At 40.0% G+C, this 71271-nt stretch overlaps 5 protein-coding genes and 1 non-coding gene across 7 annotated transcripts in view; 3 read left to right on the top strand and 3 right to left on the bottom strand.

Moving 5' to 3' along the window:
- Positions 1–238: 238 nt before the first annotated feature.
- Positions 239–9721, bottom strand: ttll3 (tubulin tyrosine ligase-like family, member 3). Its single transcript, XM_072684516.1, has 11 exons — positions 8641–9721; positions 7280–7445; positions 6507–6568; positions 6259–6387; positions 5731–5845; positions 5441–5542; positions 4244–4436; positions 3830–3978; positions 2884–3127; positions 1360–1795; positions 239–1048 (listed from the first exon to the last, which is right to left on the bottom strand). Exons 1-11 carry the CDS (start codon positions 8872–8874, stop codon positions 530–532), a joined length of 2349 nt encoding a protein of 782 aa, XP_072540617.1. The 5' UTR covers positions 8875–9721; the 3' UTR covers positions 239–529.
- Positions 9722–11339: 1618 nt separating this feature from the next.
- On the top strand, positions 11340–44694 carry slc4a8 (solute carrier family 4 member 8). The gene is made up of 25 exons (XM_072684486.1): positions 11340–11647; positions 24124–24205; positions 24368–24529; positions 25146–25281; positions 27052–27212; positions 30569–30757; positions 30862–30950; positions 32115–32272; positions 32609–32696; positions 32806–32952; positions 33597–33697; positions 35069–35243; positions 35365–35498; positions 35897–36142; positions 38440–38545; positions 38907–39068; positions 40098–40211; positions 40326–40487; positions 40622–40873; positions 41233–41301; positions 41429–41602; positions 41837–41968; positions 42136–42251; positions 42468–42573; positions 42861–44694. The coding sequence occupies exons 1-25, from the start codon at positions 11603–11605 to the stop codon at positions 42870–42872; spliced, it is 3318 nt and encodes a 1105-aa protein (XP_072540587.1). The 5' UTR covers positions 11340–11602; the 3' UTR covers positions 42873–44694.
- On the top strand, positions 36499–36657 carry LOC140560458 (U1 spliceosomal RNA). Its single transcript, XR_011979963.1, has one exon. It is a non-coding gene; the product is annotated as a U1 spliceosomal RNA (small nuclear RNA).
- A 9689-nt stretch (positions 44695–54383) lies between the features above and the next one.
- Positions 54384–62383, bottom strand: LOC140560205 (sorting nexin-5). The gene is made up of 14 exons (XM_072684488.1): positions 62194–62383; positions 61056–61160; positions 60854–60961; positions 59956–60025; positions 58807–58934; positions 58498–58581; positions 58333–58407; positions 58183–58213; positions 58013–58097; positions 57743–57782; positions 57105–57191; positions 56676–56765; positions 56520–56585; positions 54384–55711 (listed from the first exon to the last, which is right to left on the bottom strand). Exons 1-14 carry the CDS (start codon positions 62194–62196, stop codon positions 55571–55573), a joined length of 1113 nt encoding a protein of 370 aa, XP_072540589.1. The 5' UTR covers positions 62197–62383; the 3' UTR covers positions 54384–55570.
- Positions 62384–62632: 249 nt separating this feature from the next.
- Positions 62633–69282, bottom strand: ccdc174 (coiled-coil domain containing 174). Its single transcript, XM_072684487.1, has 11 exons — positions 69154–69282; positions 68117–68221; positions 67914–68014; positions 67755–67813; positions 67460–67619; positions 67269–67364; positions 66213–66349; positions 66015–66109; positions 65434–65566; positions 64950–65114; positions 62633–64828 (listed from the first exon to the last, which is right to left on the bottom strand). The coding sequence occupies exons 1-11, from the start codon at positions 69193–69195 to the stop codon at positions 64506–64508; spliced, it is 1416 nt and encodes a 471-aa protein (XP_072540588.1). The 5' UTR covers positions 69196–69282; the 3' UTR covers positions 62633–64505.
- Positions 68845–71271, top strand: part of ghrl (ghrelin/obestatin prepropeptide) — a 4371-nt gene continuing 1944 nt past the window's right edge. The window contains exon 1 of one of the 2 annotated variants that reach the window (XM_072684490.1): positions 68845–68895. The gene's annotated coding sequence lies outside the window, so the exon portion shown is untranslated. Of the gene's footprint in view, positions 68896–70925; positions 70955–71271 lie in introns of those variants that run through there. The other variant, XM_072684489.1, reaches the window with a different exon arrangement.

The following is a 71271-nucleotide window of genomic DNA, read 5'->3' on the forward strand; positions in this document are numbered from 1 at the left end:
TGACACTAAAGGTGTTTACCTAACTAAATAAACAATAATTGTGCATTAAGGTGGGTTAAAAAGTTTGGACCCAACCAATTAAACAAACAATATTCACATACGCCCCCACCCCCCCCACCCCACCCCCATCACACGCAGTGCTCCCGACACTGGGAGGGTGAAGACTGGCACACGGCTCCTCCGACACGTGTGCAGCCAGCCAGCCTCTTTTTCAGATGCGCTCAGAAGAAAAGTGCTGTTACCTGCACACCCTAGAGAGGCCAAAGCCAATTGTGCTCTCTCCGGGCTGGCACCATGACTGGGATTTTACCTAGAGACATAGTGACAGCACCTTATTGCAACAGACTACTCTGTGTATTATTAAATGTATATTTAAAAAAAAAAAGTAAGCGTGTGAGTGAATGGTTGTGTGGTTCAATGTGATGGACTTGCGCACTGTCCAGAAGGCTATTCCTGCCTTGCACCCAAAGATTCTGAGTAGGCTTTGGCCACCTTGACGAGGAAGAAGTGGATAATTTGAAGGGGGAGCTCACAATTGGTTGATAATATGATTATGTGCTGTCTGAGTGTGTGTGCCCTGGCTGTACTTCAGCACAGGTCGTACACTGACAATCTCCAGCGATGGTCTGACATAGTTGAGGGACAGTGGATGACGGTGTATCTTCTTAATGCGAGCGTATGCCTGTTCATAGCATGTGTGAAGACGTGTGTAGGAAGTGTGATGGCGGTCAGGAAGGTGTGGAAGAGGGCAGGAGGATGAGGGCAAATCCAGTCGGCGCCGTCTTTTGTCCAGTAAAGGTTGAAAGGTTGGCGATCGCTCCATCGTGACCTTTCGGGAGGAGACACTTGGCCAAACTCTTTTTACTTCATCAGTCTGGTTCTCTTTGCCAGAAAGATGTCCGCTGGTTCTCAGAGCAGGCCTGGATCTGCGTAATGCCTCAGAATGAGAGTGGATAAAAGTTTTACAAGGAGAGGGCCGAGGACGTCTGATCTGAGCCCCTTCCACCAGAAGGTTCACACCTACATACTGAGGAACATCTACTGCTGCCTGGAGAAATCAGAGCAAGAGACAATAGCTGCTATATATTTATAAAGGAAAGGAGGCTTCAGTGGGAGCTCTCGGGGCATTTTGAGAGAGAAAGCCTAATGAGAATTCAAATATATGTTTGTTAATTTAGTTCATATTGATTCAGTAGAGTTATGCTGGCATTACAGGCCCAGTCTTATCAGATCTCCCTGCTCCCACCATACCTGATGCACCCTTGTAGATAATTTAACATGTATGGTTATATTCTGTGCACGCAGTAAACAGTATGTATCCAATTGTGAGCGTATGTCTGGTTATATAAAGGTCAATACCTGTTTGTAAATGAGCTGAAAGCCCCCGGTGTGTGCATTGCGGTCATGGCGCCGGTCCAGCACCACGCGCAGTGTGTCCTCCTGCACGGCGGGGCAGAGTCGGGCAGTGACTGCTGTAGAGGGGGCCATGGTGGGGCTGGCATTCACCTCCAGCAACCAGGGGTGCAGGTCACGTCCCAGAATGAAATCTGCCCCGTAGAGCTCAAAGCTAGCCCTGCGAGGTTCTACGCTGTCCTGCACTGTCAGCAGCATCTGGATCACTGCCCGCCTCATACCTGGAAGCACTACCTCCTCCCACAGCCGGCTACGGCCTGAAGCAGCTAACCAGGAGCGGAAATCAGTACACGACCACATGCTTTCAGCAGGCAGAGACGGGTCACGACCTACACACGGCTGGACATGCTTCTGGATGGAGTTGTTACAGAGATGGACAGAGCTGATAGAGGAGAAGAAGAGAAGGGAACAAAATGGGTGTCCATGTTTAGATTTGAATATCAAATGATTATCATTCAGATTATCATCTGGTGAACGCAAAAGTACATGACCTTACAAGAACATTAAGGCTTAAGGTTATCTATCTATCTTGTAAGTTCACAAAGGAAGCATTTCTAAAGGTCCTATTTATTACAATGCCTAACTAGCTAAGGCTGTACATGAGCAGTAGAACTTTTAAACAGGACCAAATAGGACACCAGTGAAGATTTTTTAGGATAAGTAAGTAGTAATGTGATGATATAACCAGTTATGGGTAAGAATATAAGAAGCAAAGTTCTAGACCTTCTAAAGCTTGTGAAGGGAAGAAGAGCTAGATACCAGCTAAGAGCTCTTGTGGTCCAAACAGCTGGAGATTAAAGCATGAATAAGACATTCAGCAGCAGGCAGAGACAGACGTGGCCTAATTTTGACAATACTGCACTGGTGAAAAGGAAAAGTTTCAATAACAGAGCTGCCGTGGGCATAAAATGAGATGAGTGAAGTCTAGGATGACAAATATTTTAAATCAGAGGGGAAGGAGAGATAGCTACACTGTCTGTGGAGAGACTTACAGGACTAGGCCTATTGAGAGTTGAGAGAGGCATTAATGCCTGGCTCGTGTACTCTTGATCGGAGGATAAAATGACACTTCAAGACAGTACAGTTGGCCTTTAATACAGCAAACTTAACAAGAACTTTGTTTTTTAAAGAAACTATTAGATTATATCTTCTGAGATGGTTACATATGTGGTTACTTATACAGGGTGTGGTTCTGCTTGGTTGGAAGGAAGACCTGCAGCTATATAAAATTGGTGCCCCCGAATTAGTTGAAGCACCCCTACCCCACATTTTTTCTTATGTAACACTTCTGTTGCTAATAACCAGCTCCTTGGGTTAAAGTGGGTATTTAAGAGAATACTCAACTTATTATATAAAATACAATCACTAAGGGAAAACCAGGTTATTTGTAAACAACAAAAAGTTTGACATTGTGGCATTATTTTACGTTAATGAGTAATATTGTGCTATATGTGTCTCTTTCTCTCTCACCTGTCCAGCCTGATTGTGGAGAAGGGTTGGGTGGAAAAACGCAGGTAACACTCGTCGTAGAACCACACTGTGAGAGGGTTCCAGTCTGTGACCAGGAACCACTGACGCAGGTCGAATTTAGTGCCATGAACCAGCAGAGGGCGCTCCAAGTACTTCTGCACTACCCACTTACTGTCTTTGATCAGAGCGGGGTCACTGTCCACTAATCTCAGCACCTCATCTAACCTGTTCATACACACTATACCTGCAAAGCAAGGGGAAGACATGACACAGAAGAATGCATTAGAGGATTGTCACTCACAACCCTGTTTTCCTCAGCACAAATGCTGTTCTGTGTATTGCTGCTGTTGTGTCAAAATCATGTATCTTTTTCTACATTGTTTTAAGCACTGCAGGTGCTCTTTACATAATGAAAATTGTGAAAATTTCATAATGAATAGACAAATAAAAATGTCTGAAATTACTTGGAATGAAATGTCTCATTTACATTAAAAGCCCCAAATCGCATATTTCTCTTGTATGTTACTTTTCCCTGTGATCCACCTGTAACTTCGGTGGGGTTTTGGGTATCGAAAACAGTCATAATTAACATTGACTTGATTTTCCAACCTCTCCTTATCCCTTAGAATTAATTTTTTTCACTGTGCCTTGGTAACATGTGTGAATGTATGTAATCTGACAGTTTGTAAATGATAAAATATGTAAGTGATCTCTGTTCTGAGCTAAACTGCTGTAGGTGGATAAACGTTAATGTGTTGGTTTTTATGATATCACAAAAACAGTGAAAACCCTAAATATAGTCTGATTATGGCCTTATATGAATCATTTAGGTAGTAGTTAGCGTTTTGGAGAAATATGGTTTTGTTTAGACAGATATAATATGTTTAATTGTTTTGACAATATGCGCGAAGACACCTACAAACACATTCACAAGTATGTGGCTCACCCCTGCCTCGAGATAGGGCCCCTGGTTTAATAATCCAGATGTTACTGAGTCCATCAGTGCCCAGCTGTGGACAAACCTTCTGCATACGAGCTAGCATGGACCTACAGCGCTCTGCATACTCAGTACACCCCTCTATTATCACACCATCACTACAGACACACAGAAAGATATATATGAAGAGAGAGAAAATGAGATATAAATAATACACAGTGCTTCACGTGCATTCCACAAAATAGTCCATAAAAAGGACAACTTAGAAATTGCTGAATTGTGTTCATCAAGCTACATAAATTCCTACAGAAAGTTGGAATAAACTGGAATCTGATATGATAATATTTTTAAAAGACATGCATGTTTTTGTCCAATGAAAATATATAGACATATAGTAGTAGTATTTTTTTATACTATACTTACTGAATAACAAGGTAGTAACTCTGGATAAAGTCAGCCCACTGCTGTTCTGAGAGGGACGGAGGAGAGTCCGAAAGCATGTCTATATCGCTGTGTTCTTGACTGTTTAAATACTCCTGACACACACGCAGTGCCGTGTCAATCACTTCAGCTCCAAGTCTCTCATTGGATTGCAGCTTATGTGACTTATCCACACCTACAAGCAGGTAGACAGACAGGGTGCATGTCATCACTGTCATAAGAAAACCATGTAACATATATAAACCATTAATTGGGAGTTGACCCCCCATGCAGCTCTAACAGCTTCCACTCTTTTGGGAAGGCTTTCTACTAGATTTTAGAGTGTGTCTGTAAGAATTTTCCCCTTTCATCCAGGAGAGTATTTGAGAGGTCAGACATGTACTGATATGGGACGAAAGGGCCTGGCTCGCAATTTCTGTTCTAGTTCATCCCAAAGGTGGGGTTGAGGTGCAGGGCGGTCAAGTCCTTTCACACTAAACTCACACAACTATGCCTTGCTTTGTGCACTGGGGCACAGTCATGCTGGAGTAGAAAAGGGCCTTCCCCAAACAGTTTCCACAAAGTTTAAAGTGTTCTATTGTCTAAAATGTCTTGGTATGCTGAAGCATAAAGATTTCCCCACACTTGAACTAAGGGGCCTAGGCCAACCCCTGCAAACAACCCTATAGCATCATCCCTCCTCCACCAAACTTTACAGTTAGCCACTCCACCCAACACTTGCCATTATGCTTGGTGATGTCAGACTTGCATGCATGCCATGAAGGTCGTGGTGCACAGTTTTTGTGTTTAATGTTAATGCCAGAGCAGGAACTCTGCAGTTATTGAGTCATTGAGCAGAGCAGACGCTATATGCCTAAACACTCTGTAACCCCGCTCTGTAACTTTGTGTCACTTGGTGGCTGAGTTGCTGAGGTTCCTAAACATTTCCGCTTTTCAATTACATCACTCACAGTTGAGCATGAAATGTCCCAGAGGGGAGAAACTCACATTCTCCCACAATGTGTGTGAAGGCAGGCTGCATGAAGGAGTGCTTGATTTTATACACCTGTGGTTATGAACCACCAGAATTCAATGATTAAAGGTGTGTCCCAATACTTTTGTCCATATAGTGTATCTCTGGAAATATGAGGTTTTCTAACAGCAGTTTGTGAGTGTGTGTTTAGTGTGTGTGCATGTTACCCTGCATCTGTTTACGGTTACAGATATCCTCTTTTCTGTCTCCTCCAGTTCTCTCCACCACATAGCTCAACAGACTGGTGCAAGCAGTACGTCTAAAGTCCTCTATAGAGTGCAAGATATAAGACTTACTAAGATATATATAAGATTTACTTTATATATATATAAATTTATATATAAAGTAAAAAAATATATTTACTTTAGATATATATAAGATTTATAAGATTTACTTTAAATTGATTGGCAAAAATCCTGCGGACAGGACTCTGAACTAGACGGACACTGGCACTGACCAGTGAAAGCGTGTTTTTCATCTTCCGCCCCCAGCCTGTAACAGCGTGGGAAGAATGTGTCAGGATCGGTTGAGTCAAACCACTGGAGGTTTCTCAAACTCATACACAAACCCACCTGAGAGAGAGAGAGAGAGAGAGAGAGAAGTAATGAGAGGAAGGGAGTGAGAAAAACTGATTAAGGAAGGTAGAGAAAGAGAGAGAGAGAGAAAGAGAGACAGTGATAAAAGAGAAAATGAGATACAGGCATTAAGAGTGGGTAAGAGAGAAATTAACGGAGAGGGGGAAAGGCATTAGAGAAGGGAATTGGAGAAATGGACAAACAAGAAAGAGAGAGAGAGAGAGAGAGAGAGAGAGAGAGAGGGAGAGAGAGAGAGAGGAAGACAGTGAATGAAACACTGAATAATGTGAACTCTTTAGGTACTGTTTGTATTGTATATGACATAAAATACCATATATGATATCTATGATGCAGTAGGGTTATGAATAATGCTAGCTAATGTATCTAGCTGAGAAAGACTTGAGAAGGACCTTGGTAGTGAAGGATCCAGCTTTTGCATAGTGATTAGTCATCTGGTCCTTTTTTAAAGACTGATAGTCGACAGCGTCCTTCCTTGTTGTCCAGTATAAATATGTGGTTTCATTGCGAACCATCCGGGACTACAGACACACATTTTTATACAAATGAGACAACTAAACAAGGATACAGAAACAGAAAAAAATTACAAAGCATAGTTTCTATGACACACAACAGAGACTATAACAGTGGCATAGCTCACCATGATGGCATGCATGTCATAAGCATCATCATCCCTATCTCCGTCCTGTCCTTTATCTGTACCTGCATAGAAACAAAGAGGATGGAGTGATGGTGACAATTGAGATTGATTCATGCCTGTCTCATATAAGGCCTTAGACGTCATTAGTTTTAGCTGTAAATGCATTTTACCGTTTATAATCTGAACAAGTTTGAATTTGCATGTTCAACTTGTTTCTTTTATTGTTAGGAACTGACAAAATATGGTAACAAGGCTGTACACACAATCAGTTATAACTTCTGCCGGTTAGGTAAATAACACTGATAATCTTGTTACTATGGCACCTGTGGGATATACATATAAGTGTCACCCCAATATGCAGTAGTTATGGGGTAATGGGGACCCATTAATGCAATCCATTAAAGCCCTGCCTCTTACATGACTGAGGATCTGCTGCTAGAGAGATACCACAGGACACCTTCAGACACCTTGATGGGTCAGAACTTATTAGGAACACAACTTATTAGGCTGGTATATATATATATATATTAATATATATTAATTATAAATATAATATAATATAATTTGTATAACAATATAAAATTGTTAGTACACAGACTATATTATGAATCTTATATGTAAGTTATGTAGTTCTGAGAGGAATTACTACAGGCTACCCACAGGGGTTTAACCAATCAAACTCCAGATTATGCAAAGAAATATTAATTATTATTAATCAGTACTGAGTAAATACAATATGTAATCTATATCCCTTTAACATACAAATTTCTAACCATCATCATCACTGCTGTCAGCCCCATCCATGCCCTCTGCCGCAGGGTCTCCATGGCGATTACCCCATGGAGAGCTGCGAGGAAGCTGGCGTTCCACCCACCCTCTGGCCCTCAGCGCTGCACGAACCACAGGGTATGGACCCTCTATAGAGAACACCTTCTTCTCCTGTAATAACAACCACGATTACCACCATCAGTGCACAATGACACTGGGATCCGTTCAGGACTCTATTGCACATTTCTCATGTACTCCATATGAAAAGTATGCAGAAGTTTGGTTATACAAGGATTCTCCTTAATCTCAAAGGTACTGGGTGGAGCTCCATCACTTCAGCAAAAAAAATCGAATTTATTTGTATAGCACTTGGCAACTGGCAGCTTTACAGGAATCAGTTATAGGACAGGAGATGACCATAGTCTTGCTGTTCCACAGCCCAAAGCTGGGAAGGTGTATACCCTCCCTTAGCTGATGCTTCTCAGATTATTCTCAGAAGCTCATCTGTTGCTGCACAGTTTGTGTTGGTTATCTTCTAGTCCTTCATCAGTGGTCACATTAAGCTGTCCACAGAACGCTGTTGGCTGGATATTTCTGGTTAGTGGACTATTAAAAACTTGTTTAAAAACTCCAGCAGCACTGCTATTTCTGATCACTATGTCAGCCAGTGTCGCTGCAGTGCAGACAATGACCCACCACTCAAGTAATATCTGCTCTGTGGTGGTTCTGTCGGGCCCTGACCATTAAAGAACAAGAAGGAAGGCTAACAAAGTATACAGAGAATCAGATGGACTACAGTCTGTAATTACAGAACTACAAAGTGCTCCTTTATGGTGAGTGGAGCTGATCAAATGGGCTTCTGATAAAATTAGTTCATTCCAAACCAGTGGTCATACTATTCTGATATGATTGTGTATAATTGTTTCTTAATCATAATCAAGTTAAAATGTTCAATTAAATATGATATTGATGTGAGGTCACACCACCCAGCACCACGTTCATGATCAATATTATGTCAGATGCTCTAAAGATCATTGTCTTCTTTATAGATTGTTGGGGATCTCCTGGGATCTCCATTCTCATGTCCTTGATTTAGTGCTGAGACTGGTATTTCTAGTGATGACATTTGGAGCTTTGATTTACAGTCAAGATTCAGGACATTACTACCTATTACATGCACTATGGCAAATACATAAGTACACAATAGCAGGTAAACCTATTTCTTTGTCCATTAAATTATTTTTTCTACCATCCATTCCATGCTATGTGTAATATCTGACTGCCAGTTGAAACAGCTGAATTTAGATGAATTATTCCAAATTGATCAGCAGTAATAAGACAATAAGCACATTCAGTGGGCACTGACCTTTACAGCTTTGTCCACTAGAGCCTTGGCCATTCGCAGTCTGTCCAAGTTCAGTGCAGGAAGGCTTACTTGACTGCACCGTACTCTGCTCTCCAGAGGGGTTACCGCTTGGGGGTGTTTATTCAGGTGTGTATGCATGTGTGTGCTACCTGGCATGTGCTGTGGCATGCTTGAGTGGGGAAGGTCACTCTTGACATTCCCATTAACCTTCTTTTCTGTGCAAATGAGATTCATTTTCTTTCTCAGACTAAAAGTCAGACAAAAACAACATGTATTATGGACCCACCAGCATTTATGACTCTACTACAATACTTATCAACACCCAGGATTCTTCTGTAATACCCACCAGTGCCCACAGTTATACTGCAATATCCAACAACACCCATGATTCTACTGCCGTAACAACCAACAGCCATATTTATACTACAATACCCACCGACGCCCATGATTCTACTGCAATAACAATCACCCAGGATTTGTCTCCAATACCCACCAGTGCCCACAGTTCTACTTTAATACCCACCAACACTTAGAATTCTACTGCGGTGCTCACCAACACTTATGACTCTACTGCTGTAACAACCAATTTCCAGATTTATACTACAATACCCACCGATACCCATGATTCTACTGCAAGGCCCCCCACCACCCATGATTCTACTGCAATGCCCACCAACACCCATGATTCTACTGCTGTAACAACCAACAGCCATATTTATACTACAATACCCACAGACGCCCATGATTCTACTGCCATACTAACCAACACCCACGACTCCACTGCAGTAGCCACTAACACTAATGATTCCACTGAAATACCCACCAGCACTCATGATTCTCCTGCACTGCCCACCAGAGTCCTTGATTCTATTACTCCATCGCAATGCTCTGTTGTCACTAAAGGTTAGCTAACGACATGGGAAGAGTGTACATGACTGTGCAAAGACATCTCATACCTGCATTAATGCTCCTCATTAGTTTAGATGTCAGTGATGTCAGATACTGCAGCTAAAGTTTTGTTGGTGCATCATTTTCTTTAAGAGCTGATCTACTACTGGTATTCTGTCTCTGTTTGATTTGTACTACTCTCTGCACTTCACTGGCATGCTTGTGTCGTCTCTCGCTCTTATCAGTGAACGGACTTTCTGTCTCACTTCCTCTACTCCGCTGGGCTGTTGACAGTACCTATAACAACCGTTCCCTGGCAACGGGGACGCCAAGTGCGTGAGGTACGCTAAGCTACAATGCTACAAGAGGGAAACTAGAGGCGAATTCCCCTGAACACTGAGGAAACTACTGTTAGACAGGTTCATAACAACAAGCAGCTTACAGGCTAATTCATGCACAGGCTCCTCCTGTATTTCCACTCCATTTTCTACTGTCTCTAGAGTCTCAAATTTTCCATTTTGCATATAATGTCTGCACTGGTTCACATGAGGTCAATTTAGGTCATTTATATGTCCTAGATGCACAAAAGTTAATTTTTTATTTGTGGACCTTTGTAAAACACACACATTTGTATTTTTTGTCTTTGTAGGTAGGAAAGAGGTGGCCCATTTTGTTAAATAGTATTATAAGTATTTGGAAAAAAATTATATATATATATATATATATATATATATATATATAAAATAAAATAAATAAATAAATAAATATATATATATATATATATATATATATATATTTTTTTTTTTATTTATTTTTTTTTTTTTTAAGAGATCTGTGTACATTTCTGCAACACAAATGAATAGAAGCCCTGTTTCCAGCCCCAACCATGAACAATTCAGACAAAGGTGGTGGGAGTGCATACAATACAACTCACCCCATAGGTGGAGAAAACTGTGATAGATTCAAGGGCTAGCTGTAACAGCAGCTAAAACGTCTAGTTAAAAATGGCTCCTGATTAAAATGTATGAATTGGTTACACACAAAAAAAATGTTACAGCTATATTGTTTATGTTTGTTTTAATGGGAAGAAGTGTGCTGTGTTGCTGTGACACATTTTGATTGCGTAAATTCAATCCTCATACAAATACATAAAAACACTACCTATGTAGTATTTTGAATGTAGCTATCTATCCTGCAATAATATCTGGCACTATAGACTTTTCTAATGTTTTCATTGGGAGGTAAGAGTTTGGAAAACTGCATTACAACTAACCCCCACTGTGGAGGCTGGCTAGCACTCACTGTGGGTTATGCTTCCTAAACGTTACTGGTAAAAGCACCAGGGGAAAGATTAAATAACACAGCAGTGAATTCTGTGAATTATACTCACGCCTCTCTAATGAAAATGCATACAATATTACTGAAAATAATTGCATTTACTGTCCAAATTCACACATTACTCGGCTGTGCTATTAAATGACTAAAATATTCAACAGTTTATTGATTAAAGAAATCAATGCATTTGACTGCACGTTTCTGCCTCAATCCCCAGCTGATTTACACTGTCCCCTAATCTGCTATAAATAAACAAGAGGACCCCCCCCCTCCCCTCCTCCCACACACACACACACACACAGAGAGAGAGAGAAACAAACACATTTTCTATTCAAATTCTGTCCTCTGCAGCATGCAAACCTCAACTCCATCCTCGCCAGTGATTCAGCAGGACGCTCTCTGATTGGCTGATTGGGTGACGTAGCACCGTCGCTAACTCCTCCCTGCTCCTCAGCCGGAGAGAGAGAGCGAGAGAGAGAGAGAGAGAGAGAGAGAGAGAGAGAGGGGAGGAAAGAGACTGCACTCTCAGATGCTCGGGACTGGAGATCTAAACAGTGACCAGACGCAGCTTTCTACGTTAGCTGTGGTGCTGTTGCTCTCACCATGCTTGTCTCATGTGGACTGATGCTTCACTGACACCTCCACTCGTCCACTCCCTCCACGCTACATCTCATCTCCCGAAGCCGCATCCTGTCTGTCTCTGCTGGAGGGCTGAACGCAGCTGGGGGGAGAAACTACAATGTCTGCAGAAACCAGCGGCCAGGAGAGCATGCTGAGCTACCAGGTAAATTAATAAATCATTGATCATATAATGGTTTTTGTATTTGCTTCGGTGGCTGTTTGGAGGCGGTCTTTTTTTTTTATTAACCTGCGTTCATTAAGACTTTGTTTAGCACAGCTTCAAACAACATCCTGCTGCCTGAAAGTGACACGGTGCCTTAAAAATACCATGTCAACCACAAAAAGACCACCGGCTACAATATTATTGTTTATTTGGGCAGAAAAAGGGCCGTTTGAGTGGAGCTAGACCGATAGTACGGTTTGTTCTTTTGGCACCTGGAGGGAACAGCCAGCCCGCAGTCTGCCTTGTGGCTCATTAATGTCATTTAGACCTGGTGGATCCAGCGGTGTGCGGCGAATCTGTCGTTCTGTAGCACCAGAGGCGGGCAGTGCTGCTGCTGCTGCTGCTGCTGCTGCGCTGGGTGTTGTTTTCATGCTAGCAGGCACGTGCGGTGCCAGCGCTCTGCGCGCGAGTCCCAGCGAAGCACAGCGCGTGCGTTATTAGCTCATTATTAGCCACAGCCGCTTCGCTCTACTGCTCTGCTCAGGACGGACACACATCGGGCTAGATAAGACATTTCTGAGCAAAAGTGTGTGTGTGTGTGTACCAGGTTGTAGTAGACGTCATGTGTGGCCATACTTGAATCTCGCCGCTGACCGTGCTGAGAGAACCCCGAAAACCAGGCAACATCGTTTCTAAGCAACAGGACCCTATCTAGCATTAAGCTGGAGTGTTTATAACAGCCCACGGAGTCTACTGTAACGTAAACCCACAATCAGACTGTGTGTATGTGTCACTAAATGGGGTTTAGTTACAGTTAGAACAGGTGTAGGTCTGTTGTTACTTGAGCCCGTTACCCTCAAATGACCTTGGCGCCATCCTGCTCCCCCCACTGCGGTAATAAGTGTTGACACGCTCCAGCAAGGCGTTTCAGAAACGCAGGAAAGGAAATTGTTATTAAAGGAATCCGACAGACTAGCAAAGCGATGACCGTCATGCGGCATCAGGTCTGATCTAGGAGATACTACTTCTAGTCTATGGGGTATTGGAGCTGCACTGTGAGACATCCCATCTACTTTATAACAGGTTGCAGCTCGCCTGGTGTCAGTAACATCTGCAGAGTCGTCTGTCCATAGCTATTAAGCAGCGACCGGCTGTTTGGAGATTCGTTTGCACTGTAGGTCCAAAAGTTTGTAGACATTCGGTCATCCAACATTTCATATTAACAGGGAGTTTGTCCACTCTTCGCTGCAGATGCAGCCTCTACTTTTGCGGAAAGGCTTTGCACTAGATGTTGGAAAATTGCTGTGGGGGTTTTCTTGCTTTCAGCCACAAGAGCATTAGTGAGGTCAGGTTCTGGATTGGACGATTAGTTCAGATTTACAAACATCACTGCAACTCAGCCTAAAAGTATTGGATGATGCTCCATTACTCCAGAGAATGCCGTTTCAATGCTCCACAGGCCAATACTGGGGCACTTTATACCCCTACAGTCAATGCTTGGCATTGGGCATGATGACCTCAGGTGTGGCTTCTCCCAAATGTGCCAATCTATTGACACTGTACTTTAATTAAATGTCAGTGTACACACTTTAAAGGAGGTGAATTGACTATTTTGTCAAGCCATGTCTAGATATGTCCAGACTTATAATGTTCCTAAAGAGTTATAATACTGAAGCACATACTGTGTTCGAACTGAAAGCCAATGGCAGGATGTATGTGAGATCATCCAACAGTTCAGTCTAATTCTGGATTTACTTCACATGTGGTGGCAGCATAGTCTATGAAATCATCACCACACTTCTCTCGCCTACTCTCTTTCAAGCAAACTCACACACAACACACTGCTGAAAAAAAAATCCAATAGACTTCTCCTGTGGGAAAGAGCAGGCACGTGTCCATCCTCCCCCAGTTATTCAGAGAGACTGTGATCGATACTTTTCCATTTATCACTGTGTGTTAGAGTTGCATGTGCATGCACCATCCAGCTCAGAGAACAGGACTCTGAAAGCCAGCCTCAGTTTCCCGGTCAAGGCAGATTTTATCTACCTGTGCCTTTGTTTAATGGGAGACTGACCACATGTCTGTCTGTCCATTCAGTTTTTCTCTGTGTGGTAATCTGTCTGTCAGGTACAGTTCAGTAAGATCATGGTCTGCCTGTGTGCCTGTCAGTCCGTCACCTAATTAAAGCAGTGTTTCCAAAGGCTTAATAGGTCATCTCTGATGTTACCATGGTGACGATGCACAGCCCGTCCCTTTCAGGATAGGCAGTCAGTAAACTGAGATTCTGGTGTCCAACATTACTGCCAGCCAAATGGACACGGACGTCACATGATCATAACACTCTCAGAGAGAACTACAGTATAAGGACAGTAAAAGACCATGCACTCAGTCGGATATAGACACAGTATTGATATACGCCCAGGGACAGATGTGCACTCACACACAATGGCCATAAGTCATTATGGTAAAGTGAATTTGTTACAGTGTTAGTATTGGTTAGTATTGAAAACATTGCGTACAGTTATGTAATATATGCAGTTCTCACTCTATGCCCTTGTTTTACATGAAAATACAGTCAGACTTGCTTAACAACGATGTGAAACAATTCTTTGGCCTATAGGCGGGTGTTTGGGGTGGTTAACAAACAGCCGGTCAGCCTAGTAAAAAAGAAATGCATTGTGGACTTTCCGAAGCTTTCAGAAACACAGTCATGTGATATATCTTAATTTTTGTTCATTTTTAATTTCCTCCATCGTTTAAACTGTAGTTGCTCTGGACACTGTGTAAATAATTGTGGATGAATAGACAAATAGTGACGTGCTAAAATCATTGGAATAAACTTCCCACCATTTTAGAGATACATGCTTTTCACTGGACAGGGACAATATGGACATTTGATCTTTAAAGTATAGTGGGAGATGGAGGTCATAAAACTAAACACATAGAACTGAATAAATGTTTTTTTAAAAATCATTTATAAAATCTCATTCAAAGAAATGCAGTTTTCATGGAGGAAAAGTTAGGAAACCATCCCAGTTCATCACTATTTAACTGTCTACAATATTAGAATCAGGTGCAGCACAACAGTTGCAGATGGTTAGAACATGGTTAGAGAGGGTTTTGGAGGAGACTTTCTTATTGAAACCTCAGACATTAAGTTTGGTTTGCTCTTGAGTGTTGAAGTGAGCGGTATCACCACAGTGAGATCTAAAGAGCTCTCAGAGGTCTCACGAATGAAGGCTGTAGATACATGAATCTCCAACAATCCTAAAAAGGCATCACTAGACCTACAGGTAGCTCTTACCATGGTGGATCTCAGAGTTTACACACATGTACCATGGATGGTGTTGTTGAAACTTTTGCTGTCAAAAAAAAACAAACATCAGGCCACAACTGAAGAATGCAAGAATGCATCCTTGTTCTGAGCTTTTTTAAAATCCCTTGCATCTACAACTTTCTTTCTGAAGGCCTCAGAGAGCTCTGTGGGCCTACTTATAGTAAAACCATGAGGCTGTTTAAGATGCAGGTCTTGTGGGTTTTTTGCTATGTAGTGATGAGTACCTTCCCAAAGTGCTACATGGAAGGACAACCAGTTAACCAGAAGTAGGGTAATAGTCACCCACTGATATTACTCATGGAGGTACCACCTCCACCTACAACTTACAGGACCTAAAAGACCTGCTGCTAATGTGTTGGTGTCAGATACCGTATGATACCTTAAGAGGTCTTCTGGACTCTTCTGGATGTCTTGACAGTCCTACTGCTAACATTTCAGTGGTGGACACCACAGGACACTTTTAGTAATCATTAGAAAGTCTGTTGTGGTGGCGTGAGGGGGGGGGGGGGGGGGGGCACAATATTAGGCAGAGGGGTTTAATGTTATGGCTGACCTGTGCTTTGATACATGCAATTTGTCAGTCTAGTAGGAATACCAATGTGGACTCACAGAATTATTTACATGTCATCAAATTGCCCACCCCTACACAGGGTTTTTTTTCGAGTACATTTCCTGCCGTATGCATAGTTTTTTTTAATGTACTTTGATGCATTATATTGTTTGAGCTTTCAGTTATGATGAAAACATCTATTTATTATGCTGTGTTTAGAGAAAATGACGCAAAGCAAGGTTGTGCAACAGTCCTTGCATGCTTAATGACTGCCATCCACATCCCCCCCATCACTTCAGCTTTTTGCAGACTTATTCAAGGTCTCTGGATACGATTAAGAACAAATAAGAATTGAGAGAAGCAGAGAGAGAAAGGGAGAGAGAGGGGATGGATATATGGCATTGAATGAGTGAATGAGTCATTCTGCCTAGAGCAGAAGGTACAGCTGCAGTAGGAACAGAACGTTTTTGCCTGTTTGCGTTCCCAGTTCCCACTGCTAGTGACATCATCTAGGTGGGTAATGGGTAAAATTAAGCACTTCCTTTAATGTGTGTAATGTGTTTTCTCTAAGCTAGCTGTTAGATTTGCCTTCTAGCTTCTTCATACTTCTGTTCTGCTCTTGCACAGCTTTGTTGAGTTGCTCAGCACACTTAGAGAACATTCATATTCTGACTCTGTTTGTATTACCTAAGGGATTTTAACCAGTATATTAGGTATTTTATCTGGTCCACATCATGGAATGACAGCAATGACTTTGTCTAAATGTGGGTGCTAGTTGTGCCAGTTTTGGCCCAAAATAGAAATGCTATACAAACCTCACATGGTAGGTTGCATGTGGGCTGCATGTAGCCCAGAGTTTAAATGCAATGAAAGACCCAGTTTTGGCCCACAGTGCACTTGCTATTGCTGCAATTTTTAAACTGTAATAAGTGTTTTATCAAAAGCTGAGTTAAGCTTAGCATGATATGTTGCTAACTTACTGATGGCCTGCAGCTTAAAGCAGCATCCCCAAACTTTTTGCCATGATCCATCTGCATACAGTCTGGTCTCAAAAGCAATTTGTACATAATGTAACTAACAGATCATTTCAGGGTTTATAAAATGTTAACTAAATAGACCCTCGTACGGAAGCACAAAGGACAGACGAAACCCAGACACTCAGAAATCAACTGATTTGAACAAAGAATGTCACAAAGCAACCAGTGTAATTTTATTGCCTAAACCCAAACCTAAACGTAACCTACCTTAACAATATAACCTAAACTTAACCCAACCCTTCCATCAAGGGTTCATGTGTGGTTTTAATATATTACAAAGCAGATTCTGATCAGTATGCAGCAATAGAACAATATATATAGCTCAGGGTGTCAGTGGACCCACTCTGCCTGGAACAAACTTTGCGTCCCAGTGTTAGACCCTATTTGGATACAACAATTTTAACACCTTTTACACACAGTTTCAGGAAGTTAGTGAGAGACGAGCAGTAATCAATGAAATGCACTCAAGCCCGGCTTACATAAAGCTGATAAAAGTGTGTGTGTGTGTGTGTGTGTGTGTGTGTGCACAACACTGCAGTTCTTTCAGGCAAACTGCAGTGTCTGAAAGTGACAGAGACAGTCGTCTGAGTCAGGATCAGTGAAAACAACTGTCAAAGCAATGTGTTACTGAGAATGAGAGAGAGAGAGAGAGAGAGAGCAACAGAGAGAAGTAGAGAGACAAAAGATGGCATTTGGTTATTTTACACTGACCTGAGAGGACAAGAGGACAATGTTCATGCCCTGCTTTATAGACTGACCACCAATGTTACAAATATCCACACGCCGGCTGTGTTTGCCGTGTTACCCTCAAACTTTATTTAAGCTTTATTTAATTTATTTGCTCGTTATTGTAATGAAGGACAGAGAGGGGACTCTGTGTCCTCTGTGTGTGAGTGGGAGTGTGTGTGTACGTCATGGCAGTTTAACAGAATGTTTCAAATTTCACAGTGATTACTTGTATTTTGAAGACATGAGAAATAGCCGTTTAGGTGCAGTAGATGAATTCTGCAGAACGAATATCAAGCAGCTGGTCTACTGAGCACACTGAAACTGGAGCTTTGGGAAGCAGTTCTGTTCAGTTCAGTTTTCCTTTACCCTTTTGACTTTTAGGAAAGACTTGTTTGTTTTGTTCCATATTGAGGCATTCCCTCAAGTAATAGCACTGAATATGTTTGTTTTCAAATCCATTTTAGATTCTTGTGCAAATTTATTTTTTAATTAAATTAGACAAAACTGATAAGGCTGAAGAAATCACATGACTGCTATGTTTTAAAACTTTGCTTACTTCCGTGTGTTACGGTTGTTTATTTTAATTGTACTCAGATAACTAAATAAATATTAAAATGCCATTTCTTGCTTCTATTCCTGTCATAGATGCATGCAAATCATAAAAAATATATGAAGGGAAACTTTCTGAGAGAACTGCTCAGAGCATTGCTAGAAAGGCAAACAACCCCCAGGGTTCTGGAATGGTGGTGCACTCTTCTACTGTGCAGCGGTACCTAGACAAATATGACCATCAAGGAAGAGTCATCAGAAGAAAACCTTTTTACCACAAGAAATATGGATCAGATGTTTTCAAAGAAACAATTAAAACAAGCCTGATGCAGTTTTGAAACAAGTTTCGAATCTGTCCTGAGGACAGATAAAGTTAAAATAGAGTGGAGTAAAAAGCTGTTAAGCACAGAGGTAGTTAGAATATGCTTTGTGATTGTGTTGCAGCCAGTGGAATGTGTAGAGGGAAGAAGGGATTGTAATTTTAAAGGGAAAAATTGACAAATTCTGAAAGCAAACATCAGACCATCTAAAGAGAAGCTGAAGGATACAGCAGAATACTGATCTTAAATACACACCAAAATCTACCGTGGACCACCTTAAGAGGCTCAAGGTTTCAGTCCCCTGAACATCATCAAACATCTGTGGATAGACCTCAAAAGAGCAGTAAATGCAGGATGGACAAACCTATTTTGTTATATTGAAACTCCAAAGGATGGATATTAAAAAGTAATCTTGATTAAAACACTAAAGAAATATGTATCTTTAACTAGACACAAGTTTTTATTTTCAACACTTGTGCTGGTAGCTCAGTATCTGCTCAGCAGAACAACTGCTCTGGGATGTCTAATGCTTGGTGTATCTATAGCTGAGCGAGCTAGGCAGTGGCCAGCTCAGTAAATAGGCTGCATATCCAAAACCACAAGAAATACTTTAAATTTAGCTTTCTGTGTGACCACTAGCAGTCATTCCGAGTCTAAGCATTCAGAAAAGGGCTTACTTATAGGTGGGTAAGCTAAGGCTGACCAGCTTCTCTTTCCTGATTCAGAGCAGTTTAACATTTGCAGTTGTCGTCAGACTGATAGTTTAACATTTATTGAATGACTGACCTCAAATTGTGCACAGTGTTCACTTAGTTTATGACCCAGTGAGTAAGGTGAACTGTATTTGATCGTTTTAAATTTTTCAGCCACGTAAACGTAGAACACCCCCCACCCCAAACTTCCTGCAGTTAAAAATGTAAATGGCCCCTTTAAGTCTAGTAAGAGGCCGATCATTTGTGAGGTCTATGGAAAGTTTTACTCAGTGACACATACAGTAGCTAGGTGACACAGGAGTGATCTGGCCAGCTGAAGTGCTCTGTGTTTTTTCATATTAATTCGTTTGCTCTTAGCTAGCAGACAGAAGGAGGTAAATAATGGAGGAGAACACAGGTAGACGGGCAAACAGATTACATCTCTTTAATTTGCAACAGGAGTGTCATATAAAAGCACACACGTTATTGTAATGTAGGCTTCATTGTGTATGTGTATTTGTCTGTCTGCCTGCCTGCCAGAGAAAAAGAAAGACAGACAGGTCAGTGACCTGTGAACTGGACAAAGGACCAGAATGAATTATTTACCTGATTGTCTTGTTCTGTAGTTTCTGACAAATAACTCATGTATCAAATTATAAAGCAGTTAGAGACACTGTAAATAATTGACATTAAATCAATGTACATGCAGGACATGTGGAAAAGGGATTTTAAAATCAGCTAAGGCTTTACTGGAGTCAAATTGTGAAAAAGGGAAACTCATTGAATGATAAAGTAATTTTGCATTTTGATAAATAATTGCACTTCAAGTGCTTCTCATCATATAACAAATACAGTATCTGTTGTGTATACAGTCAATTGCTTAAGAATTATACAATATTAATTGTACTATTTGTGTGACTAGAAAACTGCCAATATACTAATCTCCCATTAATTCTACACATAATAAAGTTTATTTTTGAGAACTATATCTGAGTTATGTTGTTATGTTATATTTGAGGATGGTGTGTTTGTTCCTAGTGAAAAGTCATTAATATTCAACTACTCTTCAATACATCCTGCATCTCTATACACTATCGCTATTTCAGCAAGCTCCCAGCTGTTGAACAAACTGAAATGGAGGGCTTCATGGCATGGTTCCAGAGAACCAGAAACATCCAGAAGAATCTGTTGTTTTGCTGCAGGCAAATTTGCTTTTTTTCTAAAATTGGATATAAATGAAAGTCCAGTAAATGTAACTGTGAATACTGTAACGTTTGCACTCTGTAATTAAGTAGAAAATGTGCTTATTTGCTATTTGTCATCTTTTGCTAGACCTGGACTGTGAAACTATGGAAAGGCGGGAAAACATTTTATGCAATATTAGATATAAAAACATTTGTTTCTTATGATTTATTTGTGAGACAGTGTTTAGATTGATGGATTTGTCTTCATTGAGAGTTTTGGTGGCTTGGGTTTATATAGTCAGAAGATTATTTTGTCTCCAGACGGCACAGAATGCGGAAGTAATAGCTCGCTCTTTCTCTTAACTCTCCTGTGTTTGCACTTTTAAATTGTGCATTTACGTTTATGGCATTTGGCAGACGTGCTTATCCAGACTGATTTAAATAAGTGCTCTTTTGTTTAAATAGAAAACATTTCCTTGGATTAGTGCAAATGGGCCAGAGTCGAAACTGTAGTCTGACTCAAAAGCAATACAAATACAAAAGAATTTAGCTTACATTGTTTTGTTTAAGGGCAGGATTACTGTTGCTCCCTGAAGAGCTGTATACATGTAAAGTTCATTCCATCACCTGGGTGCCAGTACTGAGAAGTAGAGATGTCCCGATCAGATTATTTTGCCAACTGACGTGATCCGGGACTCTTAAAGCAGAGTATCAGCTGATAATGATGCAATCTCTGTACACATAATCCAGCCACACAGTTTAGAAATCAAGTGTGTTTAATATCTTGTAACCCAGCCTGATTAACCTCCCTGACCATTCAGCTCCATTAAAATACACTCCTCAGGAGTCTGGATACTAGTCTTCCCTCTGTCAAGCCAAGCTGTACTTGTGGCTCAAACGTCTAATGCAGACACTACAGCAAGGTTCTGTGATGAAGACAGATGAAAACCGCAATCATGGCATGGTCGTGCACCTGCCAGCATATATAGCAGCTCAGTCTTGCAAATGGGCTTTCTTTAATAATGAGGTCTCTGCACATAAGCCGTTATACAAGTAGAAACCTAAGAATCTGAAGGTATCAAGGAAAAGATGTTGAGTATCATTAGTGTTGCTATGGTAGAAGAAGCCATGTGAAGGGAGTGGGTAGAGAGGGAAAGAGAAGATGACTAAGCACTGAGCCTTGTGGAACACCAGTGGAGAGTCTGCATAGAGTAGATGCAGACATGAGATCCCCTACAGTGATTAAACAAACCACTGCTTTGCTGAGCCAGTGATTTCAAAGGCAAGTAAAGGTGGACAGGAGGATATTATGGATGAGCATGTACTCAGAGAGGTCATGGGATGGTGGAGTTACAGAGACTTAGCAGTAGTGACTGTCAGTAGAGCAGTTTCTCGAAGGTCCAGTGAATTAAAGATAGCATTGTTGGGATTTTGGAGTTGGTTCTGTTTTAGAAAAAAGAACAAAAATGTAAACAAATGCAAGCAAAGAATAAAAGGAGCGACCAGCTGCTAACAACCTTCAAGAGCTTAGCGTGGATATCAGAATGGACATCACTAATGAATGCTTCTTTAAGGCTGATGGTTCATGAAATGATGTATGCAGGGTAAAAGATCATGAGAATTGTGAATACAGAATTTTCGTGAATTCAGAATGTTGTATGCTATGCCCTTAATTTTGCAACAAAAGTTGAATGTGTTTGCCTGTATATTGTAGTTATGATTTTCCGTTCTGGAGCATTGAACATTTCATCTGAATACATCCCATCACACCACACAGAACAAGGAAACACTGGAAGCCGTTCCATATCCTCCCTTCATATCTTCATTCAATTATAATGAAACCTTAAAATGTTTTCCCCCAGTAGACTGGGGAATGGAGACTGTAGTAGTGATTATATATATTTGCTCTGATGGTGTCCTTTCCCCAGCTCTCATTAATAACTCATAACTCCCTCACAAAGTCAAACACTTAGCAGACACACACACACAGATCGTAACTTTGACAAGGCTGTGCAGAGAGCTCTATTCCCTGCAGACATTTTTAAAAAGCGGCTGTAACCACAGAGATATGATTCCCCGCCTCATGCTGTCATTGCTCAGGGCTCCACAGAAACATTCAACTGAAAAATGTCGGGGGCTATTTGTTTTTCAAGGACAAGTTTCTATAAAAGTCTTTGCACCAATAGAAAATAATCAAGGTCTCCTCATCCTATTCTTTGGTTATTGTTCATATAGCTGTAAATGGCTAAAATACATACACATTTCCCAAACATCTTAAAGGGATCATTCAGTATTTACTTAATGTGGTAAAATTAGGATTGACTTTGAGACCAAAAAAAAAAAATGGGCTAGAGAGTTACAACTTTGCCTTCCCTGTGTCACATAGGGTTTGATTCCCTGCTGGGCAAGCACACCACACTACACCATTAAGAGTCCTTATGGCAAGTCCCCTAGTACATTCCCCTACCTGTGTAACATGATCCAAATGTAAGTCCCTCTGGATAAGAGCCAGATGCCATAAATGTAATGGAAATTAACACACTCAGCCACTCACACATATGGCCTGCTTAATGTTAGTCAGAGTTCTATAATATTAGTTATGCAAACTTGCATTATATTATTTGCTCTTTAATAAACAGATATTAAAGCAGTTACCTACTTCGGTAACTAACTTAACTAGCTACAGGAGTATGAAGTCCAGGACAAACAATTTATAGCCATGGACTATAGTTGTGAACAATTCCCATCCCTTAAACACTGGCCAACACACACCATAATGGGACTATACTCAACTATATGCACACAGTTGAGCGCACAGTTACTACATTTATTGCTGCTGTCATACTACTGTTTGAAACAAGACAACGACCTTCAACATTTCTGATTCACCTTTAATCCCATCTATGCAGTGAACACACACAAACACACACAGTGGACAGTGAGCACACGTTCCCGGGTGGGCAGCTATTGCTGCTGTGCCCGGGGAGCAGAGAGGGTGAAGGGCCCAACAGTGACCGCTTGCCGAACCCAGGTATCGAACCCACAACCCTGTCATCAATAGCCCGGAGCTGTAACCGCTAGGCCACCACTGCTCAAAATACATAATGCACTTTTTGACAGTGATCTTTGCAGAATACTGCACATGCAGGGTTGGGTAGTAAACAGAATCCATGTAACAGTGTTACGTAATCAGTTACAGTAAAAGAGTAAGTAATTAGATTACAATTACTTTTTAGAAACAGAATGATGACAAGCAGAATTACACTACAGCCGAACCAAGACCCGTACTGTTATTATGTTTGTTTTAATCAGGTGGGCAAGTATGTGTTTGTGAGATGCTGCTGGTTTTGACTTTTTTTTTCTTTTGACACACACAGAGCCAGTTAAGTGTAACAGCGTCCCTGTTAGAACTTGATTTCCCTGCATGTCTGCATTAACTAATCAAAATATAAAACGTTACATAGGAAACGAATACCACTGTCTAATGTAAAGTTTGCCTTCCAGCTGTAAATATTCTCTCAGCTTTAAAAGACTCCACTCTAATTTAATGAATCATTTCAAGGTAAAAAAAAAAAAAAAAAAAGAAAAGAAAAATGCCATTGAATCCATGTAGATGAGATAGGACTGCTGTGTGACTAGCTGACTGCTGGACATTGTGTTGTCTAAACCTTTCTTTCTGTTGCTAATCAAGTGTGCAGGAGTGTATCTGCATAATATTTTAACTTTACTGCCATCCACTTGCACTTGAGACTCAGGTTGAATTATGTGTACAGTCTTTAACTTATGTATATAGTTACTTATGGTTTAACAGTTGTGTGATAGTGGAGGATTTGCAAAGTAAGAATTTCATTGTACCGTGTAACTGCCTGTTTACTGTGCATATGACCTATATCTTAAATCTCAAATTTCAAAATTGTTTGCACATGACTCTAACCCACAATTGCACATTCTGGTGAAAACTGTAGTTCATGACTGAAAGTGCAGAAATCAAGAAATTACATTTCACCAAATGTCTCGTATTTTCCCTACTTGTAATGTATTACATCAAAGTATGTACATATGTGTGTATGTGTTTCAGAGGCCAGATGAGGAAGTAGTAGTGGACCAGGGTGGCACAAGCTCAGTGCTGAACATCCACTATGAGAAAGAAGAGCTAGAGGGTGAGTGATTGGAAAGGCAGTCCCAGGCTGCTGGTAGTATCTTCACCATTTCATTTCAGAGACATCAAACCTCAGGGTATCATTCTGTTGCTCCAGTACACAGTTGCAATCGACTGCAATCTCTGACTAAGGCAGCACGTTTGAACTCTCTTCTTCTCTCAGGTCACAGGACGCTGTTTGTTGGGGTGCGGATGCCGCTGGGCAGGCCATCTCATCGTCATCACAGGACTCACAGCTCCAAACACCGAAAGAGAGAGAGAGTAAGAGCAGGGAGTCTAGCGCCAGAGGGAGAGATTACAGATGACACGACTTCCACCTCACATGGTGAGAACACACACATGTACAAGAGAACAAAACACAAGAGAGAAAAGTTCAGCTCAGGAGAGGCTCAACACTTTCATAGCTTTCACTCCATCACACAGAGTGAAACTGTGTTCTCTGATATGATGAGGCCTTACTAAAGGTCCTGTTACTGAATGCAATCAAATACTCACGGCAATGCTCTGCAGTGTAGTAGCAAGCCTGCCCTGGACTGTAGTGACAGGTACTCCAACAAAAGCTGGATAAACTGTTTTTTTAATACAGCCAAACTGTCAATGATGAGGTGTCCCAATACTTTTGTCTATTTTTGTGTAGTTGGGAAATGCATTGAATGAACTGTACAGAAGAGCAGCAGGAAGGCTGCGAATTGAAGTATGAAGGAAAATAATGAGCTTTCTATATACTGAGCATATATTAATTTATACACTGAGCTATCAGCACAGACATGTGACCAAAATAAACTACAAATCTCTCCAAGTGTTTTCTTTCTGCTTGTTTATTTATGCACCTGAATGATGTTTCATCATCATATTTCCTAGTTATTGATCTCAGCAATCCTCTGTTTCTGTGTCTGCTCTGTATCTCCCTCTCTCTCACTTTCACACACATACACACACAGACACACCATCCCAGAGGGTGCAGTTTATTCTGGGCACTGAGGAGGATGAGGAGCATGTGGCTCATGACCTTTTCACCGAGCTGGATGAGATCTGTGTTAAAGATGGCAAAGATGCAGAGTGGAAGGAGACAGCCAGGTGTGTTAAACAAACACCCATTGACTAACACATCAGTGTTGTTTTGTAAGCTTTGTTGGTATTTGTGTGCTGTTTAGGATTGTTATCTCTGATCAATACCATTTCTGTCTAAACGTCTGCAATCAAAGAGTTCCAAATTGTCCTATTATGGTCATGTTTTCCCCTGTGTGGTTTAGTGTACTGTACAAATACATTATACATTTTAATATGACCATTTTTTTCAGCCTAGTTAAAAAGTGTATATTCAGTTTATGTTATTGTACCTTTAAGACTGAAATATGTGACTGGCCTCTTTTCTATTTGGCTAATCCTTTAAGTGCTATAAAGTACACCAAAAAGAAGTGCAGGCTAAAATATGAGGAACAGACTGTTCCTCGTGTGTTTCACACATTCTACATTTGCATTTCAGCACTCATATAGATTAGAGTGTTTACACTGTGTACTAAAACAGTGTGGTAGTGCATCACAGACACATCCCAGAAGACAGACATAGACCAAAAAAATATATTATTGAAAAAGGTCCTTTGACAACAGTAGAAGCTTTTTTGGCACTGTATATAAACAACACTGTGCAAAAGCTTTAGGCACCTGTTAAAATTATAATCATTAGAACTAGCCAGTACATTTGTATTTCCTCAGTAAAACTTTAATATTAAAATAAATACAAATAACATTCATACAAAAAGTTTTACATCACTGTGTTCATTAAAACATCTCTATATATATAGCTTTATATATCTAGTATATTTATATAGCTCTATATCTATAGTCTATAGCCTATATGACCAAATATATTTCCTTTCAGATCAGTGTACTTAGGCCTACTTAACCCCCCAGTCCCGACATTCTAACTATGATGGATACCTGTGTGTCCCTATAGTAACCTCTATAAAATGTGGTCACCCTAAAATTTCAAATCAAAGAAAATGTTTTTTTTTAATTATTGATTATCAGCACACATTCAGCCATAATGTCCAAACTTTTGACTGGTACTGTATATAAAGTCGTTAAATCATTGTATACAAAAAGGGGTTTTCAGCATAAAGTAGAACCACTAAATCAAGTACAGTTTAATTACTGAAATGGTTGTTTCCTTGCCATGATTCGGTATAGAACCACTGACTTTACTAAGGAACCCTCAACCTAGAGAGTAATACAGTGAAATAAAAAAATGAATGAATTTACAAAGACATTATGGCTATTATCAAACCAAAAATCTAACATTTTGTACCACATATATATTTTCTGGTTGATCTGCTACCTTGATAAGGATTGCACAATCCAAGTCAGACAAAACTCAGGAAACTGCAGAAGATAAACAAATACAACATCCAGTTTTACTCATTGTTGGGCAAAGTAAAGTAAATGATTTTACCATTTGTTCATTTGGAATAAGGTCTGTTGAACTTGCTCTCAAGCAGTGATTATTTCCACTATAAGGGCTGCTGTATTTAGGACGTGTGTTATACGAAAGTAATATGTGTGAGACAGACCTAAAACCTCAGGGGAAAAGAAATCATCACATGTCTAGGTCCCTTGAAAGGCTCTAGTGATACATTTGCTTTCAGACAGTTTACATTTCCCCACATCCTCCACACCAACACTTGAACTCCTTCAAGACTGTCTGTGGTTTTAATACTCCCTATCCCTTCAATATGAATGATTGGGCTAAACAGCTGCAGGCTGAATGTGTGGTCATACAGCAAATTATGTTCATTCCCATACATAATAAAGCTTAACGTCTTGTATCTGTGCGTGTGTATGTTTCAGGTGGCTGAAGTTTGAGGAGGATGTGGAGGACGGAGGGGAGAGGTGGAGTAAACCCTATGTAGCCACACTCTCTCTGCACAGCCTGTTCGAGCTGCGCAGCTGCATAATCAACGGCACCGTCCTGCTGGACATGAGAGCTGACTGCATTGAGGAAATCGCAGGTCTGTCTGGGGTCAAGGGGCAAACATTGTAGGTTGTATGGGTAACGTGAGGAACTTCAGGGACCAAGAAAACTAGTATTATTTTAAAGTTTGCCTGCAATGAGGCCAATTTACACTATGTGTCCAAATGTTTGTGGACACCCTTTCTAATAAGTGCATTCAGCTACTTTAAGTTGTACCCATGGCTGACACAGATGTGATAATGCACACACACACACATCTTATCTAATCCCTGTAGAGAAGCATGGCAATAGAATAGGACTCTGGAGCAGATAAACGTGGACATTTTGGCTCCATGCGTAATGACAGGAGCTGTGAAGCACTGGAAATGTGTTCTCTGGAATGACGGTACTCTGTCCATCACTTTTGGGATGAGGTGGGTTGAAGATCATACAACATGCTGACTCACTCCCTAACACCCTTGTCACTAAATGCAATCAAATCCTTGCAGCAATTTAGTATTTATCAGGTCAATCATTCAAGCACAAATACCCTTTGCTAAGACATACACTCTAGGAACCATCTACAAGAGGTTTTCCATCTTTGAGAGGAACCATTCAACCTTTTATCTATTTAAATGGGTTTTTTTTCAGTTTTTGTAGTTCTGTATAGGGCTATTGTCTTATAATTGTAAATACTGTAGCCCGCAGACTATGCAGAAATTAGGCATTCACTGGTTCTTAATGAGACACATATAAAGCGGCTCTGACTGGTAAAGTGGTAAATAAAATGACCAGTATTGTTCTGTATTTGGCAGTCTGCCGTTCCTTCACGCAGAACCTTGGTTTCCTGGATCCACACGCACATGTCTGGTAGACAGATGCTTTCGATTTTGTTGTGTTCCTTAGTTTCCTCCCTTGTTAGTCCCTACACCCGTGTGTTGTTTGTTTCCTCTCTTGTCTCAGGTGTTCCTTGTTTTTGCTTAGAGTGCTTACACTCGTTGGTGTGCCCTGTGTCTTTGCTGTGTGGTTTGTAGTATGTTACTTGGTTGTTGCTATTTTTGCTTTATGTGTTTTCAGTACTTTCTTTTCTGTCAGTCTCTTGGTTTTATATTGAGTGTCTAGTTTTGCTTTGCTTCCATAAGCTACTATTTTCACAGGCTTTGTTAAATTGAACATCAGTAAAACTAGCTTGCACTTGCATCCTACCATCATGCCTGCCTCATTATGCCTTAAGATATACCCATAAACAGAGACTGTAGCTTTGTAGCTACAGTGCTTAACAAAATAACCAAACTTTAGACACCAAAACAGCTTGGCTGGTGAACAGCATTTGGGTTAAGGGAAAACTGTGTAAATTAGATTTTTTGTCAAACTATTATTACTTTAAAGTGACATCATATAGTAATATAACCTTGACATAACAGCATAAATAAATTATGTTGATACTCTTTTGACTTGTAAAAGAAAGAGTAGCATGCCTGCCATTGCCACTCCAATGTAACTTTGGTTGAGTAGCTCATAACCTCTCTTGAAAACTGTTTGCACACATTTGTCTGAAATCCTGTAGTTTTACTCTACTGCCTCAGTCCACATGCTTCTTTCATTTCAGATGCTGCTTATGTATCTTTCAGCTTGTCAACAAATGCATGTGTACAGCTGTCAATAAGGGGGTGCTCAAAGTATTTACTTCAGTGAAGTACACTTCCCACCTGTAGAGGGAGCCCAGGGGCAAAAAATACTAATTCTCACAGTTCTCAGATACACAATGATAACCTGCTGGTTTGCCATAGAGCCACCTTAGTAAGGAGTGAATGCAGTTGTGGAGAGAGCAGTGGTGGCAGTCTCATTCTGATTAAGGCCCACAAGCTGAGAGAGACAGGTGTGTGTGGGCCTTGTGCGTGGACGGAATATCAACAGCCTCACTTCACACACACACCCTCCTACACAACCGGTAGACACACAGCAAACACGCAAACACACACAAGCACAGAAAGATAGGCGAACAGGTGGCATGACTGTCAGACTTAGCATCTTTAAGAAAGAAAGCCAGAGCAAATAATCGAAAAAATGAGATACATACTATGAGACTGCTGTAAACAGAGAGAGAGAGAGAGGGGGGAAACTGATTATGTTTCAGAGGAGGGAGGGAAATGGGATGGTAGCAAGCAGGGAGGACAGATCTGCTGCCTCAGCTCCCGAGAGACTGCAGGAAGGAAAGAGTAAGTGAGTAGAAAAAAAAGAAAGAAAGAATAAGAAGGACTGTGGTAGGAGCTGCAGTGACCACAGCTTAAGGCAGAATGTGTAATGGGCTGGCTGTAATAGAATTTAAGTAGAACATAATAGAATTGTAGAATTTACATGAACTGGTTACATGTTTTGTAAGATACCATTAAACTAATCCGAGTCGCAGGGAAACCAATACTCTAAGAAAGAGTCCTTAGCAAGCCTGGATTGTTACTAATCCCCTAAACTGCAGGCTTGTTATTTGGTTATTAATCTCAAGACTTAATGGGCCGTATTTTTGAAATCAGGCAGCATTCTGCTGTGCTACACCACGCAAATGTGCATGCAGTAATAAAGTCTTCTTCTAAAGTGACAGTGGCTGGGCTCACTGCACCACTCTCTCCTTACAGGTATGGGGTGTTTACATGTCTTTGGGAAAAATCCGTCAAAATCCACTTGTTAATGTGCTTATGCAAGTTAATCACCAGCGCTCAGTGCCTGTGTGGGCACCAAAATGGTCATGCGACATTTAATATTACAGTTTAGATATTAAAAAATAATGTAAAATATTAAAATATATATATATAAAATGTTTTTAGTATATTACAGGGAGAGTCCCAGCATTTAAGATGATGTTTTTTAATGTGAAGAACCTCATGGACCTGGCTTGTCACGCACACAATCAATCAGTCACGTTAAGCAAGTTAAATATTCTCTTCAAGTACACAAATAGCTTCTGGCGCTTCACATCAATGACTCTGTCAGTCCCTGTTTCTTTTTTATCTGACGGGCTATATTAAGTCTATGTTATGTACACTCTAAAAAGTGGTTTATCAGCTAAAAAAATCTTACTTCATGTGGTAATGAGTTCAACTGGGTTTGCATTTGCTGGCTAATGCATTGATGCGTTGATGTTTCCTCTTAGAGTTTAATTCAAACACATGAGTAATGAATGTGAACAAAGCTTAAAGATGAAAAAGAAAAAGTTGTGAAAAGTGAAAGGTGAAAAGTTCCACTATCTAAGTAACCTTTCCAGTGTACTTCAGTATTTCACTGATGTAGCAGCTTCATTGGGTTCCTGGGGGAACATGATTGTTTGTGGTCCAGAAACTGCTAGATTGCTAATCTCTGAGGCATTGTGTAGTGAAATTGCCCACAACTATGCATTTGTGTTCACGCATCTGTGTGTAGATATGGTGCTGGACCACCAGGAAGCAGCTCATGAGTTGGACGACAGCGTGAGAGTAAAGGTTCGAGAGGCACTACTGAAGAGGCATCATCACCAAAGTGATAAGAAGAGGTCCAATCTGCTCCCCATGGTCAAATCTCTCACAGACTCCGGCAGGAAGCAGAGTGAACCGCACTGCATGGACAAGAGTGGTGAGGCTTTCACATGGTTACACATGGACACTGCATGTGGATATTACAGTGAATCGACTGACTGACTCTCTCTCTCACTCACTCTCACTCTCCGTCTTTGTCAGGGCCTGCTACTTCCCCTCAGCCTCCTCCTTCAAACGTAGACGTGAAAAATGGGACAGGGCAGGATAATGGTCAAGTGGACCTCAGTAAGGTACAAGAACATGTGTGATGGAAGGTGGCTGTGTGTGTGTGTCAGAGAGAAAGAGAGAGACAGAGATAGATAGAGACCGGCCAATATGCAAAGTGTGCCACCCGTGTAGAATGTGCATTATCTTAAGTCTCTGTGGGCTTGCTTTCTGATTGGCCAAGTCCAGGTTGCTATGAGCTACAGTGGCCAAGGTTTGAGACGATGAGAGTGACTTAAATCCTCTCCAAGGTAACTAAAACAGACATGCAAAACAAAGAAAAATGCTCCACCACAACAGATCCTTCACTTCCAGTAAACAGTGCCCTAAATCCACTACTAGGTAACTGAAACAGTGGACATATAACCTCACATAGACAGACTGATAGAGAAAATGCTGAATGAATAACGGACAGAGGCGGATAGATGAGCACAGCGAATTGGCTTTCTAGTACACTCGCTGCATACAGTAACACTATTGATTACCATTTTAACATTTAGGTCACATACACATTTGAGCAGGCTTGGCTCATGCAAACACACACAAAACACATTGCACATATGCTCAAAACACTGCCCCCTGGCCAAAGGCCATGGTATTGCAGCTTGTTTGTGTAATGTTATGTTGGTGGGCTGGAAGAGGTAAATGAGCCTCTGTGTGTCGAATAGAGCCAGACATGTGTCCTGGGAACAGCAGTCACAACAATATGGAGACAATCAGGTTAATGTCCTGCACATCTGCCACTGACGCTCTAACACAAGCTGATTAACAGTGGACCATGTGGTGAGGTTGAGATCTGTGCCCAAAACATTATACAGCATTTTTCCATATCATAGATATGGCAATTATCCATAATGATACAACCTTGATAATGGTCTATAATCATGATATGGAATTCCTAAAGAAACGCCTCATTTTATGTCAGAATAGTGTTTTAAACCCTGACATCTGATTTGAGAATTTTTCCTTAACTTTCTGGCCTTTTTTGCCATTCAAAATTTCAACACTGAAAACAACTAGCCAGCTATCTATATTTCCAAACATGCAGGAATACAGTGAGGAAATTAAGTAGAATTCCAGCTATTGTCCAGCAATTTTCTTAGTTCCCTTAAGTTTTCCACGTTTACTGTGTCACAGCTTAGCAAGTAGATGCTCAGCAGGATCCCTCACATGTTCTGCTGTCTCCACAGGTGGATACACACTTCATGAAGAAAATTCCTACTGGAGCTGAAGCTTCCAATGTGCTGGTGGGTGAACTGGACTTCCTGGAGAGACCAATTGTGGCGTTTGTCCGTCTGTCTCCAGCTGTCCTGCTGACAGGGCTTACTGAAGTACCCATACCAACTAGGTATACAGTTATAGTATATTACTGTATTTGTGCATGAATGTGTGTGTGTGTGTGTGTGTGTGTGTGTATAGTTAAAAAGCACATACCAGCATGGGGATTAGCTGAGTTAAATAAATATGTATGTTTATTTAAAATTATTTCATGCTCTTTCTTGTACACATTTGTGTATAATGTGCTTTTTGTTTTCTTAAAATGTTGAAAAAGCAAAAAAAACACTTATAAACACTTAAAATAACATAATTAAATAACAAATAATAATAATAATTTAGTGTTATACAATACCACTATGATACCTTAATAAAAAAACTGTTGGCTGTTCAAATCTTTTCTTTCTAGGTTCATGTTCATTCTGCTTGGGCCGGATGGAAAAGCTCAGCAGTATCATGAGATCGGCCGCTCCATGGCTACTATTATGACTGATGAGGTACAATGAAGACTGACAGGACAGGAATTGAGTGCATTAGCTGTGTTGTGAGTGTTTTTCAATACTTATTTACTCACATATTCTCTCTCCCCCTCTCTCTTTTGGTTAGATCTTTCATGATGTGGCGTATAAGGCAAAGAACAGGAGTGACTTACTGGCTGGTATTGATGAGTTTCTGGATCAAGTGACAGTTTTACCACCAGGCGAGTGGGACCCCTCAATTCGCATTGAGCCGCCCAAGAGTGTACCCTCCCAGGTATGTGCGCACACACACACACACAAACACACACAAAAAAAACTCATGTTCAACTGTGTCTTTGTTATCAAGTTTAATTCAGATAAATTGGGCTGGAGGAGCTTCAAGTAGGCCTAAGTTGTAGAACAACATGTATGTGTGAGGGTGGGAGGGGGTTAAGTAGCTCTATAACCTCTAAAACTATGAAATTCTTAAACTATGAAAGTGTTATCTTTGTATTAAATTTTTTTACCAAAGTAAAAAAAAAATGTCAGTCAGTTGCCATAAAAATCTGCTATTTCACTGGACACATTTCCATCCTCTTGGTTTATCAAACTGGATATAACTGTGTAAGACACTGACTTGATTATTAATTTGAAACTTTTGTACCAAATTATTTGATTCACTTGTTTCCACTGTGGAAATATCACAGATGCTTCCTGTAACTTTTCATTTGCATTTAGAATATTTAGGCAATCTTATGCTTTCTTTCTCTCGTTCTCTCTCTCTCTCACTCACTCTCTCTCTCTATTTGCGGGACTTTAAAGACATGCTTAAAAAAATATATATTGTGCTAGTGTGCTCATTTCAAGCAGTTTAGAAATCTATGCTGAATGCATTTTAGTGTGTTGACAGTAATTAGCTGGTGTTTGTGATTGGTGCAGGAGAAGAGGAAGATGCCTGGAGTGCCCAATGGGACAGCTGTTCCAGTAGAGGTGGAAACACATGGGGAACACCATGGACCCGAACTACAAAGAACTGGGAGGTGTGTGTTGGTCTTGTGTTGATATTATATGCAAAATTAAATATGCCATAATATTTGCCATAGAAGATATTCATCCATACCATTTTGGCAGGTGATTTTGATTTAGTCTTTTAACCAAAATGTATATTAGTTTTAGTCACATTTTAGTAATTTAGTTATTTTAGTATTAGTCTAGTTTTTTGTTGACAAAACTAAAAACATTTTATCGAGTTTTAGTCAATTACATTTCTAATTTTAGTCGTTTGTTTTTAAGATTTTCTATTTCAAAGTCATATTTATTGTTAACTTCCCTAAACAGCAGCTTACAATTATGTTACATTTAATAACATATAAACATATCACAAATTATGGAAAGAAATATGGCCCATTATTTTTTAAAATACATTTAGCCTTTATGTAACCTTTAAATACAGTTTCATTGATATGTCATGTCTGATTAACCAGATACAGTGCAGTGTGTACATACAACATGGATTCACTGTGACCTTGTAAAGATAAACTTGTTGCCCCTTACTTTTCCTGTATTAATAATTCAGTAGTATTTGAAATGCTATGAAGGCTGAAGAAATTGCTGTCTCACTAAACGGCTAAGCTAATGATGAAGGATTACACTCAAGCCTACATCATATCAACATTAAGTGACGCTAAAAACTAAACATGAAACATATCAAAGTAAAGTCAAATTGCACAATGTAGTAAATCTAAACATTAGCTTAGCTTTGTGTAGATTTCTGGGTGGTGAGTACTCGTATAACTCTGCTATTTTTTTTCAGTGATTTCTGTTGCACATTTTTTGAGCTCGGTAAAGATAGTTTAGTATTAGACATTCAGTGGATATTCACATTTCGTGCCTCCAAGGTTTCAAGACCTAATAAACTAATACCAAAAGGCTCTGTAATCTCTGTATCTCTGTAAATGCTGCATGTTTTTAAACAGTGTCCACACTTTCTATCTTCAGCACCCACTGCTGTGATTCTGATTACTTTGATACTTTGGTTAACTCCATTTGGCAAAATGAAAATATTAGTTTGTTCCTTGTTCCACCATGACTTGGAAAATGTAATTTTAGAGATTTTAGGATATTTTTGAGCAGAAGGTTGGGTGAAACACAAACATCCAGTCAATCAGAATACAGTGTGTACAGCTGGTTTGAAAAGTGCTGAACACTGGACAGATAAACAGATAAAAAATCTGATAAAACAATAATGTGTTAATTTGTCAGTCTTTCCCATAGTTATATTAAAAGTTCTTGTTTCTTTTTAAATGTTCCCGTTATGAAAAATTATTTGTCAACAAATATTTTCCGCCATAGTATTCGTAAGTGAATTTAACACTGGTCCATATCGCATGGACTGATCTCTCTGTCTGTAGGTTGTTTGGAGGTTTGATTCTGGATGTGAAGCGGAAAGCTCCATTTTATCTAAGCGATTTCAGAGATGGACTGAGTCTGCAGTGTGTGGCGTCTTTCCTCTTCCTCTACTGTGCCTGCATGTCTCCTGTCATTACCTTCGGAGGGCTCCTAGGGGAAGCCACAGAGGGACGCATTGTAAGGACACACACATACACAAACAAAGACGCCTCAGTCTTACTGTAATTATACTGTAACAGATCCTTATGATCACTCAGCTCTGTTTATAAGGGATGCTCTTTCTCTCTTCCTCTGTTAGAGTGCTATTGAGTCTTTGTTCGGCGCCTCGATGACTGGAGTGGCATACTCATTGTTTGCTGGACAGCCCCTTACTATTCTGGGCAGTACTGGACCTGTTCTAGTCTTTGAGAAAATCCTTTTCAAGTTCTGCAAGTAAGTTGAACTGCTAAACCAGAATAAACATTTTAGACTATAGACAGCACAGCACAGTCAGAAGCAGAGACATTCCTGTTCAAAAGGTTTTCCTTATTTTCCTTCATATTCCCGTATAAATAGTAACACATTTGAACATTGCATCGTTCTCTGGAATGATGGGGCTCATTACACTACTTTGTTGGGGTGTACAGGTGTAGTGATCATTCAACATCCTGACCTCATTAACCTCACTCACTCAGCAGTGCTCTAAAATCTAGCAGAAAGCCTTCCCTGAATAAACTCTTTTGGAATAGCCTTGTGTCTACAAACTTTTGGACATGTATAAATAGAATATATTGTGTATGTCTCAATTTCTAGTGGCAATCTGACATGTCTGTCCGTTTCTGTCTCTGCAGAGACTATGACCTTTCTTACCTGTCTCTCCGCGCCTGTATCGGCCTCTGGACAGCCTTCCTGTGTTTCATTCTGGTTGCCACGGACGCCAGTTCACTGGTCTGTTACATTACCCGCTTCACTGAGGAGGCCTTCGCTTCCCTCATCTGCATCATTTTCATCTACGAGGCTCTGGAGAAACTTGTGCATCTCGGAGAACTCTACCCCATCAACAAACACAGTGACCTGGACAAACTCACACTCACATAGTGAGTGCTTGCACACACACTCACACACAGACACACCATCTTGCCAAATCCCAACAAGGCTTAGAATTGTTGTCTGAACCTCTTACTTTTTTCACTCCATTTGATTGGTAGATCATCTAGCTTCATGGCCTTTATTTGCTAGAACCCTGAGACAGATTACAGTTTGGTCTCCTGTCACTGTTCTCACTTAAATTATTGTCATGACTTGAAATTGATCTTGGTTTAGTTCTTTTAGAGGAGTGTAATGATGTTGCGGCATGTTTTAATAAAATTGTGGACCCCCTGGCTATACTTCATGGATCCCGTGAGTTCTCTAGACCACACCTTGAGAATCATAGATTTAGGGGATCCATTGTTTACTTACCTGGCAGGGGAGATACCATGATCAAGAAGTTGGTTCACCCAGGGTAAGGCTCAGCCATTGCACTCCGGTTGTGCTGACCCCTGAGAATTCACCAAATGTGGGAATCTTGACTACATAATTTCTGATAGTGGGGGACTGTGTTTGCTGTGTGGTGGTTCAGCGGTTAGAGCGGTCAGAGCTCCGGGCTATTGATGACATGGTTGTGGGTTTGATACCCAGGCTCTGCAAGCTGCCACTGTTGGGCCATTCACCCTCTCTGCTCCCCGGGCACAGCAGCAATGGCTGCCCACCGCTCCTGTCATGTGTGCTCACTGTCCACTGTGTGTATTTTACTGGTGTACACTGTGTGCAGAATTATTAGGCAAATGAGTATTTTGATCACATCATCCTTTTTATAGATGTTGTCCTACTCCAAGCTCTATAGGCTTGAAAGCCAACTACCAATCAAGTAAATCAGGTGATGTGCATCTCTGTAATGAAAAGGGGTGTGGTCTAATGACATCAACACCCTATATAAGGTGTGCTTAATTATTAGGCAACTTCCTTTCCTTTGGCAAAATGGGTCAGAAGAGAGATTTGACAGACTCTGAAAAGTCAAAAATTGTGAGATGTCTTGCAGAGAGATGCAGCAGTCTTCAAATTGCCAAACTTTTGAAGCGTGATCACAGAACAATCAAGCGTTTCATGGCAAATAGCCAACAGGGTCGCAAAAAAAAAGGCGCAAAATAACTGCCCATGAATTGAGGAAAATCAAGCGTGAAGCTACCAAGATGCTATTTGCCACCAGTTTTGCCATATTTCTGCAACATTACTGGAGTATCAAAAAGCACAAGGTGTGCGATACTCGGGGACATGGCCAAGGTAAGGAAGGCTGAAAAACGTCCACCTTTGAACAAGAAACATAAGATAAAACGTCAAGACTGGCCCAAGAAATATCTTAAGACTGATTTTTCTAAGGTTTTATGGACTGATGAAATGCGAGTGACTCTTGATGGGCCAGATGGATGGGCCCAAGGCTGGATCAGTAAAGGGCAGAGAGCTCCACTCCTACTCAGACGCCAGCAAGGTGGAGGTGGGGTACTGGTATGGGCTGGTATCATCAAAGATAAACTTGTGGGACCTTTTCGGGTTGAGGATGGAGTGAAGCTCAACTACCAGACCTACTGCCAGTTTCTGAAAGACACCTTCTTCAAGCAGTGGTACAGAAAGAAGTCGGTATCGTTCAAGAAAAACATGATTTTCATGCAGGACAATCCTCCATCACATGCATCCAAATACTCCACAGCGTGGCTGGCCAGTAAAGGTCTAAAAAGAAGAAATGATGACATGACCCCCTTGTTCACCTGTTATAAACCCCATAGAGAACCTGTGGTCTACAGGGAGGGAAAACAGTACACCTCTCTGAACAGTGTCTGGGAGGCTGTGGTGTCTGCTGCTCGCAATGTTGAACAGATCAAAAACAGATCAAGCAACTGACAGAATCTATGGATGGAAGGTTTTTGAGTGTCATCGTAAAGAAAGGTGGCTATATTGGTCACTGATTTGTTTGTGGTTTTGTTTTTGAATGTCAGAAATATTTATTTCTAAATTGTACTAAACTAAACAAGTGAAATGGGTATATATTTGTTTTTTATTAAGTTGCCTAATAATTCTGCACAGTAATAGTTACCTGCACAAACAGATATCCTCCTAAAATCTAAAAAACCTACTCCAACTTCCAAAAATCTTAAGCTTTGATATTTGAGTCAAATACAACTTGCCTAATAATTCTGCACACACTGTATATGTGCGATGGGACAAAATTCCATCTGTGTCCATCACAAGCAGTGAATATGGTTGTCTTGTTTACACTAATGTAGACTGTTCTGAAATAAGGATTTGTACATTTGTTGCCTGTTGTTAATACTGCTCTCTATTGTCTTACCGGCCTCAGCTGTAAGTGTGCAGAGCCTGACAACCCCAGTAATAAGACCCTTATGATGTGGAGTGAGAGAAACGTTACAGCTTCAGGAGTGTCCTGGAGTAACCTCACTGTGAAGGTAACACCACACTTCATACTCCATCAGTCTGTACTCAGACATGACACTGAGAACCATGTCTTGCAAAAGCAATACAGCTTTATAACGTGAGAAGATCTTTCCAGAACAGCTAACCGTACATTTTGTCTTAATGCATCATATCGTAATAATAACCAGTAGTATGTGACAGAGATCATTACATAAAACATTACACCATGGATAGCCATCAAGTTTAAACAGGAGACCACTGTAGGCCTATCTGCAGTGCAGTGTCATCTCTCTGCTTTCTCATACAGAGCACACTTAGAGCTGCATCAGCACTTCAACTGCCAATACACTCAGCCAATACACAGTGTGTGTATGTGTGTGTTTATGTGTGTAGGAGTGTTTAGACCTCCATGGGCACTTTGTTGGGACGGCCTGTGGTCATCATGGCCCCTACACACCTGATGTGCTCTTCTGGTCAGCCATCTTGTTCTTTTCCACCTTCTTCCTGTCCACCTTCCTCAAACAGTTCAAAACCAGCAGATATTTTCCAACACGGGTGAGTGTGAAAATACATAAGCTCATCTGCTCTTGGGTGCTTTTCAATTTTCAGCATTCATATATGCACATTTACATATTATGGATGCACAATTTGGACAAAATACTTGTATTGTGATTTTAATGCCATGGATTGACTCGCTTTCGTTTTTTTGTTTTTTTACGTTTTGACATGAATTTGGCAGTTGTTTTTTACATTGTGTTAATATTTTATGGTGGATGGATTAATAGAAATGCTCCAAAATTACATAGAATAATGTTTTTTACATTGCCTTCCATTGAAAGTTTGAAATTCCATTGAAATTGTAAAATTGCAGTTTTGGATGCTCTGAGTGGTCCAGTGGACTTGCTGGTTTAAATCCCAGGACATGCTGCTTGCCATCGGAAGCCAGAGTCTCTCAGGGGTGCTCCCTCAGGGGTGCTCTCTCAGGGATGGGTTGATGGAAATTCCTCGTCACATCCTAGTGTGATGTTAGCCACCAAATGTGTTGGTTAGCTGTTATATCAGAGCTGGGGAGCCTTGCTGAGTGAGCTGCATCAACGGCTAGTGCTATTCTTCTGCATTCCTAGTGTTGGGGTTATTTCTAGTGATGGTGGAGTGCACATGAACAGGGATTGGATAATTGGCCTTTCCATTGGGTAGAAAATGGAGTAAAATTACCAAAAAACAAGGAGACAAGGTTTTTGCAAGGTTTTTTGTCCTGGGCATTCTTAACTCTGCATTAAAGTTATCTTCCTCTTTTCCGAAGTTACTGTTTTACCCAGACACCCCCAAAAAACAGTCATCAGTGACTCTTGGAATTTGTCATAATAATTTTCACAGCACACACTAAAAACTAAGCAGTGGTAGATAAGGAGCTTTCTGTAATATTATCTTTGCAGAGGCCGATAACATTAGTGGTAACAATCAAGAGACTATATATCTCTTGAAGCCGTAATACAAAGAATATGCAAAATAATTAATTTCAGCTGATTGTTCTTTGTGTGTGTGTGTGTATGTGTGTTTGTGTGTATGTGTGTTTGTGTGAAGGTGCGGTCTATGATCAGTGATTTTGCTGTCTTCCTCACAATCGTTTTCATGGTCCTGATTGACTATGCCATCGGAATCCCATCCCAAAAACTACAAGTACCCAGCAAGTTCAAGGTACAAACCAACACACTAATGGCTTTCTGGACACGAACACACTCCCAGTCACAGTCATAACACTCTAGAACTAGTGAGCTATATTTAAGTGTATTACTGGTCCTTTTTTGGTAGCCGACACGGGATGATCGAGGTTGGGTGATTAACCCGATTGGCCGGAACCCATGGTGGACAGTGCTGGCAGCATCCATACCGGCTCTGCTCTGTACCATTCTTATCTTCATGGACCAGCAGATCACTGCTGTCATCATCAACCGCAAAGAGCACAAACTGCTGGTAAGTGTGTGACAACCTGAGAGGCCTTTGTTAATGCAGTGACTTTACAGTAGCTGGCTTTGTGTCTATATTTCTACAAGACTTATGTAGCGCTTTCATCAGAACCCTAATTTTGTGTTCCTTCTTCTCTGTAGAAAGGCTGTGGGTACCACTTAGACCTGCTGATGGTTGGGTTGATGCTAGCTGTGTGTTCTATAATGGGCTTGCCATGGTTTGTGGCAGCGACTGTGCTGTCCATCTCACACGTAAACAGCCTGAAGCTGGAGTCAGAGAGTGCCGCCCCCGGAGAGCAGCCTCGCTTCCTAGGAATCAGAGAGCAAAGGCTGACTGGCCTGGTTATCTTTCTGCTCATGGGCTGCTCTGTGTTCATGACCGGTGCTTTACAGGTACAAACACATAATCAATCTATGGCAGGAAGGTACCCTAGATTGTACAGGATTGTAAGGAGACTAGCTTTATGGAAATACCACTTTTATCTCAGTGTTGCTCCAATTATTGTTTTAATTCTTGCAAGCATTGTTCTGCCCGCTTCACCTACCCGAGTTACATAGTGCAGTTAGCAGCATGCCGAAGCCAGAGTAGCAATAGTAGAGACGCTATTTTCCCTATTAAATATCAAGGGGGCATCACAATTATTTTATTATATTATTATAAGCTTTTTGTTTGAGGGTACAAATGTTACATACTGTTGCTTTAATATCCGAACAACTAAAATGTGCTTAATTTGCCTCCTGTGCTTCTGCAGTTCATCCCTATGCCGGTGTTGTATGGAGTCTTCCTCTATATGGGCGTCTCCTCTTTGAAAGGCATTCAGGTACCATACACCAACACTTTTAGGGTGCACACCCACACACACACCGAGCAAAGTGTCTAACAGTTACCGACCTCCTAAAAATCGACTTTCACTCACACATCTCTCACTCTCTCTGTCACTCTCTCAGTTTTTTGACCGTCTAAAATTGTTTGGGATGCCTGCAAAGCACCAGCCGGATTTTATCTACCTTCGTCATGTCCCTCTGAGGAAGGTCCACCTGTTCACCCTCACCCAGCTTACCTGCCTCGTCCTGCTGTGGGTCATTAAGACCTCCCCTGCGGCTATCGTATTCCCCATGATGGTAGGCCACCTTAATAGCTTACACTAATTGTTTATGCTGAGCCTACACACATTTTATTTTTAATCCATATACTCTAAGGAACTATCAGCAGGTCAAAACTCTAATTCTATCATACCTACATGGTTTATGCAGTAGTGTTGTAGTAGTTGTAGTTGTAATACTAACTTACTGGAAAAAGTCAGGAGATGTTAAGAGTGTGTGTTGTTGCACTGACTGTGTGTTGTGTAATGATAGGTGCTGGCATTAGTGTTTATTCGTAAGCTGCTGGATTTCTGTTTCACCAAACGGGAGCTGAGTTACCTCGATGACCTCATGCCTGAGAGCAAAAAGAAGAAACTAGATGATGCCTCCAAAACAGTAGAAGAGGTACTGCAGCCAATCACACCAAACCAACCCCCTAGCAAACCTGTTATTCCCATCATCACTGATTAGTTTGATTTCTATGTGTCTAACCGAGTAAAATATAAAGAAATATGTGTTCATAACATCACTGATATGTGTGTGTGATGTGTGTTTGTGATGTGTGCGTGTAGCAAGAGTCACAGGAAATGTTGGTTGATGACTCTGACCGAGGAGAAGATGGGAACATGGTGCAGATCCCCATGGAGAGTAGCAAATCACTTCATTCACCTAAAACACCAGACCCTAGGTAACACACACTCACGCTCTCTTCTTACATACATACAACACACACCTATAGGCAAAAATGAACCACTTAAAAAGAATGTACCAGTTCCCTGGACTTCCCTAATTCTACCTCCTCTCGCCTCCTGTTTTTTTCTTTGCTCTTCTCATCTCATGTCTTCCTCCTGTCTGCTCATCTCTCTCCTCGTGTATTGTGTCTTTTTCGCCTCTCTTCTCCCAGGACTGACCCCTCTGATATTAACATATCTGATGAAATGTCTAAAACTACTATGTGGAAATCTCTTAGTTCCAACCACAAGGACACAAACCGAACAGGGCACAAAAAGGCAAGAAAACACACACACACAAGCACACTGTCTTCTCCTGTGATGTGTGATATGTTGTATATCGCATTCTTGTCTGTTATTTTATCCTAATTGTCCTTAATCTGTCAGCTGGCATCCTCATGACTCATGAGGTAGTGGTGCTAACTTTAGTTTAGTGTAGTCCTTAATACATCAGTTGTGGGCTCAGCAATTTTATATCAGGACACTTTTTTGTAATGTTGAATGACTGGTACCTTCCTCTTCATTTCCTTGCGTGTGTTTGTGTGTGTGATTCTTTTTCCTCACAGGACTGCCAGTGAAACGAACCCCTAGGACTTCAGCCATTGGAAACCACTGGCAAAAACAGATACAGTCAAACACTTTCTGTCTTTTAAATGTTCATTCAGAGAAACACACACATGCAACATGTACCATAAACCCTCCTAGTCATGAGGTGTGAATGTATATCCATGTGGGATTTGTGTGTGTGTGTGTGTGTATGTGTGAGTATGTACATGTGTATAGGAGGAGTAGAGGAGTACACTTCTCTAAACCAAACCAGGTTATTTTTTAATATATGTTACATCGAGCAAACACTGTCTATGATGTCACAGTACTGTGCCATATATGTGGATTTTATTTAATGGTGACATTATTTATGAATTATAGTAGAACAATACAATGGATAATGCTGTAGACATTTTAAACTTAAATTATTATTGGACATACTACTGTATATGTGTGTTGTGGTGCATCGTCAAACGAATATGAATAATCTCAGTAATAAGAGTAGTGTGTCTTCAAAATGTGCTTTAACCGGGTGAATGATTAGAGTAATAATTTTAAATCCGAAACATTTATGTGCCTGAAGATCCAGACTGTCCCAGTGAGAGGTAGATTTACTGGGCAAATATTAGGCGCTCAGAGCCAATACAGTGAATGTATTGACACACATTAGTCACTGATAAATTTACTCAGTGCACTTAAGAAGAACCAGTCTCGAAGCCCTCCGTACTGTGTGAATGTTGTATGTTAGACAGTGTTGAAAATGAGCAATAAAAGGCAGCCAGGGACGATGGTGGGTCAGAGAAGGCAAATAACGATTTGTTTTTGGCACCATCTTTAAAACAGTCCCTTCATTTGCAAGCACACCCCTTAATAAGCACTGTAAAGGTGAATTTAACAGATTTAACATTTGAGACGTACAAGAAAAAGAAAGGCTCCTCAGGGTATAGAGATGGAACCTTCATGTAAAGCCACGCTCTGCAATTGTAAAAGCCATTTTATGATATGTGTACAGTCCTGTACACATTTAATGCAGTTTCTTTTTAGATATCATTAAAGCTCAGAGCAACACTGTTATCCCGTTTTCAGTATGTATGAGATTTTGACTGCATTGTTTACAAACAGAAACAGTGTAAATGAAACTAGTAGAGAATCCAAACCTGCCTTTTCAGGTTACCGAATATTAGTCTTTGCATTTAGCCTGTGTAAAAATTTCCTTCAGCTTTAAAGCAAATCAAGTGGCAGGGTCACTTGTTTTCTTAAAATTTCAAGCACTTCCTCCCATCTTTATTACAGGCCACCCCATTGTTGTTGTTTTTTTTTTACTTGTACTATACTTTTAAATATGGGTGCCACTAGGTTGAGTTTCAGGACTAAAGAAAATGCTGTCCGTCCCAGTTTTAACCTCAATAAAATCTTTATTTGTAGTTGCACTTTGTGTAGATATTCAACAGATATGATTTTCTATTTTAAAAGAATTATTTCAGAGAGAATAACTGTATTTATTTTAGTAAAAGATCTTTTCTTTTTTGTATGTATTGTAATAATAGCTCAGTGAATGCAGTAAGAAATGGGAACATTGCAACATGCATGGGTAACAAATGTATTTTTCTCACAGGAAACTGGCATCAGCTTCCATTCAAAGGTCCATTGGGCAATATCTGCACAACAATGCCAAAGCAGTTAAAGAATATTGATAAGGAATGTCTCCAAAGGCACTAGAATGTCCTAAATCCTGCATCAGTGTTGTAAACGTTTAGGTTATGAAGATGTGCTGTATACTAGATTCTGATTGTCAGAACGTGTGATGCTCACGACACTGAAATAAAAATAAAATCGCACTGGTTTTGTTTTTAAGCAGTTTTCTCACGCTGATGTTACTCAACAAACGCATGCGAATGAGACACTGAATCAGCTTTGTGATTTCAATGAAATGCAGTGACTTGTCGGATGTACCTGATAAGCATTTGGTCAGTACAACCTAGTTGAGCAACTAACATCTTTCACAGAGGCTCCTGACATCATTTATATCACTATTATTTTACTTGTTTTCTGACCTTCGGGTTTTTGCCCTGGCCTACCTGCACTTGCGGAGGGCTCTTTGTTCTGATCTTTGGTAAACCGATTAGTCTGTTTGTCCATAAGACTAAAGTTACCTGTGTCTTTATAACAACAGGGCAATACAGTAACACCATCTAACTCAAATCTTTTAACCTGTGCTTTTACTTTCAATAGTTGAAGTATTAACCATATTAGGTTAGGATAAACAATCAGTCCAATTAATTTACAATACTTTACGTATCATTTACAATAATGTATTCAAACAGAAATACAGTGGCATGCAAAGGTTTGGACACCCCTTGTTAAAGATGAAACAGTCAAGACAAGCATATTCACCATTTGTGACAGACACAGATGGAACTTGTTTTCTGCTTTTATCCCATCCGTGCAGTGAACACACACCAGTGAAACACACAGTGGACAGTGAGCACACATGCCCAGACCGAGGGAGCAGAGAGGGTAAAGAGAGGCCTTGCTCAAGGACCTGGGTATTGAACCCACAACCCTGTCATCAATAGCCTCGAGCTCTAACCGCTGAGCCACCACTGCCCCCCTAAAACATATTCAATGTAGTTCATTTTTGAGGGTTTTATACAATTTTAGAGTGAAATGTTTAGGCGTGCGAAGAGATTTTGACCTCTCAATGAACGTTTACCAAGTCTCAGGCCATTATTAGCTTGTTGTGGCTATGGCTTGTTCATTTACATTTACATTTATGGCATTTAGCTGACGCTCTTATCCAGAGCGACTTACAGGGTTACTCGTATTACAGAGGTGGGCCAATGTAGTGTTAGGAGTCTTGCCCAAGGACTCTTATTGGTGTAGCGCAGCATAGTCACCCAGACTGGGAATCGAACCCCAGTCTCCCACGTGGTGAGGTAGCTCACTAGCAGGTAGCGGTATTATCTGTTGCGCCACACCAACCACCACAGTCATAGTAAGGAAATTTCAAAGCATTATACAGACTCTGATTCCTCAGACCTCATTCCAACAGTCAACAGCCATGGGCTCTTCTAATCAGCTGCCTAGCACTCAGAACAATAAAATAACTGAGGCCCACAACACAGGAGATGGCTATATTAGAAGATGGCAAAGATGGTGTGGTGCGCGGTTCTACTGCACAGCGAAACCTTCACATCTTAATGGAAGGAACATCTAAACAAGTCTGTATACAAGTACTGCATTTAGAAAACAAGTTCTGTGGAATGGTGAAGTTAAAATACACAAAAAAGGGGTAGAATTTCACGAAAAAAGATTACCTCTCCAACTGTTAAGCGCTGAGGTGGATCAACCATTCTGTGGGCTTGTGCTGAAGGCAGTGGTATGAACAGCATTTTACTGCTGGAAGCAAAGAGAAGAATGGGTTCAAATGCCGACACATTCTAAAAGGTGCAAGGTGCAAGCTGATAGTTTTTCTATGGCCCTCTCAGTCCCCGACCTAAACATCATTGAAAATCTGTGGCTAGACCTCCAAAGAGCACTTATCTGTTCACAGTAACATATAGTTTGACCGGGGGTGGCCAAATTGTACAAGCCACTGTATTACTCAAGCAAGCTTCCAAGAATCTACTTATTGTGTGGAACCACTTGACAGCATTTTAAGCACATTTCATTTTTTGAGAGCAGAATGGTAATTAAAGGAAGTCAGTTAACTGGTCTGTTAAATGCAGCTTATTTTAGATATGCCTGGACTAGAAGAATGTTATTTAGGCCAAAGCTAAGAAAGGATACTGTACTTTGATTATTTCTGTTACGTATGTCTGTGCTGTCTGGAGTGTGAATTGCATTTCTGTTGTCACCACTGTTACAGAAACTGATTCTTTATTTCTCATTATGCTAAACACAATGTGCTCATACTCTGATATGATGCTATCCACAGTTGGTTATTCATTTGGTCTATAAGAAATCTGCTTATGTAATGAGAATGTTTTCAACTAATCACTAAACCTTCAGCTGGCCTAATGGATATCTGCAAATACAAACTGTCTAAGACATCTGTTTATCTTCTATGCTTACCTCCACCCATGTACGCATTAAAACCAGCAGCGCTTGTGTTTGTTGAATGTTTTAGCCCAGATTGCCCCTCTCTCTCTCTCTCTCAGACAACAGAACAATGTTGATATACAGTACCCTACTGTGTTTCCCCTGACATCCATTACTATAATCATGTGGGCAGAGCCAGCAGGGGGACAATGAATAAAGGGGATAGCATAGTGGGATTTGTGCTGCTGTGGTAACTGGTATAGAAACACTGAGAGTGTTTGGTCAAACTGTATGTGCAATGATTGAAGCTTGTTTGACTCAAGAATCAAGTCTGCAGTTATAAAATGTTTTTTTTTTTATGTCCATGTGCCCTGATTTTGAATTCTAAGCAAAATAAAGTATATTGAACATATTCTCTTGTGTCTGGTGATGAGACGGTCATGATGGAAAAAGACTGCACTGCTTTTTAGTGCTCATCCGGTTGCCCACAATAAAAGTGAGTCGTGATCTGCTAATCTGTGAGTGCTAATGGCTCTTACAGTCAGAATGCTTTGCTGATTCATTCCAGTTTCTCTTGCGAGAAAACAGCTTTAGTTTTAAGTTTCACTCAAAATTGCACTCAGATCTGTTAGTTTAGCTGACTGTAACAGTAAGAATAGCATCACTGTTGTTGCTGCGCAGGCTCGCACGCTGCTAACTGCACTATGTAATTTTGTTGTAGCGGACAGGATGAGGTCTGTGAGAACTGTGTAACGCTGTAAAATCCGGTCATATTACTGCTTCAGTCCAAATGCTTCTTTCACTTTCAATGCTTTCAAAATTTGTGACTGTGGAAAGATGTGGTGTAGAGGGTGCTGTCCTGCGATATTTATTCACATGCCTTATGCAGTCTTCTGCAATAACTCAGACAACTGTAGCTTCTTGTTGTGCTCCCTTCAACCAGCATAACATTTACATTCCACCCATGTGCAGGCGAGCATTTCATTCTCAGCTTTAATGTTGAATAGTTGCCGTGTTAAGACAAAAAGTGATGTGGATCATGTCTGAGATTTGTAAAGTTATCATATGTGGCGAACTGCAAATGAAACTGCACACATTTATGGAATTAAAAGACACATAAGGTGTAAAAGTCACATGTTAAAGAGAGCAAAACAAAAACTAAGGCTCTCATGCATGTGAACAGATATCGCAGAGCAGCTCTCTCTACGGTCTCAGAATTTGCCAGCCATTGATTTCAGAGTAACACTGTTATTTATCTCCCACTTTTTCAGAAATGCATGTGTGAGGCGTTACCTTTAGGAGTGGCTCAAAGCATGAATTACACTTCCTGACTGTGAGAGGCCAGAAGCTAGAATTACTGCTTTAATGCAACATATTAAAAATATAATAATAATAATGATAAATATATGATACATGATAAATGATACATGAAGTGTCATGTAGAAAGGTTATTGCACACTTAACATTTATTATTTTCTAATTCGAAAAGAAAACAAATACCACATTTCAGTTTGATTCCTGTAGAGTGTTCACACCAGAAAATGTGATGTAATACTTATCTTACAACATCAATGACTTCATCTTCCTTTTCCTAATATATCAGAAACTAGATGTAGACATAGTGCGTATAGAGCTACTTTTTTACATAATAATTAGCATGTGCTGTTTACTCTAATGTCAGACTTTAGACTTTACATTAAACCGAAATTAACATGGAAGATTTTCTGTTTTTTTTTTAATGTGCGTCATTGTGTATATTACCTTCTTTAAAGATCCAGAATTGCTTCTTGCTCCATCTGCATCACATTATAGGCCATTGTAAGTCATTAGAAGTGTGAGTTTGAATGTGAAACTGAATTTTGCACAATTATATATACATGCACAGTTCTAATGGTCAGATTCTAACTCTATAACTAAATAAAAACAAAGAGGAGGCAGGAGAGCCTGTCCTGCCATGTTCTTACACTGACCTTCAGACCAGACCACAGATGATCCACTGGAAGTGGATCTGGAAGCACTGCAGCCTCTTTGACCAGAACCAGTGATTTACAACTTCTGCATCCTGAGGTGGTCCATTGCAGATGGAGGTTTGAGGCGTTTTCAGGATCATTATCCAGCTGTAGAAGCCATTCAGAAACATTTGGCTATAATAACGACATGTAAAATTTATATTATTTTATGTTTATATTTATATGTATAACAATATTTGAACTAAAAAATATAAAAATCCAGTTCTGTTACTGTTTTATGAATGAGCAGTTGGATGTGTTTTTTTCAGTGCTTTGTATGATGCTTCTTTGTAATTAAATTTGTGTTTATGAAATTTTGTTGGCTATTTCCTGTTAAATGACCTCACTTTAAGCCTGTACACTTAGCTTTACAGGTATCACACAAAGGGTGCGACAAACAGCTGGAATGTATGTGTGAGAAACATTTGTAGGGTTTAAAGAAGACAATGTAAAGTTTACTAATTTAAAGATTCTTCACACTCTCATCTCCTTTACAAGAGGGTCTTTTAGTAGCACCTGTATTTTTAAGAGTGTAGGTGTAAGGTTTGAGATAAAGTGCATGTTTCAGTGTGCTGCAGGTTTAGATTTAACAGAATCTATTAAATTTCACCTGTTCAGTTGCATTTGTCCCAGTGATGTCCTAATCAGGTTGTTCTGCCCCCCGATCCAATCCGAGCTTCTTAATGCTGAGAATCATCTTTGTGCTGTATAAATAATACAGCCTCACAGTAGATAAGATCATTTTCTTAAAAGGCCTGTTTTATAAGGCCTGTGTGTGTGTGTGTGTGTGTGTGTGTGCACTCTGGACTGACATTGTTTGTGGACTACTGATGTGAAATATTGTTTAATAGTAAACATAAACTGGTTTATAGTGGGTGAATGTGCAAGAATTTGGGTTTCTGCTGTGTGTGTGTGTGTGTGTGTGTGCATTATCATTAGCATTAGCTCCATTAGATAGCTCTTCAGCACTGGTTTAAGTACTAAGAAAGATGTGCGATTCTCCCGCTAGTAAAACAGAGCATTTCAGTGATATTTTTATAAGGTTTAGATATTATGGTCTTTATGGTTATATTATGGTCTTATATCCGTCCATACTGCTGCAATAATGTATGTTATTGGTGCCTTGAGGCCACCAGGTGGCGCTCTGAACACAGTTGTTAAAACAAAGACTCGGAACTGGATTGGGATTAAAGTAGCCCATTCCCAATCCAATAAAACATGCACGGATCAACCCTGATCCTGAGCCACTGGTTCGGATTTGGACATCCCTAGTTCCATTTAATAGATATTGAGTTGAATGTTAGTTAAAGACCAGCTGGTAATTTACAAAGCGTCTACAAGAGACTTAAAATACAGTCTTAATCTGAAGTGTGTACATGAGACAACCAGAGGAGCAGTTAATTAAGAATGTGATGAAAACCTTAACGTTACTGATGTATTTCCTGAGAATGTTAAGTGAGTGTAAGTTCCCTATTTCACTGATAATTATCACAGCTGTAGAAACACCAAGGATGTGACTAAGCAGCCCATTTCTACAAATTACTGAAATGTTTTGAAGAGAGAAAGAGAGCCAGAGAGACTCTCACAGTGGCAAAATCAACACTCACAGGTGCTCCTGAAGATGTGGATATTAATCTCTGTGCTGTTACTATTCTTCCCATACGCTACAGGTACTGTAAGAGCAGAACACAGTGTCCGTTATTACCTCACCACAGCATGACCTTCTGTTCAACCTGAAAACCTGTAAATGACCTGTTACTCTTCACCACTTTTCTTTCTGCCTTTCTCTCTGGCCGGCCTCAGGCTGCACGTTGTCTGAAAGCGGGGTAACAAAGTTAAAAGCGGCCAGTGGTGAGGCTGTGCTTTTGCCCTGCTCCTGCACTGAGCTGGACGACAGACCAGAGAGCAGCAGCTGGCTGACCAACAGCAGAACAGCCTCTGCAGAGCACCTGTACCTTGACGTGTTCAGTGTGGACAAGCTCTTAAGCAGAATCACCCGCTTTAATAACACTGCTCCAGGAAACCTCTCTCTGCTCCTGTCAGACCTCACCAAAGATGACCAGGGATGGTACGTCTGCTGGATCAACAGTGTGTCCAGATTCATCAATCTCACTATTGAAGGTAAGGTTGATTTATGATCCCTAATTAGAAAATGCTTCTGTTTATTGTGACATTATTTTTTTACAGTAATCCAAAGCAGTAGTGATATCCTTTACTCCCTCAGACTTCTGTTCCTCACTCTCGTAACTTCATAACAAACACGTTAATTTCATAGTAATTACCCCGCACTGCCTAATGATGAATCAATAGTCCTGAGATTAAAGGGCCTAAATAGCTGCTGAATGTTTTTTAGACTGTGGAATGGCACGCTTACAAGAGAAGAAAAAAGCTTTTATGCTTTTATAGCTTTAATGAAGGTCAATGTAGAAAGATTTCATTTCAAGTCATTTTTGACCATTTCTGTATAAAATGTTTATACTCTGTTACCTTAATTTCACCTCCAAGCCTACACACCTTATCTTATAATGCAGTGCAATGTAATATCATATAATGTATAATGATATTACAATATACAATATAATATCAGAACGTAATACATTTATATTTATTAGTATTTACAATATTGTTCAATCTGCCGCAGTGTATTAGGATGCATGGGATACACGTTATACAGTAGCTTACAGCTATATATGGTTACATATTGGAAGATTGGTGTAAGGTATATGTATGAGACTTCCTAAAGAAAGGCCAAAGGTCAAGCTCAATACGTAATATCAATAATAAAACATTATAAACGCTAACATTACAGAGGACAGAAAAGGCTTCTTAACTTCTTAACCAAGTCACTTTGAAGCATCTCTATTGGTCCATTCATCCTGAAAATTTGACAAAATGTAAAGAACAACTGTCTGATTCAAATTATGCAAAAAAATGAAATACAGGATAGCAAATATATTTCCGCTTCAGCGTACAGCAGCATAGCTTCACTCAGTCCTAAGGAATAAAGTGAGGCTGGATAATGGTCATGTTAAAATGATTTAGGTCAATAGTTGGTACATCAAAATAATATTATATAAAGGGCCCTTTAACAATAAAACACTGTAATGATATGCTTATGAATAAAAATAATAATCTGTGTGGCACAACAGACATATGACAGTAGGGTTTTCAGAGATGAAAACAGCCTGGTTCTTTAATGTCTTTCTGTTTCAGTCTCAGAGAGAACAGAATTTTCCAGAAGTGATTACTGTATCCTTATTGCCACAGTGCTGATTATAATGACTGGAGCTGCAATCATAGTCATCTACTGGGGATACAGAGGTGCAACACACTCACACACACATACACACACACATGCCTCAGGTGTGGATGCTGTCTCTTTCAGAGTGTATTTGTACATTTGCAGGATTCATTTTGTAGATTTATCACATATATATAAATATATACACAGCATATATTTATTGTTCTTTGCCCAGTTGTGTGTTACAGTCATATCCCACTTTTATACTTTCTTATGCTTTTCTGCTCTTTCTGAAGCTTACAAAAACAACGTGGACAACAGCAAACAACCCCAGTCAGGTGAACAAAAAAGAGACTTTCCATTACGTAATCCACACAGGGTCAAAGAGACAAAACAGGTAAGAAAAGGACAGGTAAAGAGAGAGTAGTGGAGAAAATAAGTGCCTGTACCCCCTTTACTCAGTTTCTACAGCGAATACAAGAAACTGGGAGATATTGCTGATGTTCATCACAACATAACTTTGTATAAAAGGTTATTCCAAGTTATTAAAGCCTCAAGATTATATAGATTATGTATTATATTATATATAAGATTATATATGTATTACCCAGAACTGTACTCTGTTCTCTCTTCTGTGAGAAGTGATGCTACACAAGAAGAACATATTACATAGAGTAATATGTAGGGGTGCCGTTACTGTGTACCAGTGAGTTCCAGCGCACTTCAAGCACTGTTGGTTCAGATGTTTAGGTTGTTTGGTTCAGTGTGGCGTGTTTTTTAGCAGGAAACAGCTTCTTCTACACACTCCGACCTAGAAAAACATGACTGTGGAACAGATTCAGCTATTAAGCATGTGGTGCCAGAAAACCAGGTGTGTATGGGTGGTGGGGTGAGAGAGCAAGAGTGTTTGACATTACATTTCGTGTCTGAAGTAAATCCAACTGAATAGTCTCTCTCTCTCTCTCTCTCTCTCTCTCTCTCTCTCTCTCTCTCTCTCTCCTCTCTTTCATTTCTTACATCCATCTGTGTGAATGCAGGATGAATACTGTTCAATGTATTCCATACTTCCAGTGTACGCAAATGTGGAGAACACACCAGACGTTCAAGAGTATGTGATGTAGGTATCATGTGTGATCTTCTGAGAGAATATTATGATCATTGTTTATTCTATGATATCTATTACAGAATCTGGCTTTTTGCTTTGTTGGCAGTATGAGGCCTTACTGTTCGGTGCAGCCTGACCTGATACAAAACAACCACACCACAGTGACAACCACCACTCAGCAATCACAGCAGGCAGTAAATCAGAAAGAGAAGTAATGAGCAATATTTTTAACAGCTACGTTCATCTGCTACTGGGACACAGCACAAACTCTCCTCTTCTCAAGCTTTCTGTGGACAGTCTATCTCCCCTACTTTCTTTCAGTTACTCTCTAAATTATGATCCAGCTATCCATTTCTCCACCTTTTTCTCTACTCTTTTTCTTTCTTTTAGCTCAGCAAATGGATAATAAAAGAAATTCATTAATTAATTTTAATATTATAATTTTTTATTTAATAATGTTTGTATCATTGTGAGTTGTGAGTAGCCAATGCCTTTTATTATCAACAGAACCTTTTCATTGTTTCAGTCCTAAAACTATAAAATAATGAAGCCACTATGATTCGAAGATCACTGGTTTCTGCTTGCCACAGCCATCTGTTGTATCGAAGCTGGGGACCTGGAGCTAGACCGGTTGCATAGGGATGCTGAATCAGTGGCAGTTCGAAAAGAGTGGGTGGCTGGCTTCACATGTGTCAGATAGTCTTTACCCTCCTAGTGTTGGGGCACTGCTAGTGATACAAGGAGTCCATATCAACAGGAATTGTGTAATTGGCCAATAAAATTTGCAATAAATTATAAACAAATCCTTGTAAAATAATAATAGAAGCAGGAGGAGATTTGAAAGAGGGTTAGATATCAGTGTTGGTTGTTAGGTCCAGGCTAGGGTAAGGGTTATTTCAGTTAAGCCGTAACCAGGGGTGACAATCTGATTGTAGACGTGTGTGTGTGCGTGTGTGTTTCTACACACAGCAATTAATACATACAGTCGAACTAGGTACAAATGTATGCCTACATTCTCAACAATACCAGCACACTCATTGTGTTTGTCTAACACATTTTGCTTACATCTTTTATCAAAATACTTTTAATAATAGTATAGAAAGAAGATATTAATAACTGGTGAAAAACTGATAACCAAGTACAGTAAAACAATGGGTACAGTGCTTTTACTCACATTATCTGCACATAAAACATTTATTCATTCACAATAACCAAAACACTGCATGATTGACTAAGATTCAACAACTGTATTTTGGGGTCTAACATATTTGGAAGTATTGGCACATATCTGGCAAGTCTTCTGTTTACATGAAAATGTTTACATGTGTAATACTGTAATATGAAATCCACTACAGTAAAGCTGAAAAACTAGAAAAAGCCTTGTCATTTCATCGGCATCATCATCATGGTGATTACCATCTACATGGTCATCAGAAAAACCTCAAACTAGCCCTCTATAAAGCGCGCATAGCTCTGCTGTCACGTCTCCTTATTCAGTAGATAGGTAATGGATGTAAGGACAAATACGTGCACCTTTACCTTTTTACCTTTAAGGACACTGTGATGCTTAATAGCTACAGCAAGGGCTTGTAACTTTAATGTGATTAGGGTTGATAACCATTACAGTATGACCCTTAAAGGAATGAAAACAGGAGGTTGAACAAAAGCTTTACTAACTTAAACATGAAAAACATTATTAATAGAAGTATATCTCCCTTTTGAAAATAAATCGGTAAGAAAGCTGCATGTGAGGTGGAGCTCTTTTGAACTATTTTGTTTCCAGACTATTTTCTTTACGGATTAATCTGCTGACTATTTTCTTCATTAATCAACGGATGATTGTGTAGTGTTTAAACTCTGAAAATAGAAGGAAATTGGTGGGATTCTTTGTTTGGTTGTATTTGTTTTCAATACTGGTATTAAGTAAATGTACAGGGTATGATATAGCGCTGCAACCCTACATGTGATACAATTTCTTTCTTTATTCTCAGGAAAAGTCATCTTTTGTCCATGTCGTTCTGATAGCAACAACTGTTTGAATGAGTCAAAATTATAAGCATCATATCATGAGATAATAAGGTCAACCAGTTACATACAAAAACAGATACTGGTCATACAGACAGACATACAGACATAACTGTTATTTCATTGTAGTTGCTTTACTTATTAACTTCCCAGTGCACAATCAGTGTTGGATTGATGTTGAAATCATGTACGTGAGCATCGCTTTAACACTGATTTAATGATGAGTAGTCAGCAGGCTAAGGATTTGCAAAAGAAATCTTGGTTTGAAAAAGATTCTTGGTTTACAATCATGTTTAGAGAGCTGCTGTATTACACAGCAACTTCTCTGAAAGCATCCAGGTGCTTAGAGAAGAGGGCAGAGCTTTCCTGTGCTGTGCTGAGCTGTTTCTCACACCAACAAATCAGAAAGTCTCGCAGCACACTGACACGGGCTCTGTGGTACTGCTCAATCTGACAATCAGAATTAGAACACACAAACAACAATGACCGAAAGCAATCATTATTAAGACGGTTTGATACTTTCACTGCTTTACAGGCTCCTCCTTCAGTCAATGAGTATTTTTTAAAGCTGTTGTTTTTAATGTACTCTATCTTTGCTATGATCAACTGCTGCTCTCTTGCTCAAATACAGATTAAAGATGAATTTCGTTGCCTATACTAGACGCTACTTGTAGTGTAATTGTTGAGACACCTGCATATTCATTGTTTCTTCTTAAATCAAGGGTATTAAAAATATATTATCCTGCTTTTGTTGGAGTAACTGTCTCTAATGTTTAAGGAAAGACTTTCTACTAGATTTTGGAACATTGCTGTGAGGATTGGATTCAGCAACAACATCCTAAGGTCAGGATGTTGGATGATCACCACCACACCATATCCCCAACTCATCCTAAAAGCAATGAATGGAGCACCATGACTCCAGCGTTTACAGTTTCACTGCTCATCAGGGGGCTTTATACCTCTCTAGCCCATGTCTGGACCTGTGCAGGCATGGTGCCAACAGGTTCATGTTCATTTGCTCCAGAGAGTCTTATTGTATTGGGGGTGTCCAACATTTAGACATAAGTTGTGAATATAGTCTATGTTGCCATAAGCTACAGGCCTTGTGTAGCTACAACATGTGCTACTTTTAAATTGAAAACAATCTTTCTTAATGATAACATAACATTTGTCATTATTTTTGTCATTTCAGAGACTCATTCATTGTCATACATCATGTAAAACAGATGATCTTCAGAAAGCAAAGAATCCTCCTCACCTCTTCTTTTGCCACAGATGAAATGAGGTTGAACTCCTTCTGCGTTGCTTTCTGAACTCCATCCATCTGCAACAGCATGCAGAACATAGTCAGTGCTCAATACATTCACGTGTGTGTGCCTGTATAGCATGTATATGATGTCTGTAGGTCGCTTACAATTGCCTTCTTATTGGGCTTAGCTCTTTCAGAGTTCCTATTGGCCGCTTCCAGCTCCACTAGCTTGCAGGTTCTTCTGAACAGCATCTCCTACAAGAACACATAAAAACAGACCCCATAACTCAGACTCAGGCTAGCACATTGTCACAAGATTTACAATCACAGTGGTCAATTATAGGTTTTGAGTTTGTTCTATAACTCAAGATTAAAGTCAGTATTTGCTAGTGCAGGCCCCGCCCTGAGATGGAGCAGGTAGGCAGACTGCATAAACATTTTTTGGCTTGGAGTCCAAGTCAGCTTTCCTTTGGTCGGAAATTGAGCCCCACCCCCCTCTTTGGTGTGGTGAATGATGGAAGAAAGGGATTCGAGAGGGTGGGGGTGAATTTTGTTTGCCACATATTTTCACATAGTGTGTGGGTCAAAGCACACCTTCTTAGCCTCCTGATAGCGGGACTCCAGATCCAGAGCCAAACCCAAAGTAGAGATGTCATTATCAGATACTTTCTCAAAGTTTACCTGAACAGAAACCAAACAGAGTTGAATTATATTCATATAGATATAAAGTACTGTGTAGAAGTTTTAGGCACCTAAGAACAATATTTATAAACTATTTCTCTCAGCAGTAAGAGTTTTTTTTGTATAAACTCCAGATCACATTAGAAGAGATGCAGGTAAACATGAATACAGTAAACAGAGCAAGAATTTCTCATTTTGAAGAAAGTAGTTGTGATCTTCTGAGCTAGTTTGGTTCCAGATTTCTCCTGGATGCCTCCAGCCAGAATGTGGATACACATCATTAAGCACTGATTTATCAACCTAGGTGTTGAATGATAGCTTTAAATAATACTAGGCTTCCATGAGGAGAGCTTGGAAATGTCTCCATGAACACAGTGATGTAAAACCACCTGCTGTATTCATGCTATTTTTTATTGTCATTTTAGTGCTTACTTAACAAACTCTGACTGCCCAGATAAGGAACTTTTACAGGTGCCTAAAACTCTGTACATCACTGTATATTTTTGAATGCCATGCTTTGACATATTAGCATGTCTTATTATAATACATACTTTCACTGCTTCAATAATATCAGACAGCTTCAGACAAATCCTAATAAAAAACAAAGGTTTCTGTGAGTACAACCATCAGAAATGCAAAATTACTCTCATGGCAATCTAGCTCATCTACACTCTGCAATGTGACATAGTACTAATCTGCAACATGGAGAGTATATATATGGATTTTTACTTTCTGAACCTGATTTTTCCATCTGCTGTTCTAAAGTTTGGAGAAAGCCCACAATAAAGAGTCTCACTTCGTGGTTCATCACACACACTTACCTGGAGAAGGTTACAGCAGCTGGATTGTCATGGTTTACACAAAGATGCAATGAAGTGGAGAAATGACCACATGCCACAGCAAGTTCTAAAAAATACACACACACACACATTGGTTTGTGTTCTCTTCCTCTGAACTCACAGATGCATGCTGTAAATGCTGAGAAACTTACTTTGCTTTGTCAGCACAGTGTCGAGAAATTTCTGTTGGAGATGACACAGTGACGAGTAAAGAGCATTAATGGAAGTGAGTCAGTGAGTCAAAGAACAGGAAAAAAGGCTGAGAAAAACATTTCACCAGAGTGAAAAATGAAGGAGCAAACCTCTGTGGACACTTTAAACAGAACAGAAAGATGCGTGCTGCTGTCTCGCTCACTCTGGAAGAATTTATCCACATCCTGAGGAGACGAAACAAACAGTGATGAATTTTATGGGAGGTAATTAACAGGTGCTCTATTGTTCTCTATCTCTATCTCTCTTACACACACCTTATGACCATCCTTCCTAATCTCCTCCATGGCCTGACTGAGGCGGTCAAAGATTCCTTTTTTGCCACGCTGTTTACCAGGTGACTGAGAGACAACAGACAGAAGAAACACAAGAAGCAGAGAACGAGAAACAAGAGCAGGAGCATAAGTCATTAATAAGTCAGAGCTCATCTTTTACTCCACAAGTGGAAGTATGACATGATTGCATCCATTGAGCTTTTATGAAGTAAGCGGTGACTAACATGGTCAAGATATAGAAATATTGCTTGTTTGCATGTATGAGCAAAAAAGAGAGAGAAAGAGAGAGACCTCAGAGCTGCTGAGGAAGCCGTAGAGTGCTTTGCTCTTGTTGAGAGTGGTGTGTGCTGCCACCTGCTGAAGATAAAGCTCTAGAGCCATCCGGTAAATCCTCCATTCATCTCCTAAAGCCAGAAACCCTACACACACACATGCAATTCACATTTAAGTGTGTACACGCAAGCAAACACACATATGAACACATTATAAAATGCAGTTAATGCAATCACAAAATGCTTAATGTGTTTTTCATATATTTAAATATCTGGACATTTGATTTTCACTTGATCAATATTGAGAGATGAAGGTAATATAACTAAACGCTGAAGTAATGTCTTAGAAATAAGAAATTAGCCATTCCACTGTCTGCAAAATCATTTACAAGTGCAACAACTGCCAGCATGTTCAGGTCGTCCAAGCACGTTCAGCAACAGCAAACCCCAAAATGTGTAGTCTCTAACAATCCTGAAATGTCACCACTGCAGGTAGATCTTGTCACAGCCAGTCAAAACACAGCATCAGAAAGAGATCACACACGTTTGATTTCCATGGGAGGTGTGTAAGAAGGAAACAAGAACATCAAGACCAGCAAAACGTTTTCCAGAGAATACCTAGACAGACCAGGACATCTGGAACAATGTGCTGTGGTCAAATGAATCCGAAGTTGAATTATCTGAACACAGTAACAGAGGACATGTTTGGCATAAACCAGACACAGCATTTGAGCACAAGAACCTATATTAAGTATGAAGCATGAAGGTGGAAACGTTATAGTTTGGGGCTGCTTTTCTGCAGTAGGGCCTGCAGATGGTGTGAGACCATCTGTTTAAAAACTAAAGCTGAAACTGAGACTGGTAGATCATTAAAGGAAACATCTAACTGAGGTTATTTCAGCTAAGGGGGGAAATACTAGTTATTAGAGCATAGGGTGTTCTCACTTTTTCACCTTACAAGACAATCACACTTTTTTTAACGAAGACATTTTTTTTCTTTAGTTTTATTGGTTTAGTTATATAACATCAAACTCTTGATATTGTTGAAGTGAAGATCAAATGTCCATATGTTTAAGACAAAGATGATTTTCATTCACGTTTTTCACATTTCACAGACTATCCAGTTGCTTCAGTGGGAGCTTTTGCACTTTAGGTGGATCAAACATACCAAGCTGTTTCAGCACTTTAGCCTGTGTGTGTGAGGTGGAAGGCAGTGGCTTTCCAGGCAGAGGTGGAAACTATGGGCAGAGGATAAAGTTATGCAATCTCTAGCACTGCAAGACATCATTTCAAAATCATCTACTAAAAACCAAAAGACTGATTTTGCAGACCGAGCACATTTTCAGGAGCTGTTGTAAATTCCTAACCATTGTGCTTCAAAAACCCTCAGAGTTCACCATGATTCAGTTTGATTCAATTATTTTGGTGCAGCTATTTAGAATGACTTCAAATAACTGTAAATAGGCATTAGCCAAGATTCAAGAAAACACTACTTCCAGCAGTTAAGTAGGTAAACACAACAACACTGGAATGATTTCTCCCTTTAAACCTACCCTCCATTCCTGTCCATTAACACAGCTAGTTTTTTTTAGAAACAATTATCTAATCATGCCACCCAAGTAGTCTACACATTCTTTTCGTATAGCATGGCATTTGGCATTTGGACCCAGAGTCTGAGGGGCGTGATTAGCATTGTACCCCGATTTAGTTTCTTTATAGTGAAATGAAAAACCTATCAACCTTATTTTCCATTGAACAGTGAGGGTGTCCATCTCTGTTTACTTTGTGTTAGAACTTTCATTGCCAATAATTATTTCAGTTTTGGAAAAGCACTTACAGTGTTAACTCTAGCATAGCACATTTCTTGTCATGAAAAATAGTCGTAGTTGAGTACAGGCAATTTAAAATAAAAATAAAACCAAGAGCTTTGAAACGCTTAAAAACTGTTTTTGGGTTTTTTTCAGATAATTTTTGTTGTAGTCAACAGTGCATTCTTCACTCAATATTTTAAAATATGATGCAGTTCAATAGACAGACCTGGTCAGAGATGTACAGAGAACACTTACTATGACTCCATGAAGTCCTGGAACGTCCTCCTGAGAGAAAAGACTCTGCTGAAGCCATTCAAAATCTTCATACGTTCTAAAAACACACACCCCTGCACTGCTGCTTGTCTGAGAGACAGAAAGACAGACAGAGAGAGAGAGGACCTCACTGAACAGTCTGTTTTAAACACATAGTATTTACAGGGCCAGGTTTGCCTCTTACCTTCTGAGATGTGATGGCAAACGTTAGTGTATCTGCATCCTGTGTAATATCAGTGATTCTGATACTGCTGGCATTCACACTCGGAGCTGACTCTTCATTTGATCCCTTCAAAAACACACAAAATAAAACATACAGAGATCCTAAATGTACAGTGTACTGTAGATACAATGTAACACTTGGATACAAATGCCACTTAAATAAATTGTAAAATAAACTGTAATATGAAATTAGGAATATTAGGATAGGATATTGTCTTCTGTTACAGCAATTCATATCCATAACATACAGTACCAGTCAAACATTTGCATACACCCATCATGGGCATGAATATCATGGCAATATTGGTCTTTCAATTATTTATTTGAACTGTTGGAACATAATTGTGTGAGGTTAGGCTGAAGATTCTTCATTTTTCCGTACACTGTATAAGATCCTTGAGGATTTTGGAGGTTTCTACAGTTTGAAACTGAGGAGAAAAGTTCCTCAAAGCACAGTAAGAGGTTCCTCCATAGTTTAAAATTGAAGAAACTCCAGAAGTTTCTCAAGGATCTAACAGTGTACACTTTGTGCAGTGTACATTTTTCAAAAATGGGACTGTTGCTCCCACCACCATGCTTAACAGTTGGTACAGTGTTCTTGGGGTTAAATGCCTCAGCTTTACTACCCAAAACATTGTCTCCAATCAAAGTTCCGAACCAATCTTTGTCTGTCAGCTGCAAAATTACTACACTATTAAACTACACTTTAACAACTGTGCATCAAAGACGTATGTTGTACATTCATACTGTGCCAGAAGAAGGACACTTAAAAAAATGTTGAAAGCTTGAGATGGAAAAATCAGTCTAGAAAGTTAAAATCCACCCAAGGATTTTCCTCCAACTACTTGAGCAGCTCTACTGCAGCAGAGCTGCCCAGGCAGTTGGAACAAAGTCTTGTAAACTGCCACCCACAACCGCATAACGCATTAACAAATAATTCATAAAACATCATTTGATTATACAAATTCCTGTAATTATGCATCGCCTCAGACACCAGAGAATTACTTTTCAGGTCCAATCTTTTCAATCCTGCACTACAGACAGCAGGTGAGTTCACATAAAGATCATGTGATTATCACAAGTAAGAAGCTCTCACTCACCATTGTCCTCTCAATGCGCTCACTGTGTTTAAGTGCAGAGCTGCTCACTGAACGCCTTAACCTCACTCAGAAAACAAAGACACACATGAAACTTAGGAACTCCCTTTGCTATACTAACTAAACTATCCTCTCTCTCATAGTTCCTCATATAATCTCTTATTGCTCTCTTTCTGGCTGCAGCACACACACAACCCACAAAATGCACACACACACAAAAATGTGGAGAGCAGGATATCCTGTGAGTCAAAGTTCACAGCAGTCCCGTGATGTGGCTGTGAGAGGTGTGCTTTTGTCCCATCCTAGTGTCCCAGTGTTTGTTAGTGTGAAGCCCTGTCATCTTTTGTGTGTGTGTGTGTGTTTAAGAGAGGGCAAGCTAGAGCGAAAGAGAGGAAGAGACTGTGGGGTTAACCCTTTCACACACACACACACACACACACAATTACATGCTTTAGGTTACCATTTAATCAGTTTGAAATGGCAATTAAAAGGAACAGTGGATGTTAAGTTAATGTCTGAAAGACCAAGAACACATTTTGAGAGAACTAAAAGCAACCTGTTTGACGGCAAAAGACCTTCAGGAGAGCTCAGCAGACTCTGGAGTGGTACTACACTGTTGTACATGTAATTTATAAGGACAAAAGTATTCAGACACCTGCTCATTAATTGTTTCTTTAGCTTACTGTTTATCTAGCTTTTGTTGATAGAACTGTCTATACTGTCCAGAACCCTTATCCTGGACAGCTTATCCTGGTCACCTTATTCCCAACTCCCAACTCCTTTATACACCTGACATTACGCATGGTGCCAATAGGTTCATGCTTTTCTGCTGCAGTCCTGTTCGATTGGCAGTACTTCTTTATGGGGAACAGACAAGCTGTGTGTCTGCATCTGTGTCAACTTGAATTAGCTGAATTTCTTATTAAGCAGAGCCTATAAACATTTGGACGTTGCAACACTGCAGTGCTCAGGTCCATCCAGGAGCGTTTTTAGACCCAATTGTTTTTGTGTCCCACTAAAATCACGGCTCTAAGCAGAACTACAGGACATGCCACTACAGACATTACATTTCCCATAATGCCCCAGCGTCTTTCCAAAATGTTTTTTTTTTTTTGTACTTTTGCAATTGATATTGGCAAATATTTAACCCAATAATATTTATTAATATTAACATTATATGCCTGGTTTCTTTTAAATATTTGCAAATTGTTTATCAAACATATCTGAAATGCTTGTTTGCCAGGATTAAGGAGATACAGGGCAGTCATTGTTTACTAAGCTTAAACTTGTAAAGCATATGGCTTACATGTAACCTTTGTATGCTATTCCATAAGCAAGACAGTACCGCTCTCCTGGCAACTGCCAAACCCAGACTCGTCCATCAGGTTGCTGGACAGAGAAGTGGGATTCGCCACTCCAGAGAACACGTCTCCACTGCTCTAGAGTACACTGCATCCAACGATTTGCATTGAACTTGGCTTCGATGCAGCTGATCGGCCATGTAAACCTATTCCATGAAGCTCTCTACACACTGTTCTTGAGCTAATCAGAAGGTCACATGACGTTCAGTAGATCTCATTTACCAACCCTGGATTTATTTATAAATTCCAGAGGCCAATGGAGTAAGACTCTATCGTCTTTACATGTCACACCCACATACACTTCTACAGGAGTAGTACTGTTTACAGTGGTACAGTCCACTCAGACAAATCATATCCTGTTTCATTTTTCAGGGCATTTTTGAGGAGCTGCAGAATAAACTCAGGCTGCAGATAAGTCAGATAATTAAACAATAATAATAATTAAATAACTAACAAACTATGCAATCAGCTCAGTTAAAGAGTTGGTACATTGTTTTGCATGTGGCTCACAACGTCTGGGCTGTGTATTTATTATTCACAGCAAAATGCTCAGGTGAACATAATTTCATGAAAAATAGCCTAACAATACATTATCCTGAAACATTTCTGGATAAATTAAACATCTTCTCAACAGAAAACATATACACTGTACATGTGTCATTAATATTTCCCATATTTTATGTAGCCTGCTGAAAAAGCCTTGACATCTAGATGGAATCCAATACTGCCTAGATCTACTGCAGCCCTTAATACGCAGCACCACCTTAACAACCTCGCTTTTAGGGATTCAATAATATATATACAAATCCAAAGTCACAAATCACAAATCAAAATTACATTTCTGGTACCCATTTTTCTGTGAGACTTTACCCAGGTTAAAGAGCAATACAATAGAGAAACAAATACAGTTAACTATTTATTAAAAGATCTAAAATTAAAGAGAAATCAAACAGTTCAAACAGAGTGTTTGTAAAAGGATAAAAGCTCATCCACACTCTGTGCCTGAGAAGGGGGTGGTGGTTTCCGTTGAGGTTCTGATGATGCAGACTGGTCTGTAAAAGCTGCATGTGTGTTTCGTGTTTGTAAGTCTGAGCCATCCTGAACTGATCCCCTGTGCATTTCAGACCACTTGAAGGAGAGTTTTCCTTTGCTCCTGCCCTCTTCTCCAGACCTCATTTGATTGGCCCTTTTCTCCTCTGAGAAATATGAGGTGGGCGGGGCAAAGTCTGAATCACGCTCCTCACGACGACGACTTGTCCACTGACCAAAGGAGAATTCTGTATGGAGAAATTGCAGAAATAACTGAAGTAGAAGCAGAATGAAACTGATGTACATATTTATATATTTATTATTACCACACAGACATGAACCAGAACACATGCACAGTTGCTATGTTACCTTTGCCTCTGTCCCACTCTCTGACATGTGGTACCCCTGGTCGAGAGTCTTTTCTCTCTTGAATCTCAACCTCCACTTTCTTTACTGCAGCCTCAGGGGGAGGAGGCCCAATCAAATCATCAGTCTCATCCTCATCCTTGTTGACATCTTCGTCAGCAGCAGCAGCTACAAGAACACAGAAACAAGTCGTTTTAGTACGTTTATGTTTTCAGCAATATATTTATTTGATATATAATGATATAGAAAAGAAACACTACCTAACAGAAATTCAGCAAAATCTGCAGTATTCATGTTTACATGCTTTGAGGCAGATACAAAATGTGATATTTTTTATTGTGATTTTAATTTTAATTAATGTGAATTTAATTAAATAAAAAATATTTCTCAGAGGTATTTGTAAAAATGGGACTTCTCATGTCTTGTACACATCTAATAGAAGCTCTACCTAATTTACACATCGACCTAAATAACACAAATAACATACATTCTCCCTCCTCAGCTCCTGGCTCTAGCTTGCTTTTCTTCATCTTCCTCATCTTCACTTTTGCCAGTCGAGCCTCAAGCATAGCTTTTCTCTTCTCCTTCAGCTGCTCTCGCTTGTTGCGTTGCTCTGTGGTCTACAGAAACAGTAGCACTCATTGTAACACATTTGCAGAAAAGTTTAGTCTCAAACTGTTGAACTGTAACATTCAAGAAATTCTAAACTAATATTCAAGTAAAATCATAAAGCGGTCTCATATCTAATATATAATCTGTTTACCCATGATTATTTTAAAGAAAGTTGTTGTGCTATCAGCGCTACAAGTGTACATATGCTATGTAATTATCTCTCTATAAGCTTTTCTGCCCCCTCTCTCTTACAGTCTCCTCCCAATCGTCATAAGCTGATGGCATAGTCCGACCTAGCAAAGTGTTGAAATAACAACGTTTTGGGAGAGGGGACATGTCTAAAGTCCCAACCCTAACATCCTATAAATTTGATTACTCCCTTATTCACATGACTACTAAAACGCTTTACAACCCTCCTAACTACTGGTAAGGTAATGTTACTAATAATGTTCTCACCTGGTCTCTCAGCATATCCAAAGTTTCTCTCTGTTTTTTGCGTTGTTGCTCATCCTGGGCAAAAGCAAAGTATCCAACACCCAGCTCTCTAGCCTCTGAAACACACACAGAAAGATCATACTTTCCCATCAAACACTTTCACACAAACATTGCTTACAGTGCTCAAGACTTCTCAAGTGAACTTTATCCATCTCTCACCTTGATCTCGGATATTTTCATAGTGAATGGGTCCCACAGGTCTCTTCATCTGCTCCTCCTCTTCCTTTTCCCACTGTTCTCTCTGCATCTCTCGCCTCATATCTTCAGACAGCAGAGTCCTGTCAGCTCCAGTCACTCTACAGAGAGACAAATGCAGTTTTTACATAGCATATGCGTTCTAGGGCTGGATAATGTGGATAAAACCATTCTATATTATTTAGCCTTTTGATGAATAACTATATACACTCAGAGGACTTTATTAGGAACACCTGTATACCTTTACACATGCAATTATGTAATCAGCCAATCATGTGGCAACAGTGCGGTGCATAAAATCATGCAGATTCCGGCCAACAGCTTCAGGTAATGCTTATATCAACCATCAGAATGAGGAAAAACGTGATCTTAGTCATTCTAAGTGTAGCTCCAGATGGGCTGGTTTGAGCACTTCTGGTAATCTGAGATTTTAACGGACTACAGTCTGTGGACTCACAAATCCAGTGATTGACGGTTCTGCAGACTGAAATACCTTGTTAATGAAAGATCAACTCAAAATTGCCAGACTGGTTCAAGCTGACAGGTAACTGATATCTACTCTGTACAACTGTGTCAAACTTTGAAATGGACGGACCATGTTGGGTTCCAATTCCGCCAGCCAGGAAAGCTGAGGCGGCAGTTGGTACTGGCTCACCGAAGCTAGCACACAGATGGTTGGGTCGGAATTTGGAGCCAACAGCATGAATCCATGGACTCACTCGCTTTGTGTCAATAGTCCTGGCTGGTGGAGGTGATGTAATGAACGTGGGGGAAGTTTTCTTGCCCCGCTTTGGGCCAGTTAATAGATTGGTCATTGCTTGAATTGCTAAATTTGGTTTTAAAAACATTACAATGAGTTCAGTGTTCTTCCCAGTTACCAGAACTGAATCAAATTCAACAACTTCTGGATGGGGATTTATATATATCAGCATCATGATGTTGGCAAATTATTTGCTTATAAAGGCAAAATTAGCATAAATGATATAAACTGAGAGCTGCCCCAGCCCTAGTGGTGCCTACTGTTTGTTCTGTAAATCTTGATCCATTTTCTGAAACTCTGGTAAATCTTTCCTTAAACACTTCCTGGATCTACCCAATGCATCAACATAGTCCACCCTGGAAAAAAGATATAAAAAAAAAACCCAGTTAGATAGAGAACAAACATTTTTCATTATTAAGATAGAGATCATATATGCCAACACCCATTATACCATTCCTCATCTGCATTCTGTGGAGGTGGGACAGGGATGCGTGTGTCAGTGTCTTCTCCGTCTCTGTCTCCTTTCTCAGCCTCTCTGCTGTGCATCCCTTTCTTCTGGTCAATAATTTTCTGTGTGAAGTCCACCAAGTAAAGACTTTCAGTCTCCTCATCTAAAGAAGAAAAGATATCAGAGCGACACTCAAAACTCAGCCACTATCTGCACAAGGCTGTCACCTGTTAAAATTGATGATACCATGAATGCCATGCTCCATAATGCCACATTCCCAAACACAAGCCACCTGTACCTGGGAAATCTCCTTTGGTCATTTGTTCATAGAGTCGTGCCTTCTCCTCCAACTTTTGCCTGAGTAAGCATAATGAGCGGATAACAACATCAATATGAATGTACAAGTAAATTAAAAACTGAAGGAGAAGCTCATTTTCATACATATCATCTGTTTCACCTCGATTTGTCCAAGTTCTTTTCTTCCTCCACAGTTTGTTCTACATCCCTTTGAGCACGAGCAGACACCCCTTCATTCTGTTTAGTCCATATACTGGGTTTCTATATGGGCGCCAACACAAAAACACATCAATAAGTCAGCCAACCACTGTTCTAAAACACAAACACCAAAAATCTTTGTCTCCTTTCATTAGGTTTACTTGCCTTTACTTTGGGGTGGGATTTGGGTGCAGCTCCCACATCCTGAGAAAGTCTTTCCTGTTTGAATGCCTCCTGCTTCCGATAAAGCTCAGCTTTCAAGTCCACCAGCTATAATAGTTTGTTTGTTTTTTTAATGGAAGAACACAAATGAATAAGTATTAGGGAATGTAAAGATTTCTATTTAATCAGACAATGGAACAATTTTCAATATGTTGCCCATCCTCTAGCTCACCATGTCCTAAATAACATTCACAATGTACTCAAAAAGCAGACTGTCAGCTTCAATCCAAGCATATTTATGTGTATATTTGGGAAATCATGGAAATTAAATGTTTTATGCATAACACACTGCAAATTGTGCCCAATGGTATGGTGTTCAAGTCAGTCGTGGTCCTTAAATCAGGCTGAAACTTTATAAGTCTGAAAACTCAACCAGACATAGACAAACCTTTAGGCATGTTTAGTGTGTTGCTGAGTCAATTTGATTACCACTGAACATCCATTTCTTTCTTTTCTGTTTTTTTTGAATGACTCAGGGCATACAGTTTACAAAGAGTAACTTGGCAGAGCATCAGTAGGAATATGCAACAGTCAGCCACAGCATTACAAAACACACACAGGGTCCGATATCAGTAGCTACTGTACAAACGGTTAATCAAGGGCTGCTGCTATATTAATACAGCTACACAGAACACAAATAAAAACCGAGATTCTGCATTTCATGTCTCTAAGTTACAACATCAGAGTCAATGTTCAGTGAACGTTATGGGCTGCACCACCAGGTACGTTTTTGTTTACGTTACGACCAAGCCAGGGTTTAAACCTGTTTTCTCAGCTTCCTAGAATCAGCATAGTCAAAATGCTTAAGTCGATAAAGCTACACACCAGTCTGGTGGTCTTTAACAAACTAGACCCCCAAATTAAAAGACTTTTTCGGATGAACATTCACTGCTACCGAATATCTCGACTCCAGCGTATTAAAGCCGCTCTTACAGTCACTACTGAACAGCTATGGCAGAAATACGATGTAAACAACGTACCGACGAAGCTGTGACATTATACTGCTTCTTCTTTTTATCCATGTTCTCAGACGGGATTAATGCTGAGAGTCGTGAGAGTGTTCACACACACACCGCCATCTTTGTTAGCTCGCTCTATTTTGTTGTGAGGAAGAGAGACAAACTCTCCCTGCTGAGAAGAGCTGCCGCCTGCTGCTGCGGGGCTTTACTGCAGGAGGCCGGAGAGCTGCTCCAGCCCTCCAGCTTTCCCCGTGTCGCCTCTCAGGAGCACTAATAACTAATGGATGCACAGAAACCAGCTTTTCAAGTATCGATACCAACTCTGACATAAATACTCGATAGGTGGCTATAATTTCTGATATTTATAGTGTTACACTTTTTTTTTTATATCTGATCCCAAATAAGATATAATAAGCTTGAAAGAACAACATATACTGGTTGAGTTACTAAACGTTTGAAAAGTTTCAGAGCAATGGAAAAATATAATTTGCCACAATACAGTAACACATGCAAGCAGAGAAGCATAATGTTGCTAAGCTCGACCAAACTTTGGTGTTTTCACAAAATTCACATTTTAGAGCAGTTAAAAAAAATGGCAACTTTTAAACTCGACTTTTGGTTGGTTAAGAACCAAAAAAATACCACATGGAAACAAGTGCTGAAAATGTAAAAATTTCAATACATGTCTGTTTAATGGTAATAACTATTTATGACTGGCATTTACCAGTAGTTTAAACATTTGATTTTTATAAGTGTGCAAACAAAAATGTGCTACTGAATCTCTGTGTAAGTGCCAGTCTCTAACTAGCTAACTAGCTGTGCTACTGTACTGCTACTGTGCTGCTGCTAGTCTATTAATATCCTTTGTGACGATGCCAAACTATATATATATATATATATATATATATATATATATATATATATATACTTGCTGGAGTGTGGGCAATCTCCCTTAATGAATAATTAATTAAATAATTATTTTTTTTAAAAATTGCCAATTAAGCAACCCACTCGATAGTACTCACCCCTCCTATCTTCTTCTGATAATGGTGAGCCTAATACTTCTGACATTGGGAAGGTAAAGAATAATGTGGGGAGGGAGAGAGCTATCTGCCCACCTGGGGAGATGGAGGTCAATTGTGCTCTCTCAGTCTCAGGCTGCTGATGGCAGGCACCATGACCTGGGTTTCGAACTAGCAATGGTGTGTTTAAAGACAAGCTAAAGATAGTGGTTTTCAAAAAGAACCAAAAAAAAAAAAAATCCAGCAACAGACTTGATTTGCTAGCCCTGCGTGCATCATGATCTGAAGGTCTTCAGGCAGTGCACTGTTCAAAGACTGTAAGATGCTAAAACCATGTTGTATATAGAGGTCAGATATCAACAGGCTCATAGGGTAGACACTGAGCTATTCAAAACAAATCAGCCAGTCCTTAATAAAGAATGCTGGGTGTGTGTGTGTTGAGCATGTGTGTTTAGTTCTGAGAGATTATCATCAGCAGAACTATTTCATTCCAGTTGCCACGTCCGTAGCTCAGCGGTGGTAACTGAATAGTAGAAATGCACTGTAGAGTGCATTAAATGCTCTGAATGGCCAGTATCTCTTATCTTCCAAAATACACACACACACACACACACAAAACAAACAGACACTCTATTAGTGTCGAAAATATTCATCACATTAATGGACAGGCACATTCCCCTGTGATTGTTTTAACACACTCATCTCCTGTATGACTCCCATTAAGCAGCAGTGTATTTAAGAGTGGGGCTCTCTGTAGAGTGAACCGCTTCCTATCACTGTCCTGTACTCTGCTTGACCAGGTAAGACGTACAGCGTAATGATACATTTTCTAAAATATGCCACATGTAGACATGTTTTTGTCAGTTGTCCAGGTTTTTTTATGGTTGAAGAGTCTTGATTTCAAATAACATCTCAAATGCACTAATGAGCAGTGCATACACCCCTCTAGAATGGTAGAAGGAAATGTCCTTATCCTGGAGGCTTATGTATGTCCATGTGACACGATTTCATTCTATATTAGGATGAATGTTTGCTGTTAAAGGCAACTGGCAGTTATGTTAAAATGATTAGTCAGTGACAGTATATTTGCAGTATGATATGCACTGGAAGTCAAAAA

This window comes from Salminus brasiliensis, chromosome 7 (assembly GCF_030463535.1).
Source record: "Salminus brasiliensis chromosome 7, fSalBra1.hap2, whole genome shotgun sequence".
NCBI classification, from domain to species: Eukaryota; Metazoa; Chordata; class Actinopteri; order Characiformes; family Bryconidae; genus Salminus; species Salminus brasiliensis.

Excerpts from the sequence above, each read along its gene's own strand:
- ttll3 (XM_072684516.1), bottom strand. The coding sequence starts at position 8,874 with ATGAATCTCATTTGCACAGAAAAGAAGGTTAATGGGAATGTCAAGAGT. Across the intron at positions 7,446-8,640 it reads TAGTGGACAAAGCTGTAAAG|GAGAAGAAGGTGTTCTCTAT; the intron begins GTCAGTGCCCAC and ends TTGTTATTACAG. Across the intron at positions 5,543-5,730 it reads TGAAAAACACGCTTTCACTG|AGGACTTTAGACGTACTGCT; the intron begins GTCAGTGCCAGT and ends TGCACTCTATAG.
- slc4a8 (XM_072684486.1), top strand. The coding sequence starts at position 11,603 with ATGTCTGCAGAAACCAGCGGCCAGGAGAGCATGCTGAGCTACCAG. Across the intron at positions 40,488-40,621 it reads GCAAAGAGCACAAACTGCTG|AAAGGCTGTGGGTACCACTT; the intron begins GTAAGTGTGTGA and ends TCTTCTCTGTAG. Across the intron at positions 41,603-41,836 it reads CTATCGTATTCCCCATGATG|GTGCTGGCATTAGTGTTTAT; the intron begins GTAGGCCACCTT and ends GTGTAATGATAG.
- LOC140560205 (XM_072684488.1), bottom strand. Across the intron at positions 60,026-60,853 it reads CAGGACTTCATGGAGTCATA|TTTCCACCTCTGCCTGGAAA; the intron begins GTAAGTGTTCTC and ends CTCTGCCCATAG. Across the intron at positions 56,586-56,675 it reads AGCCCAATAAGAAGGCAATT|ATGGATGGAGTTCAGAAAGC; the intron begins GTAAGCGACCTA and ends ATGCTGTTGCAG.
- ccdc174 (XM_072684487.1), bottom strand. The coding sequence starts at position 69,195 with ATGGATAAAAAGAAGAAGCAGTATAATGTCACAGCTTCGTCG. Across the intron at positions 67,620-67,754 it reads GACCAAAGGAGATTTCCCAG|ATGAGGAGACTGAAAGTCTT; the intron begins GTACAGGTGGCT and ends TTTCTTCTTTAG. Across the intron at positions 65,567-66,014 it reads TGGATATGCTGAGAGACCAG|ACCACAGAGCAACGCAACAA; the intron begins GTGAGAACATTA and ends CTGTTTCTGTAG.